This window comes from Stegodyphus dumicola, chromosome X2, assembly GCF_044657685.1.
Source record: "Stegodyphus dumicola isolate Sdum_Otavi_A_Nest chromosome X2, ASM4465768v1".
Lineage (NCBI taxonomy): Eukaryota > Metazoa > Arthropoda > Arachnida > Araneae > Eresidae > Stegodyphus > Stegodyphus dumicola.
Genome location: NC_140781.1, coordinates 28,558,612 through 28,616,459, shown reverse-complemented (window position 1 = coordinate 28,616,459; position 57,848 = coordinate 28,558,612). Strand labels below are relative to the sequence as shown.

Below are 57,848 nucleotides of genomic sequence, written 5' to 3'. Positions count from 1 at the left end.
AAAAACTGGTCACCCGCTATGACAAGTGTTTGATCATTGGCGGAAGCTATGTTGAAAAATAGTTTAAGACATGTATTTTCATGTAAAAATAAAATTGGATTCGAAAAAATTGGTTTACTATTTTTTTTTTTTTTTTTTTTTTTTTTTTTTCAAAACGGTACTTAGTTTCCGAATACGCCTCGTATATAAGAAAAGGAACCCAGTTTCCTTTCTAAACTTTTGAAAGTCGCCAACGCTTAAAAAATTATAAACTACGCCTTTTAAAAAAAGATAAACTACGCCAAAGTAGCAACCTGGCTTTAAAAAAACAGATTCACTACAACACTTAGGCAGTTCGCGTACGTAAAATCTTTTCGATCGCGTTCAAATGACGGATCCGACAACTCAGTGCGCATGCGTGGTTAATGTTGGTGCGAATAGTTCAAGGGGCTAATCGCACCGCTGGTGTGAATAGCATCCGCCCTTACATGTGTTGCGAAATTTATCTAATTACTTTATCCGAGGACTGCCACAGAATATCCAAGGACTGCCACAGAATATCCAAGGACTGCCACAGAATATTGTCTGTAAGTAATAGATTTGTATAATTCTTCCAAAGACTCACATAGAATCTCTTAGCAAAATCGACTTTGCCACCAGCTCGTTCCACAACTCGTCTGCAATTATGCTGCTACTCTACCCCAACGTTTCGTGATAATCAACTTTGTTGCATCATAAATTACTAGAATCTTTTTAAAATTTATTATTATCAGTCTATATCGAAGGAGGTTAAATCTCAAGCTCCGAGCCCTCCGGTGATAACATCACTCTCTCTGGGACAAGAATATTAGTTCTTCAGAATATTCGACTCAAATTTTCATTCTTTTTCTATTTTCCTCAAACTTTCGATAGCAAATTATTGTGTGTGTTTTAGTGTATTTTAATATTTCTAATTGCATGTTTCAAAATATTCGTTTGAGGTATAAATGCCTTATGCGCTCTGGAGTTTTTGGACTTTCGCTTTGAATAAAATTATGCCTGTCAACCTTCATGTTTTGCAGTAACTTGTTCGACAGCTTGCTGTTTTCACGTTCTGGAGATCTTTCAAAAATTTGCACGGTCTCAATGTACTTACTGTACTTATGCTTATTTAGAATTTCGAACATCTTTGCACATTTTATACGTGCGAAGTTATTATTGACATTCTCGCAAGGACTATTTCTCGATGGAGGTTGGACCTCGAGTCTCAGCACCCCGGTGTTGCACTGTTATTATTAGCAAAAGCACCCCTTGTTTTTTCATTTATTGCGTCAGCATCATTCGACGGCCTACACAATATATTACAGTTTTCCCCACTAATACTATTAGTTTAGAGGAAATATAAAAGGTTCATAGTTTAGCCCGGTTTTTTGGAACTAAATGATATGTATTCGGAAATGCCTGTGCTTAGTTCTGAGTAAGTAAAGAGCGTGGAGCGTGAATGAGAATATTCAGACTCCCTAGTTCAGTAAAATGTTTACTGGAGTCGTTTTGGCAACTTCCGTTCACTTTCTTTACGAATTCTAGAAATAGCAGTTAGCGTTGGCATTCTGAGCGGAGTAAAACGTAGAAATGGTCATAAAATGAGTGTAAATTCATGCTGAATCCTTATTAATGTGCGAACAATTTTTGTTTTGAGAATTTTCAGAATCTTAAATTTATATGCTTGAGCAAAATAAGTGTTTAGAGTATAAGGTATTTCTCCAACTTCCCTAGCGTGCCTTCGTGGTGTAACGGTAGCACGCTGAGACGGTGTTCCAGAGGTCCGTGGTTCGATTCCCGGCGACGGCGGTTGCTAATTTTTCATCTCTCTGGCTTCCAAAAAATCCTAATGTCTCTACAAGTGGCGCCCGAACTAAAAGGGTTGTGGATGATGATTCTCCACACCCAGGATTTAGCGACTAGGTCCCCTAAAATCCTAGTCGCCCTTTAAAAAGGGGAGTATATAAGGTATTTCACCTACTTCCCTAGCGTGCCTTCGTGGTGTAACGGTAGCACGCTGGGCCGGTATTCCAGAGGTCCGTGGTTCGATTCCCGGCGAAGGCGGTTGCTAATTTTTTATCTCTCTGGCTTCCAAAAAATCTTAATGTCTCTACAAGAGTACCACAGCTTAAATGCACAGTTATATTATAAAGTTGGAATGATTAAACTATGTTCCAAAATTATCTCTGATTCGAACTTTGGTATTTATGTGGATTATTTTTCCCCGTAACAGCTGAAGTCTGTAACTCTTTAAGTAGAAATCATTAGATAAAGATTTTTCTCCAAGTGTATCAAGTAAGTTATTCCGGACTATTTGTGGCAAACGATTAAGCAACTTAACTATATTTTAAATTTTTATTTGGAAATGTTGACTGAAACTAATTATATACGTAATTCGACAAAAGTTCGGTTATGTTTTGTTTTGCCATGTTGGCTTAGTGATCTACACTAGTGTGCAAAACTTAAGCAACGTTTCTGATTTTGGCTGTATTTCCGCAAAAGTCAACTGGGAGGTATAATGTACTAAAAGGACGAGGAAAGTATGCTAGCAAAAAATGAGTAGGACACATACAATACGGATGGAACAGAATAAGGCTTTATTGATAGATTACCGGTCGATGCACATAACATTTCGTGTGATCTTCACAGATCATTAATGATGATAATAATGCGAAGTTGTAATAGTATGATATGTATGATATGATTATGAAAGAAACTCCAAAAACCTCCTTGAATTTATAATCATGAAGGATGACATCAACAAATTCATTGTTTTTCTCGTATTTAGTGACTATCATGTACTGCCATTTGAAAGAGATTACCAGTCTGATGAAGAAAATCTGGGATAATCAGTTGTGAAGAACGCTATCAGTAGGAAAGTTTATCTTGAAATACAACTTTGCATTAATTTTGTCTCTAATGGAAAAGTTAAATTATAGGAAAAGTTAAAGCAACAAGAATCAGCGTAATATTCATAAATTTGCAGGACTACTTTCGAAGTTTTAAATATAGAACAATCTTCTTCAGCTGCAAAAAGGCAAATGATTTGCACGATTATTTGTGTAATCACTTGAACTTCTGCAGCTGAAGAGAAAGGTTCTATATTTATACTTTTTGCTTTAACTCCTCCAGTAATCTTTATTCAGAGTGTTATTTTAAATCATAAAAGCTAATGACAGCACAAGTGGTAAATACTTCAAATAGATATCCTTAGTTTGAAAAGAGAAGAAACATTTTCACAAATGAGGAATTTTTCCGAAAACTTGTCAGTTGATGAAATGATTGTAAAGTATTATTGTCGGCATTCTTCGAACAAATTTATGAAATCAAAGTCTTATCGGTTTGACTATAAGTTTTGGGCAGTGTATAGGAAGATGGATACTGTTTTGCTTTCTAACGATCTATTAGGCAGGAAATTAACCAGAAGACAGTATCAACAGAATTGAATCACCGCCATAGAATAAAAGAAACAACAAACACTTACAAATAGGTTTATTGATTGGGTTTTTTTTGGATATATACCGAATAAATATGTAAAACATGTGTGCATGTAATAAATAGCTTTCGTAATTATAAATCACTATTCCTTACTCCTCAATAAACAATTACCAATCTGCGCTAAGGTGATTGCGTTAATACGTAAGTACCACTAAATATTTTACCTAAATAAATAATTTTTTGGAAAAATGCCTTTCTTATTTGCCCAGCGATTTAATTATAGATCAGCCTTTTGTAAAAACACAAAAAGAGAGATAAAAACCCGCTGACTTCTTTGAAGTTGATTCCATTCTTTGAGAAAAACAAAATTAGTTATTTGCTGTGTAAAATCCTTGAAGATTTGTCAACCCATTTAAAAATATATTTTTTTCCTTTGGAAAAAAAAACTTTGTCTGCAGCACTAGTTGCCCCGAAGTCACTTACTCCCCCCTTCAGAGGAAGACATATAAGTTAAAGACAAACTAAAATCACTAGATATGCTTATAGAGTCATTAGGAAGCATGAGACGTAAAATGAAGCAAGAGACGTGAAAAATGAGCAATGCCCTCGCCGGAACTCGAACCTGGACCTCTCGAATACGTGCTACCATTACACCACGAAGGCATGCAGAGAGGAGGGAGAAAATGTCATTCAAATTAGTGCATTACTCTTCACACAAATGAAAAGAATTTTACATTATTGTGTTCGCAAAGACCATCAGATTTTCTTTCGATTCGGCTCGCTTCCAACAAAACTAGTCAGCATCTATAAATAGGAAAAAAAAAAAAAAAAAACTAGAAGAAAATGCTTGAGTTTGTCCGAATAAAGATATTCACTTTCATCGCATAATAATTTCAAATCTGTACTTCTTGGACGCTTACCTTTTTAAATACAGAGCAGGAGAAATAAAAATTATGTATTTATATTTATATGAAATCACATTAAATGAACTCGCATTAATTGCATAAAAATAGTTTATTACTGAGTAAGGTTTCAACTTTTGATTCAAAAGCTCATTCACTATTTTTAAACCGATGTAAATACAGAGCTTCAGTTCTTGAACATTCCTATACATTAACATCGGGCTCTTACTGTGATGAAGTTTGGAAAACACTTTATATTCCATATCTGCGAAATGCATTAACACTTTAGATCTGTTGAAAGTCCCATCCAATACTTTATGCGGTGCAGATCGCTATTCGATGCTGTGCATTTTCAGGCCTTTGGTACGTTCTAAATCAAACAATGGCTCACTTCTCTTGCTGAAACTTGATGAAAATTAACAATTTGATTATCTGCTTCAGAACTCTTAGGACACCTGTAGGACAGAATTTGTATATCTAATTTTTTGAGCCATCACTATAGTGGAGGTGAAAATACTTGTCTGTTGTTTACTACCTTTACATCCTAGATGGATAAACTGCAAGTAAAATTTAAATTGAAATTATATTGTAATTACATAACCTAATTTTAATTACATAAGTAGTAGCATAGAATTGCACTTTAACTGTTATTAAAATTACAGTGTAATTGATCAGAATTAGATATTCTAATTACAGTGCAATTGTGATTTCAATAATGGTAGGTAATTAAAATGACATAATTAGCCCCTGACAATTGCAGTTACATAATCTTGAAAAATCATGATCATCATTAAAAACTGCCTTAAAATCCTATATATCAATTTTGCATAACAAGGTGTGAAATAATACGAAAGGATGATTATTCAAAATAGAAATATTAGAATTTAACCTCTGGAATCATTTCGCTTAATTTCTGCACGCATTGCAGATTTTAGTAGAGATATAAATTGACAATTAATCCTTTAATAGATCTACACATATTTTTGTAAATAAATCAAAGAAATATAGTTTTAAAGTGGAATGTACCTACAGAACTAAGTTAGACTGTTTCACATAAAACTAAGCCTGTGTAAAATTTAGGTTAGCGAAACTTTGCATTTACGATGTTCAGCGACAGACACATGGATTTGAATTATTCGATTATGGAAAAACACAAAAAGGCCTATGGGATGCCTATATCGAGGATTTATTAAGGGAAACTGACACCCTTTTATATTAAACAGAAAATAATTCACGAAAACTTCATCTAGCCTCTCTTTTCAGCAAAAGGATTGGAAAAGTGGTTAAACTATGGCCCTGCAGAAACTATGTTTTTCACAGTTTTAAACAGAAATAAACAGCTATAATTTTGCTAACTATCTGTAGGTGACTGTTGCCTGTAGAAAAGTCGCTTTGTTTTTTACCCGAGACCATCTTGCTTAATTAGTAAGAGAAATCCAGTTTGCAGCAATGGTATTAAGAACTAGGCTTTCACTAAATACGACACATATTTTTAATAAAGAGTTAAAATGTATTATTTACTTACAAACAGACCCACTTGTGGGGACTATTTTCCATAGCTTCAGGTGGAAATATATAAGCGTTATTTTGTTAAGTACCTGCAGATGACGGCTGTTGGAAGAAAAATTACCTTTTTTTGTAAAATATGATTCTGCTTAATTAATGCGTGAACACGAATTTGTTGTAACGGAATTAATGAGATGTTAGACCTTTATTAAATGAAACATATATTTGTAATAAATAATTAAAATAAATTTAGTCACGAGCGGCTTATATATGCAGGGTAAAAACAAATAAGAGTAAAATGAATTTTGTAAAATGAAAGGTGAAAGTCTACTTTATGTGTACCAGTTGTGATATTCAGTTTTGTCGTATTTAATCAATTGTTTGATTCTTAATATACTCTGTCATATCTATCTTAGTCATATTAGGTTGTTTGGATTATGGCAAAGCACACGAAAGCTATTTGCCTAAAGGGAAAAATGCTTTCATGGAGGACATTTTAAAGGGAAAGGATCATATGGGATCTGGAAACTGGATCATTAAACATGGGGAAAACCACGAAATCTCCTATGAAAAAGCCCTTTTATCAGGATTTGCATTCGGACCTAACTATCAGTATTCATCGATCTTACACTAGAACGCCGGTGTTCTAGTTTAGTAAAGCTCAAATTAAATAAGTTGATTTAAATGAGAGAGACTATCACTTTAATTTGTTCTCATATGTCTTAAAGATGTTTTAGAGTATAACTTGTCCTGGATTTTATCATTTACTTGCAGTTATATAACTTTTATATTACCTTCAGCTTTTATTAATGTTAGCTTCATAAACACTGATCATTGATTTTAAATTTGTCCATTTAAGTTGCTCATTACAGATTGTTTTCATCTGATACTTGCTTTTAGCTCTATTACCAGAATGCCGTTCACAAAGTTTTGTGACCTTAATATCTCTACTTTGCTTTTATCAGTGTTTGTTAACATACCCTCCATTTCTTATGATATCCTTTCTTATGATAATGAATATGCATAGATTTATAGATTTATACAATATGATGATGAATACATATACATGTCTATATTGTATCCTTCGGCAAGTTGTACATATCAAACGTTTTGGAATTTTTCTGTAAATATTCATGTATTTATGTTTTATGTACCTTATGCATAACTGGATTTCAATGCGGCATTTTACCATTGCAGATGTTTTCTTACAAGTGCTTTTGTAGACAGAGCTATTTTAAATTATGTAGACTCAGCTATAAATTTGTGGTGCAGATGGCTACTTGAGTTTTGCACTGTAAAGAGAGCTATTTTAAATAAACTTACGTTTAATGGAGATGACAATTAGAGTTTAGCACCGTAAAAAAAGCTGTTTTAAATTGTTGAAATAGCTGTTCGAGGTTTGCACTGTTACAATAACCAACCAACATATTCACATTTCGTTTGACAATCCGAAAAACATGTATTTTCCTTGCAGGAAGAAAGGTGGCTTTTCTAGGAAAAGTTAAACATCTACGTACTATGATATAAGGTTGATAGGAACAGAATCTGAAAGACACAGCGGATGGAAGAAGAAGAAGAGGAGAAATAGAAGGTAGGAAGAGAAATGTACACACAGTTCTAGCGTTCCTTGATAAAGCTGCTTTTGACCAAGCTTGGTGGCTTGAGATACTTTCTATATCTCTAAAGGTGTGGTATAGAAATAGAAGTAAGGAGAGAAATTTACATACCGTTTCTAGTATTCCTTGATGGTGCTTTTGATCATGCTTGGTGGTTTGGGATATTTGCCATATCTCTAAAGGTGTGGTGTAAAAGAAGTTTTAAATATTAAAATAAAATAATATATAAGGTATTTTCTTCCTCCTTTATGCTGTAAAGTTTATCCTAAGTTTTTAACAGTTATTTTAAGTTAAAGCTCTTTTCCTTGTAGAGGGATTAGGTTTTTTTTTTTTTTTTTTTTTTTTTTTTTTTTTTTTTTGAGCAAGCGCTTTCGCCGCGAATCAAACCACGGACCTCTGGAATTCCGGCCCAGCATGCAGAACCACTACACCACGAAGGCACGCTTGGAAGGCGGGAGAAATACCTTATATATTCCCCCTTTTAAAGGGTGACTGGAGTTTTTAGGGGACCCAATCGCCAAATCCTGGGTGAGGAAAATCCTCATCCAACACCCTTTTAGTTCGGGCGCCCCTGTAGAGAAACTAGGTATTTTTTTGGAAGCAGGCAAGATGAAAAATGAGCAAGCGCCTTCCCCGTGAATCGAACCACGGACCTCGGAATACCGGCCCAGCGTGCAGAACCACTACACCACGAAGGCACGCTAGGAAAACGGGAGAAATACCTTATATCCTATCTATCCTAATTTCAACTTAACATTTTTTACCAGGATGTGTTTTTAAAATCGCGTCTAATGCAAATGAGTAGAAATAGTAAGTATTTAAGTCGAAATTCCCCTGACTTCGAGAGAGCAGAGTTTCTGACTAGCGCGCGTTTGCCTTTTGACCACGTCTCTCTAAGCTGTTACTACGTTCGGCCATATTACGGGCCCTTGACAGCTTCACTAGCTAATCCGATATTTAGGGGACAACCAGTTAGATTTGTGTTAGCTTCGGCTACATCTCCTTAGTTAAGCATTAGTTAAGTTCTTATTTCTTACACTTTTGAGTTTAAGCCCAAGTGAAGGCTTTGCACCCAAGTGGAGGCACCATGGGAAAGAGGCCGACTATTATTCCATAGTTCGAGCAATAAAGGGTAATTAACCCTTCTTAAGCTTTACGTTTCTGTTACTGAACTTAAGTGATTATTCGCTTAGCTGTTCAAAAGGTTCCTCCCCACTTAAGTTGTTAGATAAAAGGAAGGGACGCCACAATGCATACCTTCATGATGTAACTGAAAGCATGCTCGAGGTGTATTCGGCAGGCTCGGAGTTCGAATCTTAGTTTCCTGACTTCGAAAAAAAACTCTAATGACTCTACAAATAATAATAATAATAGAAAACGAAAAGTATTTATAAGGTATTTCTCCCGCCTTTTTAGCCTGCCTTCGTGGTGTAATGGTCTGCGCGCTTGACGCGTATTCGAGATGTCCGTGGTTCGATTCCTCATCTTTCAAGTCTCCTGCTTTAAAAAATACCTAATGTCTCTACAGTGGTGCCCGAACTAAAAAAAAGGTGGTGGATGATGATTTTCCACCACCAGGATTTGGCGATTGCGTCCCTTAATCCTCAATCGCCCTTCAAAAGGGGGGGGAGCATATAAGGTATTTCTCTCGCCTTCTTAGCGCACGGCGAGGGTATTGCTCATTTTTCAAGTCTCCTGCCTCAAAAAAAAAATAGCCAATGTCTCTACATATTTAAGGATATATTTTTAAAACTAATTCTTAAAAGACCCAGGCATTCTCTGAGATTCCTGTCGGTTCAGTCTATAGCTATTGGGTCATTTTTTACGGAGTAAAGTACCTGGCGACTGAAATTATATCAAAAGTAAAGTCCTATCAGTCAGCGCAGAAGGTGAAGAGCAGATTTTATAATTAAAACATTTTTAATGTTTGTATTCATTTCTTTGAATCTGCTAAATAATTTCGAATTCTCCTGAGGTATGGCTGTAACCGGGGCTTACTTGGTATTTTTATGCCCCATGTTGTTTCCAAGATTAAAATTTTAGTTGCCTTATGTGCACGTATTTTCAACATTTGAAGTAGGGTTTTCCCCCTTGTAAACGGGATCTCGTTTGCACGAGAAAAGGCATAACTTTTAATTATTTCGAGTTTCCGAGATTAATAAAACTGCTTTGAATTAACTTGCTTCCAGTTAGGGTGAATTATGAGTCTGAATAACAAATGCAGATGTTTAAGTACATTGTTCCAGAAATTTTTTATGACGATAAATTTGTCAATGATTTGCTGATGTTCATTGCTATCCAATGAAGTACAGTATACTGCTTCAATAAAAGTGTTCTCCAAACCAAGATCATTAGAAATATTTAATTATTTTTCTTTCGAGGAAAATGCATTTCTCCTTTTAAGATTGGCTTTTAAACTCAAGGATAATTAATTAGAACCGCTCAGTAACAGGTAATTCAGCTCAACCAATCTGTTTGATGTAGTATTTAAGCAGATTATAACATGCTAATTGTGATTTGAGGCCTGGTGGCCCAGTGGCTAGCGCATCGCGCAGCAGCACCACAGGTCCGGTGTTCGATTCCCGGGCTGGGCGAAGTCGACTCAGCCTTCCATCCCTTGATTTCCATTACTTGGGTCCATAAAATGAGTACTAAGTTCGCTTGGGGACTAAACACTGGGGGTCCTGCGACAAGCTAACCAATTATTCAGGGCATATGCTTACTCACCCCGGGGCCCAAAGTCAAGAAAGCAGATTTCCGGCACTGCAGGCCTTGGCTCCTTAGGACTGTTTGTTACGCCACTGAGGGTTTTTTTTTTTTTTTTTTTTTTTTAGATCTGAATCCCATCCCTGCAAAAGTAAAGAAGTAATAACTGACTAATCTAAGAAGATATTAATAAGACTTTTGAACGAAGAACAAACTGTAATCTATCGCCTTCTCGTCAGTAATAGAGATGATAAGAACTTGTGGGATCTGTGATTTCGTTGCCACCGAAAAACAAGTTAAAGTGCTATCCACCTACCAATGAGCGACGGTAGAAGAAACGTTTCCAAGAAATAAGCTTCTCCTACCATTGCTGGGGAATGATAAACAGTTTTACTGGAACCGATGCTAGGCGCACGCGTTATTTTGTAATTGAAGCGGAAATGTATCATTTGTAGCTGTGTCCCGCGTATTGATTTCGCAAAGAACTGATTGCCACCTAAGTAAGATATACTGAAGGAGAAAATTCCCAGGAATGTTTCTTTTGACGCGTGCTCACAGATAGCTTTCAAGTCTGATAATTGTTTTAGAAGCGGCTATGTGAGAAAAGACGTGTCTAGATCTTTTCCTGAGAAGCTGAAATATTACTCAGACATGGTTTTAAAATATGATTTTTAAGTTTTTGGAAAGACTAGAACATCCAGCTTTATGGCCATAGTAAACTCTCTTCGTTTATTTCCATTGAATCAAAAACACAGGTTTCTGCAGGCGTGTTATTTATTACAAAACTGAGCTGATCAAGTCTTAGTGATAAAAGCATTGAGGCTTTTAGGTTAATAAGAAATTACCACGGAATGTATTTTGAATGTAACAGACTTAAATTTTAAGGAGAAATTCTTCTCCTTTTAATAGGGACTTAATTTTGAATAATATCTTAACTAATTTATTTGATTGCAATTATGAAAATAATATTTTACATATTTTTATTTGAAACGTAATGCCTAATTTTTAAACGCTAAACACATCACTCAAAATTTCTAAATTTATGTAATTTTTGGCATCCTCAGAATTCGTAAAACTTCTTGGAAAATTAGAAGGAGAAAATTCTATATCTGAGAAATTCGAGTTAATACTTACCGTCGCTGTAGAACGTATTTTCCGGCAACAAGAGTGTTATTGTAAAGGAAATAATGTTGCAGGCGCATTTGCTAAGCCAAAGCGGAAGAATTTGAAATTATTTTATAATTTGTCACTGAAAAATTATACTTTTCTCCAAAATAATATTTTTACTTTTATGGTATTTTTACTAAACATATCTTTAATCCTTGAAAAGAGAAACTGAGAGCTACCTTGCTTTGCATCAGACAGTGAAGCTTGAATTTAAAACATGTAGATTTATAAGAACACAAACATGACTGATTTTCGAAAGCTATTTTGAACAGAATATATAGGTTTGGAACAATGATATAGCTTCTCTTAAATATCGATAAAAAAGCAGCATAAATCCTGGTTAAGATTTTATTTAACCGTTAGGCAGAGTAATGTTTGTCATTTGTTTAACATTTATTTATCGTAGCACACACTAAGTCTTCAACGATTTTTGAAGACGATATCTTCAAGAAAACTTCACATTAATCATTTTGATGTTATTTTAGTGATAGCACTGCCAAAGACTTTCTTTAACTCTTCACTCATCTGTGATCTGTGATGAAAGAGTTCAGACTTCGGGTGCCTCCAAAGAAAGAAATCGCAAGAAATCGGCTCGAGCTGGGCATGTCATTCTGTAATGGATGTCATGAGATGTCATTCTGTAATGAAATTGGGCTCCCTGTTATCATTTATCTTAGCACATCCCGAGAAAATGTCCGTTTTGTTGTAGCGATAATAGTGCATATCCCCTTGCTCTTTCATTTCACAGAGTCTGGGTACAGGCAACGCCACCTAGACTACAAAGCCAGAAAGCTCCACTTATGAGTCATCCCAGTTAGGCTATCGAAATTACGGTAGCGCAACGACCATATAGTTTCGGAAAGAACTTACAATCTACTTTTTTACCGTTGACGTTTCATTTTAATATATTTATAATTACTTTCCTCCTTTAAAGCACTTGCATCTTGATTTTTAAATTTAAATCGAATTTTCTTTAAAATAAATACTAATCAGTTAAAGTTACATTTTCAGCACAGCAAATGTTAAACTATTTTTTTCTGAAAGGTGTTATAATTATTATGAAAATTATATTATATATTTTTCTCATACATTAACTATACCTTCACCTTATTTAAAATATTTTAAATAATGTCAGACTTAGAACTTTTATTTTGATAACACAATCTAATTTAAAAGCATTTTTAAAGAAAAAATCCATTTCAATGAAACAGCAACTAATTTTTTTATTATTATTATTCACAAAAACAGAAATACAAACTACTACTCAGAATCACAAAACTAATAGAAGGATGAATACAGTTTGAAAAAAATAATGCATCATACAATTAGTTTTAAGCAAAGGATCTGATTTAATAAGCAAGATTAAAAATGTGGAATTAATTCAAAATTATTCGATTTGTGGGATTTTACACACATTTTCTACAGTGATCTCATAGGAAGTACAAAAACTGAAAAACATTAAATTGCAATTCAAAACATAAATTATAATGATAAAAATAGCTCGTTTTGAAATTAAAAAAAAATACAAGAAATAAAGTTTTTGGATTCATTTACAAGAGCTGGAGTAAAATATATCTATAAAGAGCTAATTATAATTAAAAATAAATTATAATACAACATATATTGTCATGACGAGTCGAATGAATAGCATACACAGCATTTAGAGATTTGAACTGCTTATGTGATTATAAAAATTATTCATTTAATCAGAATTAAGTAGTAGCAATGTCTCTGTTCATAAAACAGACTAATGGTTGAAAGTGAATTATATAAGTTATGACTTAAAAAATTTAGAATGGAAAAAAAAATCTGTTTTGAAGCTATTAGAAAATTGCAGACATGTTTTTAAAGCTCAGGAAGTTACTACTAAACTTTTATATACTTGTGTTGCATTTTTAGACATTATTTTTAAACATGTTAGATACTTTTTAAGACTAACTGTAAATTACTTTTTTATTTACTTTATCAAAGTTGATAATTTTCTTTTTTTTACAAGCAGGTTTTTTTAAATCATTTTTTTTTTGTTTACAATAGTTGTTTAACACGTGTTTGTAGAGGATTTGATTATATTTTCAGCTATGGGATCAAAGAAATGGCCTTTTACACATGGTTCAATATCCAAATCCTCATTTGACATCAAAGCATTCAGAGTTAAATTTACAGCTAAATTTCTTTGAGCAGGGTGTTTTAAAAACTTACTTTCAAACTCTTGAGATACAAGTTTTTGTACTACAATAAAATTATATAAAACAATATTTAAAACATGAGGCATAGGATACAAAAGGCCACCCCTATCTAATTTTCTGATTAAATTAAATTCGGAAGGGATATTGAGTTCCCTATCAATAACACAAGTCATTTTACAAAATTCACATGGATATTTTTTAAAGGTAGAATAAAGGCAATAACCAGCTATATAAGTTAATATGGGAACATATGGCTGAGCTTCTATCATGTCGTTTTCAGATACTACAAGAGAAAAAGTTTCCACAAGGGATAAATCAATGTTTTCCTCCTCACAATCATTCCTTTCATTTATTTCAATAGCAATATTTCCAAAAGTACTTGAATTAAGCTTTAAAGGTAATAAGCTTTGCATTCGTAATTTTGACTCAGATTCATAAACCTGTCTAATGGAAATACAGTATTGCGAACCAGAAAGTTGGCGATACTTGCCAAAACGATCTTCTAACAAATCTGTTTGTATTTTACCAGGTAAAAAATAATTCATGCCTAGCTCTTTAATGCAATACTTGCCCAATTCAATAAGTACACATGTTGTGTTTCTCAGAGCAGCATGAGTTTCTTTTGACAAGCAACCAGTAGTGCATTTTGATTCTTTCCATTTGTCTAACTAGTTTACAAAGTTATTTAAATACTCAACATTTGAGTCTACATTTGAAAATATCAGTGGTTTTTGAAAAGAACATTTCAGTCGTTTGCCTTTAAGAGGTGTTTTGGTATTTACTATACACCACCATTTATAAATTATATCTATATAATTAGCTGTTGATTCATAACTATCCAAATTGTGTTTATTACCTAGTTCTGTTAAGGCTGTGATTACCCAGTTATTAAACACTTGTAAAACTAATTTAACATTCTGCCTTTCAAGATTTGAAGGCTATAAAGCTTTAAGAGTTAAACCATACCCATATTTAATTAAACTATCAAATTCGAGATCATGTAGTTTTCTTATAGTATTAAATGAGGCTGCATTAAATTCTTCACTGCCAACAGCGTTAAATTTAGGAAAATACATAAACAAGCCATCATTTTTTTGGCCAATCCAATTGTTACGAATACATTTTAACAAATGAACAGGATCAATGACAAAAAAAAAAAAAAAAAGGGGTCTGTGTGGTTCATATGGATTTTGGTACATAATTTTAATTTCATGCTTCTCACTAAAGAAGGACATGGCTTTCCTGTTAATGCTATTATTATCACTAACCACACAAACTACCTTAAGACCTACAATTACATCTCTTAAAATTTCAAACAATTTTTCTGCACTAAATGATTTTATTGGCAGGATGTGAGCAACATCTTTGTAAGATGATAATAAGCTTCTAATCATAAATGTATATGCTGAAGAAGCAGCAAATACACTGTCATATGCAGAACCAACAATATTGCCACCTTTAAAATCATAAAAAGGTTTTAGATGAATTTCATCCATCATTAATATTACATTGTGCTCACATTCTTTTAAAGTTTTAAATTTTTGTTTAATATACCATAAGAAATTAGAGTGCTGCTGCTCTTCAGAGACACTGACATTTAGATTAGAACATATGTTTCGTAGAGTAACAGTGTGAGGCATGATCAGATTTCCAGAATTTCACATAAATTTATAGGCGTGGGGTGAAATCGAATTTAAAATACAAGCAAAAATTAAGAAATGGGGGGAATATCTTAAACGTTGTTTTGGAAGGCACAGCAAATTCAGTTGCTCTTTTAAAAATGTTAAAACACATTTTTTTATCATCTGAAACAATGGCATCCAGTTTATCTATAAATATATTAATAAAATTTATTATATTTACAATACTTTTTGGAGCTCCTGCTTCTAGAAGTTCAAGTGCATTTAAAATATTATCAATTTCATGAATACTTTTAACATGCATGGGTAACTTACTATCATTTAACACTTTTAGTTCTGCAGATTGGTGAAACGCTGATAACGGCATACTATTATTGATAGAAATACAGTCAAAAGTCGTTAATCTGGACTCGTCGGGACTTCGGCGATTCCGGATTATCGATTTTTCCGGATTATAGATCATCAGTTTAAATCTCGTAAGATGGCATGCAGAAATTCTAAAATTAAAAATATGAAACCGTAATTTATGAAATAAAGAACAATTATGATCTAAAGGGTATCAAAATTTGCAAAAGGAAAAAGCTTAATATTTATTTGTTTACTTTATTAAATATTTCTTTCAATGTAAGTTGTTTAAGTTTTGCTTCGTTTCATGTGATAATACTTTCTCTTTAATTCTATTAAACAGACATAATTTCTTGTTCAGTTACAAAGTTCCGCTGTTCAAGTCCTATAATTGCTGTGTCGAGAACACCGACTAATTTGTCAATCGAAATTTTTTCGTTTTCAATAACCTCTGTCACTTTTCTTCGCTATCGGAAGCGAATTATAATGACGAGGAACTTGTTTTAAATCATATCAAAGACGGAGCATATCGAGATGAAATACATTTGGTAAGGAATTATAAGCCAAATAAAATAAAAACATCTGCGCTGAAGATAAGGATAGTGCTGACAGATCAACTTCCAATTCCTTACGGGCCCGCCGCGGCGTTCCCCCCGCCGAGCAGCGCGAAATTGATAAACAGATTTCGGATTTCAAAACATACTTTCGCTTTAGATCCTTTACATATTAACAAATATATATCGGAAATTCTATTTGATATAATCGAAAGTTTAGCTTACTTTTATAAAATTGCTCTTACAGTCTGCAAAAAATAATAAGCCGGATCCAATTCGAAAATTAAGGAACAACGCAATCATCAACATTAACTGAAATAGATAATTAGATAATTTTAGCTTATACGTCCATTATACATAAAACGCGCACGCGAAAACGTATTCTGCACTTGCGCACACTCATATGCGCAGTCGTAAAAGGTCTTACGCGCACGCGTAAACGCCTATGCGCATGTGTCAACGCGGCGCATGCGCAGAAAGTTTTTATTTTTGAGGTCCGGATTATAGATCATTCCGAATTATGGGTGTCCGAATTAACGACTTTTGACTGTACAGTATTTAAATACTGGAGAAGGACTTATTTCAAAAATTCCAATAACAATTGTATTTGATTTCATGACAACAGTAAATTTTTGAGTAAAATTGTTGTAATTTAAACAGTTCTGTAATTCACTGAATGTTGTAAACACTGATTTTGAATCCTCAGATTTTTTTGACATAATGCTTTTGGAGATAGCCATTTGTAGTTGTCGGTTTTTACGGATTGTTTGTCGTTCTTTAACACTTTCTCTTATGGATACATCAGTGGATAAATATGATGGGGCACCAGGAAGTTTTGTTGGAACTGCATCTTTCCTTAGTCTCGGAATTTTTAATGGAGCTGATAATGTTTCACCAGTTTCTTCAAGATGCATATACGTCTCCTTTTCAATATCACAAGGGCTAAAATGAAGTTCACACACCTGTAAAAAAGTAATTTTCACTTAAGAATCTGTTATACATAAACATACAATTTACAAGATTGAAATCGGTTTAAAACCAATTCATAACTGTATTTTAAAACTTATAAAACTGAACTTACAGAATAATTTTCTTTTAATTTAGATGTTAATACTAATTCAATATCTGAATGTAACCTGTTATGCACAAAACAACCAGATACAATTACAGTTTTAAACCCAGAGAATCAGTTTTTTGCCCAAAGACAAATATTTTAGCAAAGAATGAAGGTGATAAAATATTTATGAATTCAAGAAATGAGTTTATAATGCATCACAATTTCTCCTTTCGGAAGAAGAAAGAACCTCACCAAAATGAGAATCGAAGTACATTATAACACAATTTGCAATGTTTGCATAAACAAAAATAAAATACGTAATTTCTCTGATAAGTTAAAAATTTTGTTATTTTACATCGTGCTTTGGCTACATATTATGATTTATACATCATGTAATACAACCAATAGTACGATACTCCTTTAGAAATACCTTAACGTTTTTAAAAATATGCAAGAAAATCGTGTACTATAAGAAATTTAAGCAAATAATGTGACAAAAGTAGTTATTACAGCAGCATATAATTTTACAAAAGAATAGCGTTATCTTTAGGTAAGTAAGTACTATTAAAAATATTAACATTAGTAATAATAAATATAAATTAACTTACCTTAGAATTTTTAGTTGGCTCGAAATTGTCTCGTTTTATTGAATAAATCCATTTCTTCTTCAATTCAGGATCTCTTGGGAAGGAAAATACGTGGACACGAGGTCCACCATTATAGTTTCCTTTACATAGGGGTACACAACATTTAAACACCATAGTGAAATAATATAAGTGCCTTAAAACATAATACTACTATAAGAATAATTGACGACGATTTTAAAACACGTGCAAGCGCAACGTTATGCCACACACATCGACGTATTCACACCTGCAGCTTCGTTCAGTGCTAAGCCTAAGTGTGATGATTCATAGCTTCATTCTCACACTACTATTCCGGCTTTGTAGTCTAGGTGGTGTTGGTACAGGAAGCTGCGTAGCGTATTTCCAAACCCTACCCCACTTTTCGAATTTTTGACGTCACGGAAATATCGACTAGTTTCATCTGGCAAGACGGCCTACCCCACTTTTGACTACTACGGCGCGCTTTCGAAAGAATTGTGCTGCTGAATAGTGTGTTTAGGTGCTAATTCTGAGATTTTCGCAATTTAAATTATTATGTGTGGGAATTTACGCAAAATCTTTAGTGAATGGTTATTGTTTATCGCTGTAGTATATTTGAGGAAAGAGGAGAATAATTCACTGCTGATGTATACATTAACAGTATGAAAAATCTGGAAGGAGATACTCGGCAATAAATGTGCTGCATTTCATCGCAAAATTCAGCGACGCCAGTAAAACAAACGAGAGCGTTCGAAATACTTATCCACATCTGAAGCCACTATACAAAAATTGTATGTGTGCCAATACAGCAATTTAAATAATAATAATAATAATAATAATAATAATAATAATAATAATAATAATAATAATAATAATAATAATAAAAAATTGCAGAAAACTTCAGATCAAGGAATAAGAAAGAATTGCAGTGCCTCGATGTGCTTAAAAACTACTAAGCATTCTGCAGACTTCCGTGCCAAAATCAAGGTTGACAAATAAATTAATACATTTTAATGTTTCTTTTAGTGTATATAGCCCACCAGTGGCCGAGCGGTAAAGTCGCTGAACACTGGTAGTTCGGTCCGAGGTTCGAATCCCGCGAACGGGCTGGCTACATGGGCGTTTTCGTGGTTTTCCCCATGTGTAACGTGTATACGAGCCAGTTTCCCTTAGAAAGTCCTCCACGAAGGCATCCCTCCCCTTAGGCAGATAGCCCTCGAGGCTTTGCCATAATCACACACACGCACACACGCTTTTAGTGTATATATTTCAAAATTATTACAATAACTTGAACAGTTGTTTAATTGCTTAAAACAGCAATAAAGTTAATTTATAAAGATATACAAGGAACTTCATAATTCATTTCTTTGGTGAACAATTGAAATTTACTAAATTACCTAACTTTATAACATTAAATATCTTCGTAACTGTAGTATCATGCTCTGTTTTATAAAAGCTTAACTACTTTATTCAGTTGTTATACATTAAAATATTTTCTGATTTATTTACTAAATGCGTAATCAGTTATCAGGATTACTAAATGTATTAAGAATTTCCATACATGCTTGTGCAGTGTGATTGCATGTTTGTGTAATGAACTTTGATTTTCATGAACGAAAAAGAAATACAATCTCCGAATAAGTACTTTTTTGTTTTCCAGTTCCTGTGTTTAGCTGTAAAAGTAAATTCACTGCAAGTATTTGTCTGCGCAATTTTGACGATGTAAATGCTGAAATGTGTGTACAGTAAAAACTAAAAAAAAAAAAAAAAAAAAAAAAAAAAAAAAAAAAAAAAAAAATCCGGAAAGGTCTTGAAATTTTGGATAGCCGAGCATATAAAAAATGAAATATTGTAATAAGTGAATGGAAGAATAAACTACTAGTCTAAAATCATAAAAACAGCTCATCTTATTTGAATCAACTTGACTATCAAAAGCCAATATTTAATATTATGCACGATTTTGAAAAAAATGTATGCTGCTGATCTTTGGAATATGATAACGATGATTTTTACAATGGTTGTTATGTGGATTAAGACTACAAGTTGAGACTTTAAATATGAACAATAGTAATCTGAAAATTTGAAGTAGTAATTTTATATCCAACAATCTCTGCCAAATAACTTCCATGTTCTAAGTAATTAAAATATATATTTTTAACCACTTGTTATTAATTTTATAAAGTACATTCTATAATTTAAATTTTACTTACTTTCATCTATTTTTAATGTTTGCCATTATAAATTTCATACTTGTACTTTTTTAAGATTTCATAGTTGCTAATTAAACTTCCTTTACAATTTATTTAGTTATTTTATACATACATTTATATTTTATGTAAGAAAGGGATTTATGTGCAACAGATATACAATGAAAATCATTTAACACAAAACTGAGGGGACTGAAATATTTTTTTGTGTTAAAGAATATTGAAAAGAAAAAAAAAAAAAAAAAAAAAAAGATGAAGAAGAAAAAAAAAACGCATATATTCAACAAAATTAAGCTTATTAGAGTACATTTTATTTACATGGATATGTATATATGCATGTATTTATTAAAAACCAATGAAACAAAAACATCCACAAGAACTTAATGGAATTCAATACAAAATTTTCAAGTTTTTGAAAAACAAAACATTTATTAAGTTTTGGGAAAATAATCTGATATTTTTCTTTGCATTGTCTTTTTTAGCATCAAATTGTTCAATGTCGAACATTTTGTTATTCATTTCTCCATTGGAATGTACATCTAAATAACTGTCCATACTTTTTATGATATTCTTCATTTCGGATGACGTGGGAACAGGGACTGCATTCATTTTATTTTCGTCATCAGAATCTGCATCATTGATATCTTTTTAGCTTTGAACAAACTCCAAAATAACTTTGTCTGCCATAATTCGGGCTGCACACACATTATCATAAACTACTGCAACGAATTCTTCCGATAGTACAGTAGGACAGTTCATTAATACAGAAACTTTCTCAAACATTTCATTAAGTGTCAGCTCAGTTTCAATATCCTACTTCTCCATTTCTTTCGGTGCCAAAGAATCTGATACTTTCGAGAATCGTGTGTAATGAAAATAATTTTCATTCATCCTTGGAGTCGCTGAATTCTATGCAGTGCAACATATGAGCCAAACTCACTAATTTTTACTCACACTGCCATGTACTCATCACTGAATTCCAAAGTTAACTGATTAGAGATGAGATGTTTGTGTGGCGTTTGTAGACATGGAAGGCGAAAGTAGCGTAGATAAACGAAACTGATCGTGTCACAGGGTATTTCAAAGCCAAATTAGCCTCTTTTCTACGAAACATGTGAAACCAACCTCTCTTTCATTTCACACCCCGCTTAAATCTCGCCTGCAATGCAAGTGTTTTCTATATTTTGTTCATTTCCAGAAAGGATATCTTTTCATGTTAAGCGATTTTTGTTTCGTGTTAAGAGAAACAAAATGAATGAAAATACATAGTAGTTTGTCGGGACCGTTGCACTATTTCGTGTTAACCGATATTTTGCATTAAACGTATTCCACTGTATACAGATGTGTTTGGACTATGTATATACAAATAATATTTTTAAAGGAAAATTTATAATCCTTCCAAAAATTTTCGTGCATTATGCTGCTAAAAATATAATATCAGTAAATATATAAAGAAAGAAATTTAGAACCAATTTTTCAGAAAGAATAAAAATTGAAATCCTCTTTAGACTAGTAAAATCTTTTTAAATTGGAAGATATTTTTAATGATTTTACTTACCCCCCCCCATTTTCCTTTGCTACTGCTGTTTGATAAGAGGTTCTAGTAAAGTTTTGTGTTCAAATTATTTTGAACTTTCAAAGATTTTCCACTGCAGGATTTTAATTTTTTCTATATTTTTAAGGGCATGTTTTCATTTTTTTTAAGATTCTTTTTAGATTCGAAAAATATTTTTAAATTTGAAGATATTTTTAATGATTTTCCTTTGCTTTGAGGAGGACTAGAATTTTCGGGTGACTATTAAGATAAAAAATATATTGAAATGGTTCATCAGCTGATTATGGATACAGAAAAGCAAGGATTTTGCTTTTCTGAAATTTCTGAAAGGGGAAATGTAATTAAATTCGACATACCTCCTCTTGACGATATTATGTTAAAGTTGGTTGGATTCCTCACCTTTCTTGTTCTTTTATACTACTTTTTTGGTTTTTCTTGTGATGGTTTATTTTAACATGTTGACTGCCGTGGGGGTCACCGGTGACTGGCACTTGACTTGGCTATATCGCCGTGGGTGCCATCGGCAACGCGACCAATAGTAAAATACATAATTAGAATAAATATCGATACTGATAAATTTTTAAATAGTACCATTGTTACTATAATGGTTTGAAAAATAATAAATCATAAAAATTTAAATTATAAATCACAAAAATGGACTACAGATGTTTGGGGGTTCCTGGTGACCCCCAGCATGAAGCACAATTATATAACAATATGTTCTGTAGATAATATTTTGACATAATATATATCGCATAACAAAAATTTCAAGTTGCCGTCATGGGCAAATCACGTAAATGCGCGCGGCAGTCAACGTGTTAATTTTTACATTTTAAAGTATTCTTGTTCTACATTTATAGGATTTTATGAAGATCATTTGATCTTCAATTTTTTAGTCTTTGTGAAAAGTTGGTTCTAAATTTCTTTATATACTATATATAAGAACTCCTACACTCCTAGGAAAAACTAATTTATATATTTATTTATCCCACATTTTCATTTTGAAATATTTTAGTACATGCTTTTCCTCAATATTTTAAAAGTTGATTTTTTGTTGAACTGAAATATGTAATATGGAAAAATTCTATCAAAAAACATAACTCAGAATCGAAACAGGAGATAAATAGAGTTAATAATAATGTGGAGTATTTGATTCTCTTCCCCTAATAGTCATTTGAAACATTTTAGCGTGTTTTTCCATTCAGCTGAAACAGTAAAAACATAGAAAAATTCCCACAGAAACATAATTCGGCTGAGAAACAAAACAGGCAAAAAAATGGGTTGGCGTCAGGAAACTGATTGGTCTAAAACATGGCTTTCTGAACTTTTTTTTCAGTCGTGACCCTCTTTTATCATAGATTTTATTCACGACCCCAAAATATTTACGAAAATTTTGTGGGACCCCATAAGCATTGCGAAAATCTGACACGCGTGCGAGTGAAACTGTCAATTTTTTCACTTGTATTGCAAGATAATATTGCAGTTTTAGGTCATTATCCTAAATTTCTCATTTTAAGATATAGAACAATGTGAAAATTTTAATTAAGTAACAGATGAACTGACAGCGTCACGTGCAAAGCAAGTAAAATGAACATTTACATTTTAAACAGAATTCATTGAAACATTTTTGTTTTTCTCTTTGTCTGTATCGTCTTATCTTTATCTATTTTCAGATACATTGTGTAAAAATATTGGGTAATTGTAAAATTATTATATTAAGTTTAAGAAATACTAAAACTAATAAAATTTTTTGCAACCCCCTGCTGTAGATTGGGGGTTGCGATCTACAGTTTAAGAAAGTCTGGTCTAAAATAACGTTACAATATTTGATTTTGTTGGACCATTGGATAACTGAGGCCACAGCCAGTGCAGTTATGGCAGGTGTGCAAAATTTTGGGATTTACAGAAATATCAAGTAGCAATATTTTTGGAATTTAGGAGTGGAAAAGGTTTTAGAATTTAGGACCCGTAGAGATTGCATAGCACAACAAAATGTACCTGCTGAAGCTAGGACTCCAGTGCATGGTTATATTCTTGTAAGGAGTGTATGCCTGAATGCAGAGATGCATTTTGAGTCATCATCGCTAGGTCACCAGCCTACACAGCATTGTGTGATACATCATTCATGTAAAAAAGAAATAAAATTGACTGCACTTTAGTTAAATAATCTAACTCATTCCTTGTAAGTATTATGCAAGAGTATTGTAATTGTTGAATAAGAATACAACACTTGCTTTCTGTTCATCTGAAATGGCATAGATATTCTAGCAGTTATTCCAGCAGAAGTTTGAAGGAACGGATCATTCTGTATTTAGTTAGATAATCAAAATACACAAGCTATGAACATAACATATTAAACCGTAATTCACATTGGACAGCCAATGTTTATCAATTTTCACATAAGTCGTACTTTCCCGTAAATTTGAAAATACTCTATTGCATGCTGTTCTATTGAAGACAAGCCTGAATTTTTTTTTCAAAATGCAATTGATAACTTGTATTGTTTTTTTACAAAATTTTAACCTGGGAGTCATGAACAAATTTGTGGGGGGGGGGGGTCACCAAATTCAAAGAAATTTATTTGACAATAAAAGACATATGGAATTTGAAGAGAATTTTGGATGTTTTTTAACATTTGCCAAGAATTTAAAATTAAACATTTCCATATTTTAATTTTGATTTTATTGCTCCCCTCTTGATTTATGTGTTATGTTTGATGATTTCCAAACAGCTCGAATCAAATTTCAAAGCAATTACATATGCGCAGCTAAGATGCAGTTTTTTCGGCTATCTTAGTAGTATCTTGCATGCAATTTGTAACTGTAATACGCATCATTTATAAACTATGTTTCTTATTTATAATCAAATTTGTTGTCAAGTAAGAACATAACATTTCCTAAGCATTGGAAAATTCAGTAGTGTCTCGAAGAATAATAAAAACAATTTTGTTTTAGTTGCAATTTTGTTCATGATGACTCCAAAAATCTCTTGTGAACATTGGATATCTACCCAATGTTCACAAGAGAAATAGCATTAAAAAAAGATACCGTGTCTCACCAAATTTTTGTCATATCAGACACTATAGAATAGAAAATCTAGTCTGTACTATATAACTTGATGAAATTACCAACATTACTAAAATGTTTCAATTCATCGTTTATCTGAGATAAGTTTTTGAAGACGACGCAGTAGAATATTTTTTATGTTGTAATATTTGGGAAGGAAAAGCAACTGGAGAGAAAATAAAACACACAGTGTCGCAGTTTGTACTAATGTAAGCTTTTAAAACTAAGCAAATACTTTGGCAAGGAGAACTGAACAAAAAAAAAAAAAAAAAAAAAAAAAAAAAAAAAACACAGAAACATGCTTTTCAGAATTTACTAAAGAAAATAATACAGATTTCTTGTTTAAAACAATATATGAGAAAATTGACAGAAAATTTTTTGAAAAATTTCTAAATAAGGAATTAGGTTGGATCAGTGACCCATTTTGCCTTTGGTATTTTCAATTCCAATGTATCTCTAAATGAAAAAGAACAATTAATTGATATTTTAAGTGACGGAATACTGTGTGTTAAGTCTCTAACTTGGCAAAAATTTTAGTTGATTGGAAACTAATATGCCGATTTAAAAGGAATGAAAGTAAATTATTACGTTTCTTACATAAAATTGTACAGTAAATCGTAAACCTTTAGCTTATATTTAAAACTTCTAAAATGCTTATGTTACATTTTTCTGTTATATACGCATTGAAAGTGGATGTCTCACTGAAATAGAAATAATTTTGCTATTGAAACAACATGGAGAACTTTTTTATTGAAATATTTTTTCTCTGTGACATTAGTTGCATCTACTACAAAATAAAGATTAAAGAACTGTTTTTAAAACATTTTGAATTCGTTATCATATTGATCTATAAAGCACTAGATTAGTGAGGTTTTATTACATTATTGACAAATATAGTTCTCAAACAATCAAAAAATTTTCAGCGGAGATAATTATTTGTCAAATATGAATGTGTTTTCAAAGAGGAAATAAATAATCTTTTACCATAAGAAGTGTTAAAAAGAAAATTCAGTTAGAACATTCACATCTCTGACAAAGTAATTTGCTTTGATTTAATCTTTATAATACAATATATTTTACAATGATAAGGCAAAATCCAATGTGAAAGGTTATGCGAAGATTACGATAATACCTAGAGTATTCAGCATTTCGTATAATCCTATAACCAGATAATAATAATATTAAAATAAATTTTATCTGAATGAAGTTTTCTTATTACAGAAACAGTAAAATTATGCAATTACATAAACGAATGCACTTTCAGACAATATACTTAATAGTGTTTACAAGTGCAAGCCAAAGTTCTGTTCATGCTACTTCTCGCCCTTCAGCGCATGCAAGGCGCATGCTCAAGAATTACCATCCAGGCGAAACTAGTCGATTTGTCCGAGACGTCGAAAATTCGAAAAGTGGGGTAGGGTTTGGAAATACGCAGCTGCGTAATATCTCAAAAGAGTGATTAGAAGTAATAATCACCGTACGTACGGCCTCAAAAAAGCACGGCCCTATGACAATGAATTCCTCAACAGCAAACTGAAGAGTTATATCCCGACTACGCAGATATACAGAGAGTCGTCGGGCGTATGGTGCTGTCAGGGATTTTGTAAGGCCCAGTTTCTAAAATTCTGTTAATTTACAAGCCGAGATAAATGAAAATGGGCGTTCCTAGTGAGAAGAATAATAGTTAAATCATTTATTAAAATATTCTCAAAGGCAGCACTCCCGACTTCTCTGTGCCAATCAGCTCTGGAACGATGGTGAAACTACTATTGCAGAACAACCATTAATCACCATTTTTGAAGTTTCATTCCAGAAAAAACGATCAAAGTTCACCATTCACCACATGTTCACAACTAAAATGGCATAGTTGCTTAAAAAAGACGAGCTATCTGTGAACTCAAAGCGCACGGATGCCAATTCAAAAAAGGGTATAGTTAAAAAGGGTAATATTTGACCCCGTAACTTAAGAAAAAAAAAAAAAAACATGGAAATAATGAAATATCTTGAAATATAAGAGCAATGAAATGTACCGATACATAAAAGTACTGAAAAACTCGCAAAAATTGTCTAAGGAAGATAAAAATTTTGTAGATTTTTAATTCCAAAGTGTAGGATAATCAATCAGAAGAATATGCAGGATAATAACTACAGTTCGTAGAGCCTTAACACTGCAATATTGCTAGTGAGCATTCACACAATGGTCTAGTCATTATTATTGTCATAGTTCTAAGACGAAAAATTCTTACCGCAGTTCAAAATTGGGAGCCCTTTAGAAGAGGAAGTATGTAAAATATTTCCTCTCTCCTTCCAGCATACCTTCGTGGTGTAACGGTAGCACATTAGGCAAGCATTTCGTGTAGGCTCGAGCCCCGCTAAAGAATTGCACATTTTTCACATATCTTGCTTCAAAATAACCTAATGACTCAAGAGATGTTTCACAGAAAATGTTTTACTCACCGGAAAAATTTTGTTAATTATATGGTATTTAAAATCTCGAAAACGTTAGGGAATGAGAACTTTTCCTATTTTGCATTTTATTCTGATTCACATATAACATCCAAACAAGCACAGTTCATTTATTATATATTTTAACAGTTGTTAAAACAAAACAAAAAAAAACTGAATTTAAGATTATTTTTAGTAATTAATTGTAGAATTAGCAAAAACTTGCGATAAGCTTCGATAAATCGATAACATTTTCTGAAGCACAGTCTCAGATTTTATTCTACTTGCATTATATGACTGCCTGCAAGTAATTTTTAAATTACGAGCTTTAATTTTCTTTATTGAATTTCTTTATTGAATTATAGGATCATTTACGATAGAAAGGAAACATGAGCATACCTTGTCCATTGTTATAGAAAAGAGGCAAAATTAGTTTCATAACTATATACGAACCATATATGGTAATAAAAATCTCCAAATTACTTGAATGGAAATGCAGCTCTTGTTACAGACAAAATTGTTTCTGTATCCATCACAGACTCGGATTGCTCTCTTTTTACCTTTTCTAACGGAGTACTTCCTCGCTGTGATGACAATCAGCGATTAGAAATTGAATATGCATCTGAAAGATTTCCATTTCTAGGAAAGGAAAAACAAAACTCCTGAATAAACGTAGAAAACAAAATATGAAAGAAGATGAGTAATTCCGGATATTAGGGCATGATTTTTGTAGGCTGTTTCCTATGGGTCGGAAGGAACCAGGGGCTGACTAAGGCCTAGGCAACCTAGGCACGTGCCTAGGCCCCGTAATTTTTGGGGCTCGAAAATTGGGTTTTTAATTTTTATAATTAATTTTTATTTTTATTTAACCGAAAAACGTGATGTTCATAATTATTGCTGAAACGTCTCCAAATTATGCCGAATCTTTGATTGATTGTTGATTGATTGTCGTTGATTGAAGTCGACAAGTGTGGACGAGCGTTCCCGTGCTTATACATCCACGCCCGCGAGTGTCTATGTGTGTTAATACGATCGATCCTCGCGCCTATCGAACCTTTACTATGCACGTGTTTAAAAAGTCGAACGTAGTTATTTAAAATCAGTGTCTCCTGAACGTATTGCATCTTATGTGAGTTGTGATTGAAAATTGTGCAATTAAGACTTAAATACCTAGACCTGATTGCAAATAGATTGTTTTGGATTCATAGTTAATACCTTCTGGAATTCCTAAAATAAAAATGTAAGTTTTTAATAACAGTGTTACTTTATTTAATTAAAATAATATATAATATAAAATACCACAAATTGTGATGTTGTTTGTGATTGTGATCTTGAGTAAAAATAAATTTAACTGAAGATTATTTTCTTCTTTCTTTTTAGTACGTGGTCTTTAAAATGAGTTCCTATAAACATTTAAGTGGAAGGAAAAAAGGAAAACGAAAAGCAGATAGAGATAAAGTGGCAAAACAAATGAAAAGATCGTTGGACAAATTTTTAACAGTAGATGGAGAACAATTACAACAATCGTCATCATTTTCACAAATTTCACCTGCTCAATCTCCAGAAACATCATTTGTACCCGAAACTATTCTGCAAAAAGACCACCAGGAGAAACCAAGCAATTCCATTTGTGAAGATGAAACAAAAGGAGAAAATATAAATTTAAAATCCTCTCAAAGTAATAATGAAACTAAGAGTTTTGTAACCGATATTGCAATATGGCCAGAATACAATACGTCCATATTCGCATGGCCAGAATATGGACGCCATGCGAGGGTATCATTTAAAAAATCCACCAAAATCAATAAATAGAGCTTTGGAATCATCTATTTGATGCAACGAAGGGTCAAAACAAATCACTAGAAAATTAACTGTTGCCTCCTTCTTCAGAACAATTAATAGCGGGGAAAAGGTTCAAAGAGATTTGTTGGCTTGTGCTGAAACCAACAATTTATTGTATTGTTACGTTTATAAATTATTTTCCAAGCAAACAACGCTAATGACAAAAGGGACGAATGATTGGAAAAATGTACATAAAAAAATTGTCAGAGCATGAAAACACCAGTGACCACATTAACTCCATTTTAATTTTTATAACAAGATCTAAAATTACCGGACGCATTGACACTGAACTGGAAAAACCAATTATAAATGAAAAAAATATTGGAGGAAATACTTAAATGTGTGGTAGCGACAATCAAATTTATTTCTTCATGCTCTTTAGCGTTTCGTGGTAAATTGAAGTGTTTTTTAGTGAAAATAATGGTAATTATATAGGTGCTTTGGAATATTTATCCGAGTTCGATCCATTTTTGCGGGAGCACATGAAAAAATTATGCAAACTGCGGCACCGGTACTATAAGCTATTTGTCGTCTAGAATATGTGATGAATTTATTTCTGTTATATCGAAATATTTACAACTCACAATAGTGAACGAAATATAGGAAGCCAAATTTTACTCTCTAATTATTGATTCAACACCTGATATATCTCACGTAGATCAGCTGACCGTCATTATTCGTTATGTTCTTCCAAGTGGTATTAAAAAGATATTTGGGATTTCTATCTATATTTTCTCATACTGGTGAAAAATTGGAGAAAGTTATTTTAGAATTTTTAAATAACATAGATTTAGACAACACTAACTGTCGGGGACAGAGTTATGATAATGCGTTTAATATGTCAGGTATATATAAGAGACTCCAATCCAGAATAAAACAATATATTTTTTCTGCCCATTTTATACCATGCGCAAATCGTTCATTAAATTTAATTGTAAACGCTGCTGCCGAAAGTTGCATGGAAATGACCACTTTTTTCAATATCGTTCAGGAATTGTACGTATTTTTTTCAAGTTCTACACATACGTGGAATGCATTACAAAAATTTTGTAAGAGCAAACACTTGAGTATTAAACTTATTTGTGACACCAGTTGGTCTGCTCGTTCCGATGCTGTAAAATCCTTAAAGATATATCTCACGTATGTATACATATATATTTATATACGTACATATTTATGAAGAAATGAAACATTGTTTACGTCATTTTTCCTCAAACAAAGATGAAAAACCATTAACAAGGTCCGAAGCTGCCGATTTACATAAAAAACTTGATACATTTGAAAATGTACTGTTACTTACTATATCGAAAAAGATTTTAGAGAGAATAGATGCTTCAAACAAGACTCTTCAACAAAAAGACGAATCCCTAAATACAGCAGTTTTAATATATGATTCATTGATAGATTTTTTACAGACTGTTAGAGATGATTTTGACAATTTAGAAAAAGAAGCAGATAAAGTTAAAGATAATATACTAATGATAAAAAACGGCAGAAAGTACGAAAACTATTTCATGATGAAATTTCAGATCATGAAATAAGATTCAGTGGCAAAGAACATTTTAAAGTTAATATTTTTCTTGTTGTATGCGATTCTTTAATTAGCAACGTTAAAAAAAACGATCTGAGGGATATAAAACTATTAACTATAAATTCGAAACAATTTTTCATGATAGTGATGTTAGTGACTCTTCAATAGAGGAATTTGAAAAATGAAGTATTACAATTTAAGACTTTTATAAGTAAAGAAAATATTATTTCGCCTGTATCTATGTGGTCATTTATTCAGGAAAATAATATTATTACAACGTTCCCTAATTTAGACATAATTCTGAGAATTTATTTAATACTTCCAATAAGCAATGAAAGCGGTGAAAGATCATTCTCAGTAATGGTTAGAATAAAAAAAAATTTAAGATCCCCGTTAGGCCAACAAAAATTAAATAGTTTATAATTAATTTATATAGAAAAGAGAGTTATTAAATAACTCTATTATTTATGACAAACTAATTGACGAGTCTTCAGAATTTAAAATGAGAAAAAAAGCAATATAACTAATCAATCTGGGCATAATTGTTTGTTTTAATAAACTATGTTTATGTTTGTTTGTTTCAATAAATTATGCTTATGTTTGTTTGTTTTAATAAATTATGTTTATTTAATTTTTGTACATGTATATTATATTTTCCCTTTTGTTTTTCTTGGAATTCGATAATTAAATAGAACTACATACTATATGCTTTAAAACCAAACTTCCAAACGCAAAGTATGTGTCATGGCTGAAAAATAGGCCCGGAATTACAATGTTGCCTAGAGCCCGCCTTAGCCTTAGTCCGCCATTAGAAGGAAAGAAACAGAAAAATCTGAATCTTTTGAAACATCTCACAACCCCAACGGCAACGACATTGAACAATATTGTTGTTCGGGTTGGGAGATTTTATAAATATTTCCAATGTTATCATGAAATCATAGAATGGCTAAAGTTCCCAACGAAACCTGTAAAAGGGGTGTTTACAAAGAGAAACCTTATAACAGATCTGTCAGCTGTCTATTGAAAAAAATTGAAAACATATGACGAGCGTGGGGGTAAATAGGCGTTGATATTCTTTATGTAAAGTTTTGAAGTAATAAAGAATAATTAAAAAATTATTCCTAAAAATACAGAACCTGCTAATGTCTCTTCAACCTACACCTAAAATTCCCTCTCCGCCGTATTTTAAAAATCTGGAAAAATTATAAGGTATTTCTCCCGCTTTCCTAGCGTGCCTTCGTGGTGTAGTGGTTCTGCACGCTGGGCCGGTATTCCAGAGGCCCGTGGTTCGATTCTCAGCGAAGACGATTGCTAATTTTTCATCTTGCCTGCTTTCAAAAGAAATACCTTATGTCTCTACAAAATAAACAGAGATAACGGTACTGAATAAATAAATAATACGAACCAGCTTCATTGCAATATTCCTCAAATCGGATTTTTTGATTTATTCGGTATTTTGATTTAAGTACTGGTAAACATAAGACCATTTCACCCTAACATTTCAAATCTTTCGAATGTTCAATGGGATTTTGACAAATGTTTGGCATCGTTTCAACAACTTTAAATGTTTCAGATGCTTTGCATTTGAAACATCTAGACATTAAAATTATTGCATTTAGAATGATATGGAAATTTAAACTTAAAAATGCTTAAACTTTTTAAAGATTTAGAAATAAAAAAAGTTTGACTTATTCAAAGTTTAACTTTTTACGCAAGTGCTAAAGTATAAATTAAAAGTCCTTCGAGCAGGTACGACAGATCTGACGATATCAAGAATTAATGTTCATCTAAAGCAAGTCAATCAGTCTGTTTTATATGCATGCGTATAAATTTAAAACAAAATTAATTATTACCAAATGGAAATTATTACCTAAAATTAACTAGCATGAAATTGTGTTCCATTCTAGACGAATATTACAGTCTAAGAACGCTTATAACTTTTAAAGGCTGTTACAGCTGTATAAAAGCAAATTGAAAAGTAATTTTGAAGTTCAAATGATCAGCCCATTTCCCATTAGAACCGACTTCTGGGAAACAATAAAACAATTACTACATCTTTCAAACACTGGAATTTCTTGTGAGAGATGTAATTGGAATTGCAATTCTTCCTAACATTCGGCCTCGCTTTTTTTAGTAGCAGTTCAACCTTTTTCATGTCTCCAGAGAACATGCAGTTTTCGTTAATATGACAATTAGCTACATAATAATTTTTATAAGGTTTGAAGCTCAATTATTTTAGGGTACAATCACATTTATTTTATCAATTTAATTTTCAGAAAATGTTTAAAACTAAGATTATATGGAGGTTGTGAGATGTTTCAAAAGATTCAGATTTTTCTGTTTCGTACCTTCTAATGGCGGACTAAGGCTAAGGCGGGCTCTAGGCAACATTGTAATTCCGGGCCTATTTTTCAGTCATGACACATACTTTGCGTTTGGTAGTTTGGTTTTAAAGCATATAGTATGTAGTTCTATTTAATTATCGAATTCCAAGAAAAACAAAAGGGAAAATATAATATACATGTACAAAAATTAAATAAACATAATTTATTAAAACAAACAAACATAAGCATAATTTATTGAAACAAACAAACATAAACATAATTTATTAAAACAAACAATAATGCCCAGATTGATTAGTTATATTGCTTTTTTTCTCATTTTAAATTCTGCAGACTCGTCAATTAGTTTGTCATAAATAATAGAGTTATTCAATAACTCTCTTTTCTATATAAATTAATGATAAACTATTTAATTTTTGTTGGCCTAATGGGGATCTTAAATTTTTTTTTATTCTAACCATTACTGAGAATGATCTTTCACCGCTTTCATTGCTTATTGGAAGTATTAAATAAATTCTCAGAATTATGTCTAAATTAGGGAACGTTGTAATAATATTATTTTCCTGAATAAATGACCACATGGATACAGGCGAAATAATATTTTCTTTACTTATAAAAGTCTTAAATTGTAATACTTCATTTTTCAAATTCCTCTATTGAAGAGTCACTAACATCACTATCATGAAAAATTGTTTCGAATTTATTGTTAATAGTTTTATATCCTTCAGATCGTTTTTTTTTTAACGTTGCTAATTAAAGAATCGCATACAACAAGAAAAATATTAACTTTAAAATGTTCTTTGCCACTGAATCTTATTTCGTGATCTGAAATTTCATCATGAAATAGTTTTCGTACTTTCTGCCGTTTTTTATCATTAGTATATTATCTTTAACTTTATCTGCTTCTTTTTCTAAATTGTCAAAATCATCTCTAACAGTTTGTAAAAAATCTATCAATGAATCATATATTAAAACTGCTGTATTTAGGGATTCGTCTTTTTGTTGAAGAGTCTTGTTTGAAGCATCTGTTCTCTCTAAAATCTTTTCCCATATAGTAAGTAACAGTACATATTCAAATGTATCAAGTTTTTTATGTAAATCGGCAGCTTCGGACCTTGTTAATGGTTTTTCATCTTTGTTTGAGGAAAAATGACGTAAACAATATTCTACATGGTAAATATGGAAATGTTTACCAATTAATAATGCTTTATCATCTACTACCGCTGTTTAGTATCTAAATAGAACATTATCAAGGAAGAACGGAAAGTTGACAGGGATTGGGATTGGGATTGGGATTATTCAATTATGGCAAAGCGCACGAGGGCTATCTGCCTAAAGGGAGGGATGCCTTCGTGAAGGACTTTCTAAGGCAAACTGGCTCGTATATACACGTTACACATGGGGAAAAACACGAAAACACCCATGCAGCCAGCCCGTTCGCGGGATTCGAACCTCTGACCGAACTACCAGTGTTCAGCGTTTTTACCGCTCGTCCGCTGGTGGGCCTCTAAAGTTGACAGGGAGTTCAAAAAGTGTAGCATTCGTTCTGTGACAGTGTTACAAGCATTAATAACGTTATAGATCAGCGATTCTCAACCGGTGGTACGCAAGAGAAAAATAGGCGGTTGGCAAAGAAACAAAGTATGTTTAGCCCAAAGGGCGTTAGCCTATAAGGGATATTAATTCAAAACTGCAATTTGCGTGGATTTACTTTTCAAACTGTTGCCATCAAATATTATCGCTATGTATTATATTTAAAGAAATGAAATAATGAAGAATCTGCATGAATGTTTCTCGAATTGTGAAAAAACAACGGTACCTAGAGCCATCACATTTTGAATAACTTAGTCTTCCAACCGAACATGGGTCCTTGGAAACCCGAATTTGGAAGCAGTTTTATTATCTATTTCAAATTTTGTAAAATTTTAACAAATTTTTAATTAACAAACTCAGCGATTTCAAAGCGAGTAATAGCAGCACTGTGCGGGGGGGGGGACAAAACATTTTTATCTTCTGTGTATCGGAAATCCTAAAGATATGCTGTTTTTAAGTATTTTGTGATATTGTTGTTGAACTGACTTTAATGTGTTTTAGCTTCGAAAATTATGATATTTAATAAATAAAGGCAACACGAAAAGCTTTAAAAAAAACGCCCTTTTGGACGTAATATAAAAATCTGAAAGCTTTCAGATTTTTTTTTTTTTTAACTATTAGGTTTAAAAAATATCGTGAAGGAAAAAGAACAATTGATAGAAATTTTCTGCGATCGAACTCGAACTGAAGATTTCAAAAATATCAGACTTGTTAATTTTTTGCTGAACCGAAAAAAGAATTTCAAATGAAGGCATCTCAAACGAAGCTATTAAATTTTTATTGCCTTTTTGCACAAGCTATTTGTGTGAACAAGGATTTTCTTAAATGTTTTATTTCAAAAATAAATTATTAAAGAAGAAAATCTGTAAGGTTTCAGATTATAAATTACGTCCGAAGTGGCGTTTTTTTAACATTTTGTGTGTTATCTTTATTTATTAAGTATCATGTTCTTCGCACTTAAACCATTAAATTCAGTTCAAGAGCAATATCGCAGAATAATTTTAAATTGAGCATATCTTTAGAATTTCCGATGCACAATCATACGCGCTGGAGATAAAAATGTTTTTTCTGTACAACGTTGCCATTGCTCACTTTGAAATCCTTGAGTTTGTTAATCAAAAATTCGTTAAAGTTTTACAAAATATGAAATCAATAATAAAACAAATTCCAAATTTTAAATTTGGGCTTCCAAATGCCCATATTCGCAGTAGGATTACGTCACGCAAAATTTGATAGCTCTAGATACCGTTGTTTTATCACAATGCGAGAAACACATATACATTTATGCAGATTCTTCATTATTTAATTTCTTCAAATATAATACAAGGCGATAACAGTTTGAAAAGTGAAACGGACATTCAGAGTGATTAGACGCAAAATCACAAAACGAAAACAATATTTCCTCAGGAACAAAGCTCCTTTGCACTAAAAATTAAAAGTGGAACATAAAGGGGAACAAAATTAAAAGTGGATCATAATTTAAAGCTAAGTGAAATAAGGCCAGACATAAAGAAATTGATCTCTCTCAAACAGGCCCAAATTTCACACTAAATATTAGAATTTAAGTATTATAACTTAAATTTTGATAATTAAAATAGTAACCAGTTTTTAATCTAATATTTTTTATATGTGCATATTTAATAAAAATAGCCAATAAGTTGTGCAAATGGCAAAAATATATATATTTTCAAATATTTCTATTGAGAATTTGAAAACTAATCATTGTAAAATGTAGTGGTGGTACTAAAGATTTCAATTTTTTTTAGATGGATTTGTTAGATATTTAGACTTGTTAGTTAAAAGGTTGAGAACCGCTGTTCTAGATGATGTGTTGAAGCGGTGCCAGTTAGAACCGTGTCGTTAAAAATTACTTTTCAACACACAAAACTGCTACTTATCGATTTTTATTTTTTGGACAAGGCTCAAGTTAGATATTTTGGATACTTGCTATTTTCTTTGCCTCTAATTTAGAAAATTTTAAGAGGATTTTCGTTCTGAATAAATGAATTATAAGGATCTTAAGTTTTACTAACATTTATTTTACAACTTTACTGTCCTCTCTTATTTTCCACTTCCGGCCAGAATAAACGCGTTAATCTGTTTATGCAAATTGTGCTTTTCAAACTTTTAAGTATTTAAGTTGTGGTTTTTCACAAAGAAGAGTTAGACAGATAGAGAGTGAACCTTCTCGCCACTTAATTTCACGTGTGCTTTCAGTCAGTTGCTGTGACGCCTTTAAGGCCAGAGGTTTAGTCCTCTTGATATTGAAGACGTACTGTAGTTTTTCCGCAGTTTGCGTACTACATATGTAAACACCTAAAAGGACAAATCTTAGTGTTACTAGTCTGTGTAAAGTATTTAAGTTTAGCTCTTATTTAAAGTTAGTTGTAGTTATTATTTTCTTACGTTCAGACCACAAGTTGTGGACTTTGCATCACGAAATGCGGGAGCACCTGTTAATTGTGAAGAATAAAGGGTAGTTAAACCCTTCTTCTTTTTTTGTCATCTCTTCTACAGTTTAAAGAACATAGTTCATTTAAACTCACTGTTCTACTCAGGACACTTATATGTTTCCAAAACAGATAAAAAGAAATAGTAGTCCTGATAAACTTTGCAAAGTTCATGCATCTCAAACTAAACTTGGCTCACATGAGTTAAGCAATTGAAAACATGACAAATGTTTTAAACATTTATTCTGTAAAAAATATTTTGCTAGAAATTTAGTTTTGCTAAATATAATTAAACATATCTTCATTCAAAGTCGCTAAATTTTAGTAAGAACTTTCATATGGAATCCGCTAGTTCACATGGTTTCAAAGATATGACAGCCAGCAAAGCTAACTGTGTATCGATCAGGGCGGAAGAAAGTATGTGTTGTAAATATGAATGCATGTTTTCTTGACATTGATATATTTTCTGTAGTCTGAAGAATTTCAAGAAACTTGAAAGTTTTATTTTAATGTTCAAGTACGTAAGCCAGTTTAAGTCATGGGTGTCTAAACTATGACCGTTTGAAGGTGGCATTGCAAAGAAAAAAATTTGCGGGGCCACACATACAATATTTTTTAACAAATTGAAATAAAAATTAGCTCTATGTTGTTTTATTAAAATAAATTAACTTACAACTTTTTATTATTATTTTTTTTTAATTTGAATTAGATATGTATAGGCATATTTATTATCAATTTGTAAAAGTTTCGTTTCATTTAGTTTGGATTTCATAAACATGGAAAAAATTCAAATTAATGAGATGGATGAATTAGCTTGCTGAACAAGCAAATCGATATCGGGTTCAGTAGACGAGATTGCAATTCTTAATGCATTTTCAAGCTGTTTCTCAGTGATCTATGTCCTACTTTTGTTTTTTGTGTGCTTTATTCTTGAAAATAATTGTTCACAAATTTTAAGGTAGTGCCAAAACCTGAAGTCATTAATAAAGCATGATTGTGAAAATTAGGATATTATATCGCGGGGTAGGTAATCCTCATAAAACTCCAGTATAGAAACATTTTCGAAATTTTCTTTCAGTTGAATATCACTTTGCATTTCAATGCATTTCATTTGAAGATTTGAAGGTAATTTACTTATTTCCAGAGAAAATGGGGTAGAAAATATGTTGAAATACTCTTCATTTTTTGGAAAATCTTGAAATCTACTTTCAAACTCTTGAATTAAATCAAAAATTAATGCAGCACATTTTACATATTTTTTGCAACTCACAGGTTTATGTGCATCCAAAGTACTGAAATGTATCAAATCTTTTACGTTTATTTGATTGTGCCAAAATTTTAACTTTCTTTCAAACGCTGTTATTGTTTGGAACATATTATTAATAAGTTGATTTTTTGCTTGAAGTCTCAAATTTAAATCATTCAAATGTTCTCTTAAGTCTACTAAAAAGCTAAATCTAAAACCCAGTCTTCATATTCAAATTCAGTCACAGATTTCCCTTTTGTTTCCATAAATATTTTGATTTCAGTTCTTAAATCGTAAAATCTTTTGAGCATTTTTCCCTTACTGAGCCATCTCACTTCTGTATAATAAATAGCATCTGCAAATTCAGTGCCCATTAAGAAAATCTTTATAAATTGTCTATGATTAAGACCTTTTGCTCTTATAAAGTTAATGGTTTTTATAACAACGCTTAATACACTTTCCATTTAAAAAGGTTTTCCACATAAATTGCCCTGATGTACAATACAATGATATGCCATTAAGATCATATTGCCGGCAGCGACGGCTTCATTATTAATCATTTTGACGAGTTCCCCATTTTCACCAATCATGGCAGGGGCTCTATCGGTTATAATAGCTGATAAATTTTTCATAGATAAGGAATACCTTTTCATCGACGTTTTTAATGCATCAAATAAATCTACAGACTTGGTTGTGCCCTTTAACGATACTTATAGAAACCATTTCTTCCGTGATATTAAAATGTTCATCTAATCTTCTGTTAAAGATTGCCAATTGTGCCGTAGCGTCAGTGCTTTCGTCCATAGCTAACAAATGAAATTTAAAATTGATGTATTTGCGTTTCAAAGACTTTTCAACTGAATTCCCCAACTCTTCAATTCTTATGGCTATAGTTTGGTGTGATAAACTGATTTTAGAGACATCCAACTTTTTTCAGGGCAAATTATGTTTGTTACGCTTTCCATACATTCTTTTATAAATTCGCCATCAATAAAGGGTTTTGATTTTTTCGCTGTTAAATTTGTTACGATGTAACTTGCTTTTGCAATGTTATTATTTTGAGTAGATGTTTTTTAAAAAAAACTGTTCACACGATAGCCCTTTTTTTATTAGTTCTGTTATTTTATCTTTACGGCAAATGCTGAGATATACATCATATTTTGCGGCGTGCTTTTGATTCTAATGTCGTTTCAAATTGTAGTCTTTAAACCTGACACAAAGTCTCTACAAATTAAGCAAAGTGCTTTACTATTCTCCTCAATAAAAAAAGTATTTCTCCATCCAGTTTTTCATTAAAAACTCTTTTTTCATCTTCAATGTTTCTTTTTTTATGTTCTGATTGTTTTTTTAATGACATGGAGGCCATCTAAAAAATTATATATTTTAATTTTATAAGCAAATATCCATAATGAATATGAATTATTCATACCTTTTTAAGAATTTTGTACAAGAATTAGGAGCTTAAACTACATCTCAATGTACTGCATATAAATATTGTAATTCGTCGAAAATTTGTGTACATATTTAAAAATGTTAAAAGTTTAACGATGCCAAAAAGACATTGACAATTAACAGTTTATTATTTTTGGAAATATAAAATCGATTGGATACACATAATTCAAAACCTAAATTGTCATGCGTGGTAAAATATACCGAATGGAACGGCTTTAGGATGTATTTAAACATTTTACAAGTTGGGAACTTTTGTGAATTGCAAAAGTAAAAACTGAACTTTTGTATAGCTAATAATATTATTTGTACATACTTATTATTATTACTTATAAACCTGAAATTCTGGTCCCGTAAATGACAAAGACAGTTCCCGCCAAGAATGAAAGAAGCAATATAAACCTGTAAACGACATCTAGGTGCAAACTGAGACGTGAAATATGAATATTACAATATTCTTAGCCTATACGGAGAAAAAGCGGGATCCGTATTGAAAATAAGAGAAATAAACTTACGCATGCTATTTTCACGTGCCCGTAATACGAGACGGATTTCGCATCCCGTGGAAATTGCGGGAGCCGTAAGCGGAGGGTTTTAATACATCATGACATATTAAGATGTTTTTATTTGAATTTTTATTTTAAAATAAATGTCAACGAATCGAATGTATATGAATAAAATTCAAACATTTATTTTTTAAATAAAAATGTGTGTTAGTTTAAGCATACTTTTGGGCCGCACTTTAGACACCCATGGTTTAAGTTATATATGAAAACGCTTATTTTTAAAGTTCTTAAAAACTTGATATGTGTGTATATTCTCTAAAAGTTTTATTCATAATGGCATTGTCAAAAACAGCAGTAACTATAAGGTATAATTATAATAATTGAATTTAAAAGAAAAAAAAGCCAGTTTGTAAATATTTGAGATGAAAAGATAAATAAAAAAAGAAGCTTTGATCGTTAAATTTTATTTTACATCTCCCTTTGTGTGTATATTATTATTATTATATTCAAAACCCCGAAATTAAATTTCATTAAAAAAAACAGATTTCGTAAGTAGAAACCGCTTATCTAAAAACATATTTTTCTTTCAGTTTGATTCGTATTCATGTTTCATACGGGAAAATCCATGAATACCTCATGCGTCTAATCCGCTGTGTTACCGATTTAATCTATAGTCGTCTCCTTGCACAGTAGCCCCTGAATATTATCAGGAAAGTAGATTTTAACGGTTATTGCTTCGTATCTACTGTTTGCAAAGAAGAAAATTTACCGTTTAAATTGTCCGAATCACATTTAAATAGCTGCCTAGGCTGCTCGAGCCTAGGGTAATCCCTTGGTGTAGGGCCTCCATGTCTAAGAAAGCTCTAAAATCATCATTTATCTCCTGTTTTCTGTAACGAGAAAAAGGCAAATGAGTTTGAGAGGCCATCGAAAACCATTTGTGTCTACGGCCACAGTCATTTTTAACGTTTCATTGCGAGTGCTTGTATCGAATGGCGTTTTCTTCTCTTTCGCTCCCTTTCTGCCAAAAAGGGTTTAAATGTGCTAGTCGGTTACGTGACAGCACTATGCGTTACGCTATAGTACAAAATTGAAATTTCTGAATTTGAAGTTACAAATCGGTAGATCGCTTATGTCAGGAATTGTTTTGCAAATAAAATAACTTCGGAGTACTTGTTTGGGATTCAATAAATATAAAGAGCTATCTTACAAATTACCTTATGTGTTACGGAGACTCCATGCGTTAGTTCTCTTGACTAGAATGATTACACACTTAAAAAAAAAAGACACAAATATACGTCAACTTTAAATTTATTCTGTCTCACCACTTATGAGGGTTAAATAAAAATCATACAATGCAAAAATACCAGTCAACTGGATCTTGCTGAAAACACAAGCTTCCATAAAATAATTACAAACAATCTGATTTATTCTAACAAAAGCTACAGGATTCCTCTAAAACTACAACAGTGATTCAAACTTATAGCTTTCCAAACCATTTCTATCTTTGTACTTTTCTAACTCGAGACTAGAGGTGAATTTTCCAAGAAAGAAATGCCACGGCAGACAACGTCGGCGCGAATACCAAAACTTTCACATGCGCTATTCTTCTAACTTTACAGTAGAACTAATTGACACCCAAATCTGCATAGATTCTTTAACGAGCGAATCTCATGGTGAAATGAGGCAATAAGAAAGATGTGAATGAAATAAAATTTGTTAAGAATTGGCGAAGTAACCACTTGACTAAGCCTTAAATAAAATTTCTCAGTGAAATTGAAACTTAATGCTACACGTGCCCCTTCCAGAAAAAAAAGGCCTCGAATGCAAGTCTTCAAACGGATTTTTATGAAAAGCGTTTTAATCCCTACAATTCTATCACTAGTAGCCCATTTATATAAATGTTATTTCGGCGTTGGGTATTTATTATTATTATTATTATGTGTTACATTTCTTAACTTGTATCACTTTACTCAAAATTTTGCATAATCCATACTTCAAGCTGGACGTGGAAGGAAAAAAGAATATCCATTATTAGTCATGCACGGCGCATTTTATTTTACTATCACGCATTTTACTACAAAACATTCATTTTTATCCCTTATTAATTTGGTAAAATGCTTTCTAACCTTTATCTACGGCTGTTGGTTTTGTTTGCTTTGAAAATATGAAGCGTATTTTTGCCTTTCCAAGTATAGCTACTCTTACTTGATTCTGCGCTGCTTGTAAGTACCGATTGTATATTTTCGATAACACCTTAGGACTAAATCTATCCTAACCTTTTGAGGCCGGGGCTTTGGTAGCAGTAAAAGCTGTCAAAGGACGGAGAATCTTGAACCGAATGCTTTTCCCCCTTTAAGAAATCATCTCCTATTTGCAACAAAGATTCTTGTGTGTAGTTTAATGGATTCTCAGAGGGGTGCATCTATGTCGCAAAAGGATTGGATTAGATTGGATTGGATTATTTAATAATGGCAAAGCACACGAGGGCTATCTGCCTAAAGGGAGGGATGCCTTCGTGGAGGACTTTCTAAGGGAAACTGGCTCGTATACACGTTACACATGGGGAAAACCACGAAAACGCCCATGCAGCCAGCCCGTTCGCGGGATTCGAACCTCGGACCGAACTACCAGTGTTCAGCGTCTTTACCGCTCGGCCGCTGGTGGGCCCTGTCGCAAAAGGAAGATCTTTGAAAGAGATAAGTGGTTAAAAACCCTAGGGACGTCAAGGTTGACATTTCACACCACTTTTCAGCCTGGAAATTGGGGGAAAAAAGACATGTCCACTAAGATGGACAACCCCGTTTTTTCAAAGAGAGGACTCTATGGCCACTATAATGGCCATCCTGTCTTCAAAAAACTAATGTCTGAAATCCACATTATATTTATGTGTACTTGGCCGTAGATTCTTTTTCTTTTTTCCGTTATTTAATTTCCTATTTACAGAAGGTCAAAGTAAGAACGCTGATGCTTTTATCTTTAAGCCTATCAGGACTGGTTGATCGTCTAATCTGTTTAAGAAACATCTAATAATCCAGAATGGGAACAGGGCGCTTACTCAAGCTATGTTCGAGCTCGACAACATAAGCAGGAAGGGTTAACTTTACCCTTTATTCTCCACGATATTACAGGCGCTCCAGCACTTCGGGATACAAAGACCAACTGCTTGTGGTCTGAACGTAAAAATATAAGAACTACTAACTAACTAAATTTAAATAAGAGCTAACTTTGAATACTTTACACAGATGATTAACACTAAGACTGACTTTCAGATTATTACGTATGTAGTGCGCAAACTGCGGAAAACTACAATACGTCTTAGATATTAAGAGGACTAAACCTCTGGCCTTAAAGGCGGACAGCAACTGATTGAAAGCTCGCGTGAAGTACAGTGGCAAGAAGGCTCTCTCTCTCTCCCCATCTAACTCTGTTCTTGGCGAAAAGCCGCAATTTAAATACTTAAGCGTTAGCAAGTATAATTTACATAAACCGATTAACGTGTTTATTATTATTAATTTGACAGAAAAGAAGTTTAACTCAATATTTAACTGTTAATAAAATTAGCATAATTCTTACACATCGAACCACGGACCTCTGGAATACCGGCAAAGCGTGCAGAACCACTACACCACGAAGGCACGCTAGGAAGGCGGGAGAAATACATTTTACACTCCCCTTTTAAAGGGCGACTGGGGTTTTCAGGAGACCCAATCGCCAAATCCTGGGTGAGGAGAATCATCATCCAACACCCTTTTAGCTCTGGCGCCACTGTAGAGACATTAGGTATTTTTTTTTTTTTTTTTTTTTTTTTTTTTTTTTTTTTGGAAGCAGGCAAGATGAAAAATGAGCAGTTGCCTTTGCCGGGAATCGAACCACGGACCTCTGGAATACCGGCCCAGCGTGCAGAACCACTACACCACAAAGGCACGCTAGGAAGGCGGGAGAAATACCTTATAGAGTCACCGTTCTTGCGGGAGATGAAAGAAAGGTCACATGAGTAGTCTCCTACACGCAAAAATTGCGATTTTCTATCGAGCAGTTCCGGAGAAATCCTCGAAACGCTTTTACCTGGGGGTCGAAATCACCATTTGGATTTTTGATAGACCAGCATGTAAACACGAGTTCTCTATCTCTGTTGCTCATAATATGAACCATATCTTTTCAGTATAGAAAGTATAGTCCTAAATATTGGGAGTATTGTTCGCTAGGAACTGCAGGCGTTATAGTTACTTTTGGATCGTACTATACTAGATCGCACGTATTAAAGTAAACCGTAAACTCAAAAGCCCATTAGCCGCTTTACTTTGACGAGCTATTACATGAGTAGTAAGATCAGGTCTTTCTCAGGATCATATTATCATGGAACATTTCCAAACAGAGAACATATTACCAGAGGTTGTTTATTCTGTTCAAATGGCAAAATTCGTCTTTTTGTTATCATCGTAAAATATTTCAGTACCAAAATAAGTAACTTATAGGTAATTGCAGTAAATAATGAATATTCGAATTATATTCGGATAGGAAATATTCGAGACATGCTGTAAAAACGGAAGCTAATTCTTCTTACATTAAGACAAAATGTAAAACAAAATATTTAAGTATACTCAACAAGTCACTAAATAAAAGTATGTATGATATAATGTAGTAAAAATAAAATTATATGAAAGTGAGAGTATATGATACAGAGTTACTAATCTATATGATACAATATAAAGGCAGCATACAGCTTTTAGCGATTCTTCAAAGAATACATTTGAGAAAGATTGCAGTGATTTTTTGTAATTAATGAAAGCTGTATATATTGAATCCAATGATGGTAGGATATTTGCATTAGAATTTAATATTTCTGAAAGGAATATATTTCCTTATTTGGATAAACATTGCTTCATGTTAACTATATTGTTAATCACTTTATGGGAATTTTTAGGGTTCTTAGTTTGTATTAGTCAGATGTTATTCGAATTTATTCTAAACGATTCGAAATTGCTGAATATAAATATTTTGGATTCACGTGGACGGGCGTATGATAATTAATGTAGCAAACGAAGACTCCAAAAAGAAGTCGCTAAAATTAATTCAATAAAGTTTTTTTTTTCTACGCACTTTTCGTTCATAAAATTTGTAATTAATGATGCAGTTAATGTTTTATTTGAAATGATGAATTTGTTGAGGGGTTAGACACAAATTGCACAATTATGATTATAACACTTTTAATTAGGAACTCGGTTAATAAATTAAATACATAAAAATTTTTAACAAATTTCTACTATCAGACGGTAAAACAGAAAATTAATATTAACTACGCGGAAATCAAAAACATTCGTCATTAAGCGGCGCATAATAAAAAACTCAAAATTATGAATAAGCCTTACATATTTGGGGAGATCGTCGGCAGATCTTTTTTCTTTGAGAGATCTCAGATATCATTTACATTATTTTCTTAGTTTGAATGTTAATTATATGCCACTTTCCTGTAGGTAATTCGTATTTATTCTTGCAGTTTTCATTGTATTTGTACTTAATCCTTCTTTATATGTTCCTTATTTGATGATGTCCCTCTTTTTGTCGTCTCTCCTTTGCTGATTACCTTCCCCATTGATGCATCTTTTATGAATGCCCATATAGAATACCACACAAATAGCATTACTTTACATCGAGGACAAGTAGCTAGTGCTGCAACAGGAGAATAATGAATAATAAAATACACTGTTTCGTTAATTTATTTTGGTAGGAGATAAAATACAACTGAAACAATAAAGGCATGAAAGGCAACAGCTAGAGAAATTTATAATCTTTCCCAGATATTCTGGGCAATTACATTAGCGATACATATCATAGATCTCGTACTGGGAACGACTGTCGTCAGTGACAACTCTCCTTTAGAAGTGAACGTGATGAGCAGCTCACCACTCTAACTTTATTAGATCACTAGTCTCCGTTTCTATCATACATGCACTGTAAGTTGTATACCCAACCTTATTTAGCATTAGTTGGGATACCCAAACGTAACTTCGGTTCTATTTTAGGTAGAGACAAATTTTTTTTTTAAATGATTGTGCGACTTAAAGCGCAAACTTTTGTATGTTTTTTAATAAGATATCTCTCCCGCCTTCCTAGCGTGCCTTCGTGGTGTAGTGGTTCTGCACACTGGGCGCCGGTATTCCAGAGGTCCGTGGTTCGATTCCCGGCGAAGGCGTTTGCTAATTTTTCAATTCTCCTACTTCCAAAAATATTCTATCATACATGCACTGTAAGATCATGTATCATACATGCATTCTATCATACATGCACTGTAAGTATGTCTCTACAAGTATCACAGTTCCGGAAATGCTTTCAGGTACTCCCCTTCTATTATAGGTAAAATGAAAATTCTTGGTGCAAATGAAAGCGTTCCTGATATCCAACATTTTGCTTACTTGCATTTGTTTGTAGCAATAATATATCCCGAGATATATTTAATCAAAATTTACTCATCTTTAACGTAAGGAATGCTGACTCCGGTTCAGACAGAGGTAAAATCAAAATTTGCTTTAAATGACAAAGATTTTCATGCGTAAATTTTTGTAGGTTTTCTTTTTGTAATAAATATAGTTCTCAAGATATCTTCTATAGCAGCTATCCGTAAGAGGGCTGCGCAAATGCCAGATCTCCCCGAATTCTCACGTTTGTGTATACCCATTCCTTTGTATCTATAATAGTTTCGAGTTTCTTTACAAATCATGCTATCCGTAAGCGGGCAGCTCAAATGTCACATCTGTCGGAGATCCGTTATTTGCGTATCCTCGTTTTTTTTTCTAAGTATAATAGCTTCCGATTTCCGTTTCTACTGTACTGTTACGTTTCTTAAAACTTAGGGGGTTTAAACTTTTAAAACTTCATTACCTTGGTGCCGGACAAAACTAACAAAAACAAACATCATAAGAATTCCTTAATAAACTTAAATACATTTTCAAATCAATTAATCGTAAGTGGTTAGTACAATTGGCGCGTTGTGAAAGCACACTAGGGGAAAAGAACAATAACACCAAATTCAATAAAGCTCCATATTTCTTAAAAGCCTCTCGGCTCAAACAAATGGAGTAACTTGACAGACGACCGTAAAAATATACACAAGATAAATAAACAAATGCAATGATAAATTTTAACAAACACATTTATTGAATTTCTAGAATATTAAATTATTAGTAAATAATGGATAACTGATCAGTATCCCCTACCACATACTTTTTACTATGAAAAATATGTCACATCTGTCAAAATCTGTGGAAGTACGTCCGGCTAGCAATCAGGAGGTAATTGGGAGTTCATTTTACATTTCTCATGTCACCAGTTTCGATAAACCCAGAGACTTTAAACTGGCGTTAGAACTAAAATGTGGTGGAGGCAAATGCGTTACCTTCAGGATTTGACGAGTGGAAGATCCAGTGTTTGAATCCTGGTAACAACAACAACAAGATTTTGGCTTCCCTGCCTCTTGAACTTAATCAAACTACAGGTCCACTCCCCCTTTGGGCACTTCGTGGAGGTTCAACCTCCACTATTACCCTTCCAAGGGAGCAGCGCACCACCTGGATAAGACACCAGGCAGCACCGGTCGTCAAGTTGCTCCTACCAGTCGCATGGGCGAGCCCGTCGCAGTGGGCCGTTACCCAGCAAACCGAGGAAAACTAACCCTCCGGCTACGGTTCCACACCGCTCAGGACATGGCAGTCCCCGAGGCCGTCCAATAAGTGACCTTTCCCAGGGACTTCAGAACCACCAAGTTCATAAATTTTATCCCCCGTGGCCGAGACTACCTAGGTACAGATCCTAGCCAGTAGCTTCGAAGAGTTCTCTACGTCGACCCCCGGGGGGATGAATCCTGGTAAGGGCGTTGCTCATTTTTCATGTCTTCTATTTCGAAACAAGCCTATTGACTGTTCTGCGGATTATGCAGAAGAAGCTTAGATAGAAGAAAATGACCAAATGCAATGCGGTTTGTGCGCAATAATTACCAGTCATACACAGCGTTGATTGGTGGCAGGCTTTTAAATATAGAAAATACATCGACACTGTTTACGAGTACTGACAGAACAATGGAATGCGAAAAATAGGCTTAAGTAATGCTTTATAGAGAATTTATGTGGCTTAGATTGTTTAGCCTAAGCTATAAAAATAGCTTATATTTGAATGAAAAATACCTTATATTTTTTTAGTGCAATGAAAATAAGCAACTTTTCATTGCACTAAAAAATTTTAAAGTTATATTTAACGCACAATTCTCATACTCATTTCATATAAATTAAATTCGTATCTTCAACTTTGCTAGTAAGAATGAGTGGAAACAAATATCTGCATCTTCAAAAATCTTCATCTTTCTTTCAAATTTCAAATAGTTTACATTGATAAGGATCCAATATTCCATGCGCTTTGAGAGATTTTTGCGTTTCGTTCCGCAATCAGTTCTTTGTTTTTCTTTTTAAAGTTAATTAATGTCATAACAGGTAGATTAAACTCCTCCAATGTCCATAGTTTAAAACATAAGGTATAAATACTTAGTATTTTTAAAGTCTGTTATTTGGTATCATTATGCAGTGCCAATTATATAAGAAGCATACATAAAAATATCTTTAAATGAATGAACTATTTCAATTTCGCAGTCCCCCATAAAATGATAATAGAATTGTTTCCTAAATATATAAGGTTTTATGTTAATCAACCCATTTATCTTACTATTTTGGCTTTACCATCTCTTTTATGTTAGTCAATTAAGCCAGAATGCAAATTAGATCATGTATATAAGCGTACAGTTCTTGAGTTTGAGAAAGAGAGCTAGATTTGCTGCTCTAATTACTCCTTTCTGCTACATGAACTGATTGATCAGCCGCATGCGCCTCGATACCTATGAGATGTTGCTGGTAATATTAATCTTAAATATTTTTAAAATTATTTAAATAGAATAATGACTTGCTGTTTGATTGTTGCTTACCTTTAAAATCAGCTAATGAAACTTTATGTAATTTCTGATTTCATGAAAAAAATCTGGTAATATATTTATAAAAACGCTATTAATAATACAAAGTTGCTAATATTATTATAAAAAGTATCAGTAAAAGCTGTCTGAGTTAGCATTGTTTAACAGGTTTAAATAAAGGCAATTACTGAAATAACATTACGCCACCACGTCGCATGCTGTTATAACGACGTATACCTAATTAGTTTCTTCTGTCAACCACTCACCCTCAATCGCTACCTTTACTGTGAGGGCGAATATAGCCTTTTGCTTAACTGAGTGTGGGAAGAAGAGGTAATTACGAAGCGTAAAATGTTAACTAAAAATTTATCATCTCACCTCTGATGAGTTTAAATTACAAAAAACAATACAACACAAAACTTTAAATCTCCTTGATCACAGCTATTGGCGGAAAATTTACAATAAATTAAGTTACTACAATTCCAGAGATCCTATGGGAAGCTGCCGATACCCAGTTGGGTCGGACAACTTATCTCTACTAACTTTCAAACTTACTTGAACCAGCTGAATATGAGGCGTTCACGTTTATTCTAAACAGTGGCTTCCGCCTGGTAAATATGGCTCACCAGAGCCCATGCAACAACGTCACTTAACACCGGTAGTTCGACCCGCGTTCGAAAATTGGCGAATTGGCTGATTGCATGGATGTTTTCGTTTTCCCAATGGTTAACAGGCATACGAGCCAGTTTCTTTCAGAAAGCCATCCACGAAATCCTCTCTGCCCCATAAGCAGCTAGTTTTTGAGTGCTTTGCCATAATAGAATAAACCAAACCAAAGAATTACGCAAACAAACGATGACAACAGCAACGTTTCTACTAAAAGTAATGGTGACTGCGATATTTCTCCTTAATTTATGCTGTGACACTTGTCATAAAATCTACAGAAACTTCTGAATAGAGAAAGTACGTGGCAAAACGAGGCATAAAGGAAAGAATCAACTTTAATCCTAACTATCAATAAGACTTAAATAAAGTGTAAACTATTGTACCAAAAACACATTAACATATTATTTAAAGACAACAGCCGTTTGGTTACGCAAATAAAATTCCATCCTTTCCTTTTGATTTATCAGGTAAGTCCAGAACTCCTGCTGAATATTTCTTTTTGTAATATTTCTAAGAAAAAAAATGGCCTTTCATTTATTTTTCATGTTACAAGTATGAGTTGCTGAATGTAGCTTCAAGATAATCTTTAGATAAAACGGATTTACCTAGACTTTTTAAAAATAATTTGCAGGAACTGTTATTTTATAGCCTGTCATAACTAGAACTATTATTTTATATTATTCAGTGATTATTTTAGCAAAAAATGTTATTTTATAACCTGACTTTATAGAGTTATAGGTAAAATAGGGTTTTAAAACCAGATGTTACCTCGAGTGCAAAATCAACAACCTGTGCTAACTTCCCTCTACATTAAAAGCAAAATCGAACGACTTCTGCAGTAACACATAGACTTCAAATTTCTTGATATATTTCTTTCTTTTAAATATGTTTAAATAGGAATATATTTTTAATATTTAGGTTTCTTTCTTTTTATACCATTTTACATTAAAAATATAACGACAAATTCCAGAACTTTTAATTTTTTTATGACACTCTTTTTGAATTGAGTTTTAATGTTATTCAGCATTAAAGATTTAGTTTTAACATTTTTTATTCAAGAAGAGAAACGAAATATTCGCGTAATAATTTATGCTTTAAAACGTATCAAGTAGTCTAATTAATAACGTTAAAGGTAAACTCTTTTTCATGATATTGTGCTGTAATCTGAAATTTTCAGACTGCAAATCTTTCATATATTAGGCTTTCAGTTTTCTTGTTTTAAAAATATTTTTGAGCTTGCTTTAATGCTTTTGCTTCTTTCATAACGGTTAGTGTTAGGTTAGGTTATTTAATTACGGCAATGCCTAAGGGGAGGGATGCCTTCGTGGAGGACTTTCTATGGGAAACTGGCTCGTATACACGTTACACATGGGGAAAAACACGAAAACACCCATGCAGCCAACCCGTTCGCGGGATTCGAACCTCGGACCGAACTACCAATGCTCAGCGACTTTAGCGTTCGGCCGCTGGTGAGCCTCTTTCATAACGAATTAGAGTTTTCTGTCTCTTTACCCATTTTAAACAAATAAATTCATTTATTTCCCCGATTTCATTATAATTCTAAGTGATAATAAATATCCTAACTTAATTAATTAATTAATTAATTTTTCTAAGAAAGAGCGACTTGATTCTGACAAGGGAAACTTTTATTAGTAAAGAAGGAAAATTTTTGCGAGTTCTTATATTAAGAATTTAATTATTTTTAAAGGATGCATTTTTTTTTTGCATTAGAAATTGTATAACATCACAAACATTATTTAGTTTTTAGATTCGGAAAAAAAAGCTGCATACAGTATTTCCCAAATTGCTAACAGAGACCAAATAACTTTTATTCTTTTCAATTAGTCTTCTCGTATTCGAATTCCAAGCCATGAAAGAGCATGCATCTAGAGCAGTACATTTTACCATGAGAAGGATTTATTTGCTTTTGACTTCATAGTATATTAGGGTAGCGATTATAAGTAATAGTTTACAATCTAGCATGTTAGAGATTTAACTATTCATAGGTTAATGTAATGCCTTAGGCGAAATGAGTTGCAAATCTGCTAACCGTAAAATTCAAAGCGATCAGAATTGGCATCCGGGTAAATGTTGAATTCTACCCTTTTGCTAAGAATGGATATTCCCGCGATCAACTGCGCAGCATCATCCGTAGGATGCCGGGTAAAGAAGATCGGTTCTACGCTATAATGGTTGTTTGGTGTTAGTCCGGTGAGTGCCACGTGTGTATCTCCTTGACCATTGTTTCATTACAACAAGAGCACCGTGCTTCAAACTTTTTGAAAAATATTTTCTTAGACGGGGCACTGTCCACGTTGAATCTCATTTTAAGTTCTTCATGACTGTATTTTTGATTAATAGTAATTTGACCGGGTTATGGAAAAGAGAACTTTCATCGCTGGGAAAGCACTTTTGTGACTGTTTCCTTGTAAACATGAAGACAAGTTGCATATCAACTTACAAGTGTTTAACTATTTGCGACAGGTAAGTGTCAATACTTTACGCATGTATTTCAGAACAGTCAACTATACTGAAAATCTTTAAAATACCAGTAGGCTATTTAGTGATAGCTTATTTAAAATGTAACTCGATTTAACTGAATTTTATCTTTAATCTGTTTTGACAATTTGCATTTTAATTCGTTTACTCTGCAATATACTAATAAAGAGGTTTATTAAAAATTCATAAAATCATTAAATTGAATGGTAAATTAATTTTATGATCATCCTAATAAGAGATCTTGGAAGAATATTCTAGTGTTATAAACCTTTGTTCTGTTCTTAATTACTCATGTAGTCTTCCATGGATATCCCGTTATTGTACAGTTGTAACAGTGATTGAAGTATTAAAACATACATTAATGAATGAACAATTTTAAATGTTAAGTGATTTGTAATAATGATTATAACACCAACAATTAAAACGTTTATTTTTATTAAGCATGTCCATTTTGTTCCGTTATATCAAGGTAATCTGATTAATTTACATAGAATAAATAAGCTTAAGATTCGGCTTAATTTAGACAAATTATGAATGCGTTTATATTTATTATCAGCATTATTCAGAAATTATCTCCAGCCAGTGAAAACACTACAGATTCGAAGAATATAGAATTGAATATTCTTGAAGATATATGTGCTGGGTTTAAGGTAAGTGGTACAGTAGTTTACCTTTAGTAGAAGAAGATTATAAAATTTAATAAATAATAATAACGATGCACTTCTTAATATGGAATAGACAAAAAAACTTTTATTATTGTCTTTAAAACTCATTCAATTCTTCCTCCATGTTTTATGGTTTGCCAGTTGTCTGAAACCATTATACTCTAATAGTTTCACCAAGATTCAAATCCTAAACTGAAGAAATGCCATGATTTGAATCTTGGTGAAACTATTAGAGTATAATGGTTTCAGACAACTGGCAAACCATAAAACACCGAGTTTTTTCAAATACTGAAAGAGTAATATTTTAAAAGAAGGGAAAACATTTTGTGCATAAGAAAAAAAGGGCGAGTTAATAAAAGTCTTGCATTTAAAGTTTTGTGTCAATATGTGTGTGTAATTCAGTCTACAACAGAGTGGAGTACACACACATATATGCAATCAATTTAAAGCAAATTTTGTTATTTGGTAAATTACAATATAATTGTTTCAACTTATAAGGTATTTCTCCCGCCTTCTTAGCATGCCTTCGTAGTGTAATGGCCAGCACACTCGACGCGTATTCGAGAGGTCCGTGATTCGAGTCCCGGCTAGGGCACTGCTAATTTTTCATGTCTCCTGCTTCGAAATAGCTTAATGTCTCTACAGTGGCGCCCGAACTAAAAAGGTGGTGGATGATGATTCTCCACCACCAGGATTTGGCGACTGGGTCCCCTAATCTCCAGTCACCCATTAAAAGAGGTAGTATATAAGGTATTTCTCCCACCTTCTTAGCATGCCTTCGTGGTATAATGGTCAGCACACTCGGCGCGTATTCGAGAGGTCCGTGGTTCGAGTCTCGGCGAGAGCATTGCTAATTTTTCATGTCTCTTGCTTGGAAATACCCTAATGTCTCTACAAACTTGTTCGAGAATTTAGAGTCTATGAAACGCATCAGGGGGAAAGACTTGTGTTATAAACCTTGGTCAGTAATTTCAAAGCTCTCATGTGTACTAAAATATTAATCTAGTGAAGTCAACTTACATAATTCTCTGTTTTAGTTATGCGCATCCTTTATTAAAAGAGATTGAAGTTCATGAGGTAAATTTGTTTACTCTAAACAGTCCAAGGCATGTTTTCTTACCTACCTTTACAATATGAGCTTAATTATTTAAGATTTATGAAATTTAAAATAAAAATCTCTGTGTCTAGCATATGATCTCGCCCGAATTCTATGTTGAGATAAGTAATTGGTGAATAGCAAAGAACTTTTATGTATCGCTCCTGGTTGATCATTTGTAAATAAAATCTAATTTGTTTATAAGCTTTACGCCTCCATGTTAATTATAAACATTATTCATTTTCTATTATTCTGTTTTATCATACAATGGGCAATGATAACTATACGTGCTCATGTATTCACGCGTTCTAATGCTTATGGTTTGAAAATATGGCATTGATCGTAGTATATCCTCTGGTCACATACTGTTTCGGATTCATAAATCATTGACTTGGCAATCAATTTTTCATCTCTCTTGTTTCGAAAATCCTAATGTCTTTACAAAAACAATTGTTACACACGTTAAGGAACACAGGCAGACAGACATTGTCGTAAAAATGTGTTGTGGGGACACTAATTCGTGCTTATTCACTGAAAATTCGCAGTCGAACTTTTTGACCGAAAACATTCCTTACCTGTATATATAGATTGGCGGGAGGTAAAAATAGTGAGTGCACGTTTTCCCCCGTCAAGTTCATGCGCGTTTCTTGGTCTCAGAATCCATCTACTGTAAACTGGACTTTATGGGCTTCAAGTAACGTACCTCTTTCGGTTGTCTAATTTTACTCCAAATCTAATCAACTCTTTATATTAATGAAGAAAGCCAATATGGAAATTTTAAAGTTTCATATAAGAGTTATCTTGAACGAAAACATCGTCACGCGTACGTACAGAGAGCCAGACATCATTCTAGAAATAGTGAAAACGTATTGTGGAGACCCTAATTTATGCTTATTTATCGAAAATTCGCTACCAAATGATCTTCCTTATTTTTAAAATTTTTGGAAAACATTACCTACCTTACCTATAAGTTGGTAGGAAGTAAAAAGGCATTCGTACGTACACTGAAATGCCAATTTCTAATAATCGCCGCCGATTGTTATCAAAAATTGCTTTGGTGCTACGTGAAAATTAATTGGGTATGCATTATCAGCTGCTTCGATAGGAAATTGAAAAACAGTGTAGACAGTTCGTGATGAACATCTAATGAAAGCTGTGTCTCATAGGTTCTAACATGCCCGTATAGTGATAAATTAAGGGGAGTTGGAACTCTAAAAATCTATAAAAAAAATTGTGATTTCGGATTTTTGCATTTTCAAATTCTCTACACTTTTATCTTTCTAAAAATACCATTCTTTAATCTCTATGAAAATTAGAACTGTAAAAAAAATCTAGTTTTAGTTTGTCATCCACTGCTTTGATCAATGAGGATGTTTACATAAAAACGCGTTTTTCTCCAAACGTGATTTTTTTTACACTCGATGTACCTTTTCTCAGGAACTACTGCTCACAGGTATCTAAACTTTTTATGGCTTATTTATTAGATTCCCTAATACTTACTGAAATGAGCTTTTTGTAGTAAACCTAGAAAAAGAAATTTTAAAAATTTTTTTTGTGTGAGAAAAGTGCTAAATTTTACTATGCCTAACAAAATATCCTGTAATTTACTCTGAAATTCAAAATGTTTCAAAAGCTCATTTCAGTATAATCAGATAGGTATACTTTAATTACAGAAAAAAATTCAAGCTTGTATCTACAGCAGATTTTGAGAAAAGGTACATCGAAAATGGCCAATTTAACATTGTCGGTATAGGGGTTTCTGATAGCCCTTAAGTCATCGTGAGAAAGAATAAAATTAAAGACTAAAAAATTATTAACTATTGTTTTTCATGAAAATACTTTTTTTGTTAGTATGTTTATTTAATTATGGCGAAGCACACTAGGGCTATCTGCCTAAGAGAAGGGATGCCTTCGTGGAGGACTTTCTAAGAGAAACTGACTCGTATACACGTTACACATGGGGAAAACCACGAAAACAACCATGCAGCCAGCCAGTTCGCGAGATTCGAACCTCGGACTGAACTACCAGTGTTCAGCGACTTTTTACCGCTCGGCCGCTGGTGGGCATTTTTGTTGTTAGAGTGAGAATTTTAAATGAAATATTTGCAATTTTTAGCTGCCTAAAATATTTTAGTGCGATAGCAAAATTAGACGTTTTGGCTGTCGCCTTAATGTTTTACGGTCGCAGCCATCTGCGTGAGTGGTCGTCTTAGGAAATAATATTACAGTTATGATTGCCATTCTTATTTATGGTGTCAGAAATATTAGTGACCTTCTGATGTGGTCATCTTAGGGAGATTGTCATGGGAAGATTCAGCGTATATGTTTTATAAAATAAAATCTGAATTTTAATCGAGAACTGTTGTTTGTATATTAATGCATCCGTCCTTAAATGTAAAGGTATACCTGATAATGAGTTAAGTAGTATTTTAATTTATTATTCGGTTTTTGATCATATTAATTGCAAAGATCGTTTAATGCACGTATTAGGTTGCATAGTTATAAATTCTCCCAAAATGTATTTCCAAAAATTAAAATTAGTTCTAAATGAACTTATAGAGACATTATGTAACTTTTTTGGAAGCAGGCAAGATGAAACATTAGCAACGCCTTCGCCGGGAATCGAACCACGGACCTCTGGAATATCGGTCCAGCGTGCAAAACCACTACACCACGAAGGCACGCCAAGGAGGGGGAGAAATACCTTATATACACCCCCTTTTAAAGGGCGACTGGGGTTTTTAGGGGACCCTATCGCCAAATCCTGGGTGAGGAGAATCATTCAACACCCTTTTAGTTCGGGCACCACTGTAGAGACATTAGGTTAGAGATTGAAAAATTAGCAATCTGCTTCGCCGGGAATCGAACCTCTGGAATACCGGCCCAGACTGCAGAACCATTACACCACGAAAGCACGTTAGGAAGGCGGGAGAAATTCCTTATAAACTCCCCCTTTTAAAGGGCGACTGGGGTTTTTAATGCACCCTATCGCCATATCCTGGGTGTAGAGATTCATCATCCACGACCCTTTTTAGTTCGGGCGCCACTGTAGAGACATTAGGTATTTTTTAGAAGCAGAAGAAATGAAAAATTAACAACGCCTTCGCCGGGAATCGAACCGCGGACCTCTGGAATACCAGTCCAGCATGCAGAACCGCTACACCACGAAGGCACGCCAAGGAGGTGGGAGAAATACCTTATAAACTCTTAGAAGGAAAAAGATGCTTCTTTAAATACGTTTTGTTACTAAATGGATTAATTCGAAGGGATCCTTTCATTGGGAATGATTTCTCGGTTGAAATACCATTTTGTCCGAAAGATGTTTTATGTTCCTTTCGGACTTAGATGCCGTCTTTCTAATTTTTTATAACTTTAAAACTAACACTGAAATAAGTGCTTCACCGTACTTATTATAAAAATTTATTTGTTTATAGTATTTTTATTTAGTTAGTACGGACCTAAATCAATTTTTTTTTTTTAGTTTGAATTTTCGTGACAAAATAAGAAATATTCTCTTGTAGCAATTGATCCTAGAGACGAATTCGAAATTAGAGTTTGAAAAGTATACTTTTAATCTTAAAACGAAGTTAATTTAATTCCGCACTAATTGATTAAAATTATTTCAAATACATAAATTTTTATAAAAATTTAGTGAAACACTTATTTCAATTTAATTGTTAAATTATCAGAAATTAGATAGACAGCATCTAGTTTCATTATTATTTAGAAACATATTAAAAATCCTTTGGCTGGTTCTCTTTCTTGAGATGTAAACTAAAAGGACGCTTTGGTTTGGGTTTATTAGATTACGGCAAAGCACTCGAGAGCTATCTGCCTTAAGGGAGGGATGCCTTCGGGGAGGACTTTTTAAGGGAAACTGGCTCGTAACGTGTGTTACACATGGGGAAAACCACGAAAACACCCATGCAGCCAGCCCGTTCGCGGGATTCGGACCTCGGACCGAACTACCTGTGTTCAGCGACGTTACCGCTCGGCCGCTGGTGAGCCAAACTAAA

At 32.9% G+C, this 57,848-nt stretch overlaps 1 protein-coding gene, 1 non-coding gene and 1 pseudogene across 2 annotated transcripts; all 3 read right to left on the bottom strand.

Annotated features, from left to right (window-relative positions):
- Positions 1–14,189: 14,189 nt before the first annotated feature.
- Positions 14,190–15,020, bottom strand: LOC118196885 (uncharacterized; annotated as a pseudogene).
- Positions 15,021–16,593: 1,573 nt separating this feature from the next.
- Positions 16,594–17,948, bottom strand: LOC118196889 (THAP domain-containing protein 1 B-like). Its single transcript, XM_035368371.2, has 2 exons — positions 17,726–17,948; positions 16,594–17,022 (listed from the first exon to the last, which is right to left on the bottom strand). The coding sequence occupies exons 1-2, from the start codon at positions 17,876–17,878 to the stop codon at positions 16,594–16,596; spliced, it is 582 nt and encodes a 193-aa protein (XP_035224262.2). The 5' UTR covers positions 17,879–17,948.
- Positions 17,949–56,439: 38,491 nt separating this feature from the next.
- On the bottom strand, positions 56,440–56,513 carry TRNAI-GAU (transfer RNA isoleucine (anticodon GAU)). Its single transcript has one exon. It is a non-coding gene; the product is annotated as a tRNA-Ile (tRNA).
- Between the last annotated feature and the right edge of the window lie 1,335 nt (positions 56,514–57,848).

Coding starts and splice junctions, on each gene's coding strand:
- LOC118196889 (XM_035368371.2), bottom strand. CDS start 17,878: ATGGTGTTTAAATGTTGTGTACCCCTATGTAAAGGAAACTATAATGGT. Junction 17,023..17,725: donor AGCCAACTAAAAATTCTAAG/GTAAGTTAATTT, acceptor ACTTTTTTACAG/GTGTGTGAACTTCATTTTAG.